At 36.6% G+C, this 72,089-nt stretch overlaps 2 pseudogenes; one reads left to right on the top strand and one right to left on the bottom strand.

The window, feature by feature from the left end:
- Positions 1-25,737: 25,737 nt before the first annotated feature.
- On the bottom strand, positions 25,738-27,815 carry LOC129039059 (small ribosomal subunit protein uS2B-like; annotated as a pseudogene).
- Positions 27,816-47,976: 20,161 nt separating this feature from the next.
- LOC129039417 (large ribosomal subunit protein uL16-like) lies at positions 47,977-48,633 on the top strand (annotated as a pseudogene).
- Positions 48,634-72,089: the final 23,456 nt, after the last annotated feature.

Raw genomic sequence — 72,089 nt, 5'->3', positions numbered from 1 at the left:
TGCCAGACAGTGGGCGCAGGTCAGTGGGTGAGTGCACGGTGCGCCAGCCGAAGCAGGGGCGAGGCATTGCCTCACTCGGGAAGCGCAAGGGGTCAGGGAGTTCCCTTTCCAGGGGTGACAGACGGCACCTGGAAAATCGGGCCACTCCCACCTGAATACTGTGCTTTTCCCACGGGCTTAGGAAACGGTGCCCCAGGAGAGTATAGCCCGCACCTGGCTCAGAGGGTCCTACGCCCACGGAGTCTCGCTGATTGCTAACACAGCAGTCTGAGATCAAACAGCAAGCGGCAGTGAGGCTAGGGGAGGGGCGCCCGCCATTGCCCAGGCTCACTTAGGTAAACAAAGCAGCCTGGAAGCTTGAACTGGGTGGAGCCCACCACAGCTCAAGGAGGCCTGCCTGCCTCTGTAGGCTCCACCTCTGGGGGCAGGGCACAGACAAACAAAAAGACAGCAGTAACCTCTGCAGACTTAAATATCCCTCTATGACAGCTTTGAGGAGAGCAGTGGTTCTCCCAGCATGCAGCTGGAGATCTGAGAACGGGCAGACTGCCTCCTCAAGTGGGTCCCTGACCCCTGACCCCCGAGCAGCCTAACTGGGAGGCACCCCCCAGCAGGGGCAGACTGACACCTCACACGGCCGGCCAGGTACTCCAACAGACCTGCAGCTGAGGGTTCTCTCTGTTAGAAGGAAAACTAACAGAAAGGACATCCACACCAAAAACCCATCTGTACATCACCATCATCAAAGACCAAAAGTAGATAAAACCACAAAGATGGGGAAAAAACAGAGCAGAAAAACTGGAAACTCTAAAAACCAGAGTACCTCTCCTCCTCCAAAGGAACGCAGTTCCTCACCAGCAACGGAACAAAGCTGGACGGAGAATGACTTTGACGAGCTGAGAGAAGAAGGCTTCAGACGATCAAATTACTCCGAGCTATGGGAGGATATTCAAACCAAAGGCAAAGAAGTTGAAAACTTTGAAAAAAATTTAGAAGAATGTATAACTAGAATAACCAATACAGAGAAGTGCTTAAAGGAGCTGATGGAGCTGAAAACCAAGGCTCGAGAACTACGTGAAGAATGCAGAAGCCTCAGGAGCCGATGCAATCAAATGGAAGAAAGGGTATCAGCCCTGGAAGATGAAATGAATGAAATGAAGCGAGAAGGGAAGTTTAGAGAAAAAAGAATAAAAAGAAACGAGCAAAGCCTCCAAGAAATGTGGGACTATGTGAAAAGACCAAATCTACGTCTGATTGGTGTACCTGAAAGTGACGGGGAGAATGGAAACAAGTTGGAAAACACTCTGCAGGATATTATCCAGGAGAACTTCCCCAATCTAGCAAGGCAGGCCAACATTCAGATTCAGGAAATACAGAGAACGCCACAAAGATACTCCTCGAGAAGAGCAACTCCAAGACACATAATTGTCAGATTCACCAAAGTTGAAATGAAGGAAAAAATGTTAAGGGCAGCCAGAGAGAAAGGTCGGGTTACCATCAAAGGGAAGCCCATCAGACTAACAGCGGATCTCTCGGCAGAAACCCTACAAGCCAGAAGAGAGTGGGGGCCAATATTCAACATTCTTAAAGAAAAGAATTTTCAACCCAGAATTTCATATCCTGCCAAACTAAGCTTCATAAGTGAAGGAGAAATAAAATACTTTACAGACAAGCAAATGCTGAGAGATTTTGTCACCACCAGGCCTGCCCTAAAAGAGCTCCTGAAGGAAGCGCTAAACATGAAAAGGCACAACCGGTACCAGCCACTGCAAAATCATACTGAAATGTAAAGGCCATCGAGACTAGGAAGAGACTGCATCAACTAACGAGCAAAATAACCAGCTAACATCATAATGACAGGATCAGATTCACACATAACAATATTAACTTTAAATGTAAATGGACTAAATGCTCCAATTAAAAGACACAGACTGGCAAATTGGATAAAGAGTCAAGACCCATCAGTGTGCTGTATTCAGGAAACCCATCTCACGTGCAGAGACACACATAGGCTCACAATAAAAGGATGGAGGAAGATCTACCAAGCAAATGGAAAACAAAAAAAGGCAGGGGTTGCAATCCTAGTCTCTGATAAAACAGACTTTAAACCAACAAAGATCAAAAGAGACAAAGAAGGCCATTACATAATGGTAAAGGGATTAATTCAACAAGAAGAGCTAACTATCCTAAATATATATGCACCCAATACAGGAGCACCCAGATTCATAAAGTAAGTCCTGAGTAACCTACAAAGAGACTTAGACTCCCACACATTAATAATGGGAGACTTTAACACCTCACTGTCAACATTAGACAGATCAACGAGACAGAAAGTCAACAAGGATACCCAGGAATTGAACTCAGCTCTGCACCAAGCGGACCTAATTGACATCTACAGAACTCTCCACCCCAAATCAACAGAATATACATTTTTTTCAGCACCACACCACACCTATTCCAAAATTGACCATATACTTGGAAGTAAAGCTCTCCTCAATAAATGTAAAAGAACAGAAATTATAACAAACTATCTCTCAGATCACATTGCAATCAAGCTAGAACTCAGGACTAAGAATCTCACTCAAAACCGCTCAACTACGTGGAAACTGAACAACCTGCTCCTGAATGACTACTGGGTACATAATGAAATGAAGGCAGAAATAAACATGTTCTTTGAAACCAATGAGAACCAAGACACAACATACCAGAACCTCTGGGACACATTCAAAGCAGTGTGTAGAGGGAAATTTATAGCACTAAATGCCCACAAGAGAAAGCAGGAAAGATCCAAAATTGACACCCTAACATCACAATTAAAAGAACTAGAAAAGCAAGAGCAAACACATTCAAAAGCTAGCAGAAGGCAAGAAATAACTAAAATCAGAGCAGAACTGAAGGAAATAGAGACACAAAAAACCCTTCAAAAAATCAATGAATCCAGGAGCTGGTTTTTTGAAAGGATCAACAAAATTGATAGACCGCTAGCAAGATTAATAAAGAAAAAAAGAGAGAAGAATCAAATAGATGCAATAAAAAATGATAAAGGGGATATCACCACCAATCCCACAGAAATACAAACTACCATCAGAGAATATTACAAACACCTCTACGCAAATAAACTAGAAAATCTAGAAGAAATGGATAAATTCCTCAACACATACACCCTCCCAAGACTAAACCAGGAAGAAGTTGAATCTCTGAATAGACCAATAACAGGAGCTAAAATTGTGGCAATAATCAATAGCTTACCAACCAAAAAAAGTCCAGGACCAGATGGGTTCACAGCCGAATTCTACCAGAGGTACAAGGAGGAGCTGGTACCATTCCTTCTGAAACTATTCCAATCAATAGAAAAAGAGGGAATCCTCCCTAACTCATTTTATGAGGCCAGCATCATCCTGATACCAAAGCCTGGCAGAGACACAACAAAAAAAGAGAATTTTAGACCAACATCCTTGATGAACATTGATGCAAAAATCCTCAATAAAATACTGGCAAACTGAATCCAGCAGCACATCAAAAAGCTTATCCACCATGATCAAGTGGGCTTCATCCCTGGGATGCAAGGCTGCTTCAATATACGCAAATCAATAAATGTAATCCAGCATATAAACAGAACCAAAGACAAAAACCACATGATTATCTCAATAGATGCAGAAAAGGCCTTTGACAAAATTCAACAACCCTTCATGCTAAAAACTCTCAATAAATTAGGTATTGATGGGACGTATCTCAAAATAATAAGAGCTATTTATGACAAACCCACAGCCAATATCATACTGAATGGGCAAAAACTGGAAGCATTCCCTTTGAAAACTGGCACAAGACAGGGATGCCCTCTCTCACCACTTCTATTCAACATAGTGTTGGAAGTTCTGGCCAGGGCAATTAGGCAAGAGAAGGAAATCAAGGGTATTCAATTAGGAAAAGAGGAAGTCAAATTGTCCCTGTTTGCAGATGACATGATAGTATATCTAGAAAACCCCATTGTCTCAGCCCAAAATCTCCTTAAGCTGATAAGCAACTTCAGCAAAGTCTCAGGATACAAAATCAATGTACAAAAATCACAAGCATTCTTATACATCAATAACAGAGAAACAGAGAGCCAAATCATGAGTGAACTCCCATTCACAATTGCTTCAAAGAGAATAAAATACCTAGGAATCCAACTTACAAGGGATGTGAAGGACCTCTTCAAGAACTACAAACCACTGCTCAATGAAATAAAAGAGGATACAAACAAATGGAAGAACATTCCATGCTCATGGGTAGGACGAATCAATATCATGAAAATGGCCATCCTTCCCAAGGTAATTTACAGATTCAATGCCATCCCCATCAAGTTACCAATGACTTTCTTCACAGAATTGGAAAAAACTACTTTAAAGTTCATATGGAACCAAAAAAGAGCCCACATCGCCAAGTCAATCCTAAGCCAAAAGAACAAAGCTGGAGGCATCACGCTACCTGACTTCAAACTATACTACAAGGCTACGGTAACCAAAACAGCATGGTACTGGTACCAAAACAGAGATATAGATCAATGGAACAGAACAGAGCCGTCAGAAATAATGCCACATATCTACAACTATCTGATCTTTGACAAACCTGAGAAAAACAAGAAATGGGGAAGGGATTCCCTATTTAATAAATGGTGCTGGGAAAACTGGCTAGCCATATGGAGAAAGCTGAAACTGGATCCCTTCCTTACACCTTATACAAAAATCAATTCAAGATGGATTAAAGACTTAAATGTTAGACCTAAAACCATAAAAGCCCTAGAAGAAAACCTAGGCATTACCATTCAGGACATAGGCATGGGCAAGGACTTCATGTCTAAAACAGCAAAAGCAATGGCAACAAAAGCCAAAATTGACAAATGGGATCTAATTAAACTAAAGAGCTTCTGCACAGCAAAGGAAACTACCATCAGAGTGAACAGGCAACCTACAAAATGGGAGAAAATTTTCGCAACCTACTCATCTGACAAAGGGCTAATATCCAGAATCTACAATGAACTCAAACAAATTTACAAGAAAAAAACAAACAACCCCATCAAAAATTGGGCAAAGGACATGAACAGACACTTCTCAAAAGAAGACATTTATGCAGCCAAAAAACACATGAAAAAATGCTCACCATCACTGGCCATCAGAGAAATGCAAATCAAAACCACAATGAGATACCATCTCACATCAGTTAGAATGGCAATCATTAAAAAGTCAGGAAACAACAGGTGCTGGAGAGGATGTGGAGAAATAGGAACACTTTTACACTGTTGGTGGGACTGTAAACTAGTTCAACCCTTGTGGAAGTCAGTGTGGCGATTCCTCAGGGATCTAGAACTAGAAATTCCATTTGACCCAGCCATCCCATTACTGGGTATATACCCAAAGGACTATAAATCATGCTGCTATGAAGACACATGCACACGTATGTTTATTGCAGCATTATTCACAATAGCAAAGACTTGGAACCAACCCAAATGTCCAACAATGATAGACTGGATTAAGAAAATGTGGCACATATACACCATGGAATACTATGCAGCCATAAAAAATGATGAGTTCATGTCCTTTGTAGGGACATGGATGAAACTGGAAATCATCATTCTCAGTAAACTATCGCAAGAACAAAAAACCAAACACCGCATATTCTCACTCATAGGTGGGAATTGAACAATGAGAACACATGGACACAGGAAGAGGAACATCACACTTCGGGGACTGTTGTGGGGTGGAGGAAGGGGGGAGGGATAGCATTGGGAGATATACCTAATGCTAGATGACAAGTTGGTGGGTGCAGCGCACCAGCATGGCACATGTATACATATGTAACTTACCTGCACATTGCGCACATGTACCATAGAGCCTAAAGTATAATAATAATAATAATAATAATAAAAATAGAGAAAGGAAAAAAAAAAAAAAGAAAGTAAAACTTTCTCAGAAGTCCTCAGCAAGTGCCTACTTATATCTCATTGGCTGGAATGATGTAACATATCCATCTATGGCTGCAAGGATGGCTTAGAAATACCATTTTTAGCCTGAACACATACAATCAGAGTTATTTTAATTAAAAATAGAAGGGGCGGGGAAATGAAGAATCCCAGAAAGCTCTCAATGTTCAACACTGCTTATGACGTGTTAGTTATTGTGCTAATCATCAAAGAGAGCTGAAAGGGGAGACTAAGATGTACTAAAGCAGTGGGGTTAGAATCATGCTTGAAGAAGTCCCACAGCTGGTACTCCTGTAATAGAGTCAAAAGCCACTCAGATACAACTCTATCAAAATGTTGGTTCTGTCAGAAGCAGCTAGGCGTGCAGATGTATCTTCAAGAAGCCTTAGGTGAAGGAGATGGTTTCTCTATGACATAACTCAAGTGGGCTGAATCTATTTCCTTCTGTACTCTGGTGGGCCATGTAAAAGGCCTTACCTCCTGGTTGGATGTGTTTTGTTGTTGTTGTTTGTTTGTTTTAGAAAACCACCATTAAAATTTACCTTTCTTTGGAAATAAGCTACAGCTCCTAGGACTTTTCCCTCTGCACACTATCATGGATTAATTGATTGAACGGCCACATATTCTCTCAGAGTTGCTGGGGGAGGCCTTGACTTCTGAGGCAAGAGTATGAGTGTTTGGGGTCATTGTATGGGATAAGTTTGTTATTAGTTATCCCATACAATGACCCCAAAGGCCTTTCCTAAGGGCCTTAGGAAAAGCTCAGAATGCAGAAGGCCAGAACTTCACCTTCCTTAGCATTTTGCCTAGACTTCTCCTGAAGCAAATGTATTTGATTGCAAACAAGATGGGAATAGAAGGAGGGGTCCAATGTCAGGTTTCTGAGAAGCTTCTTATAAATAGCTCATGTCTCAACCATAATCTTACTCTTCTAGATGCAAACATCAAGAATGCTAAGCCCAAAGTTAAATTTTCACATAATCAGCTGTCAACTTTAGGCAGAAAAATCAAGGACTATGATTGCTATGTCCTATTTTTCTTGCAGATGTATAATGAGAATACATTACATGTTTGCTACCTTTTTTTGAAGGGCTCACAGGTAAGTAGCATAAGACTATGATGCCAAATGATGAGTTAATGGGTGCAGCACACCAACATGGCACATGTATACATATGTAACAAACCTGCACGTTGTGCACATGTACCCTAAAACTTAAAGTATAATAATAATAGTAATAATAATAAAAAAGACTATGGCTTGCATGGCATAAGTTAATGTTTTACAGTTATTAGAAAAAAGTAATCCTGTTAAAGAATCTATGAAGCATACTGACATGGTTACCCAACTCTACTGTAAAAGGTAGGCTAATTCCCAACTGAAACACACATTTAGCGCTGCTAGACATCCAGTCTCTTGCTTAGCTCACAAACATTTCTTATTATCTTAGCTATGAAATATCTTATTTGTCAAATAATCATCTATGCTTTCTGGAACATTTATATTATTATATAAATAACGTGATAAATATATATACATGCATATGTTATATACATGTATTTATCAAAACATTTATAATAATACAAATTTGGGAGCAAAACCTATCTATATACTGGAATATATGTAGTCATTTAAGATGGTGCTGTAACTATGTTTATTGATGTTGAAAATATTTTTGTAAAAGCATATGTGTACATATGTAGTATATACAAAATTACAAATGGCATGAAAGAAACCAGAAATAGTATTATTTCTTACTGAGCATTATGGGCAATTTTCACTTATTTTCTTAATATAGTCTAAAAGTGAGTATTTATAACAAAGAAATAAAATCACCAACAGTATATAAAGAGGGCTAACCCTTGAAGAACTTTTATTAGAATAATTTTAATATAAATAAATTTAAGAGAAAACAATCTAATGTCTTACTTAAAGATACCTACAAATGAAAGAGAATGGGAATTGAATTTCATTTAAGTGATGTTTTCACATTCAAGAGTGTTCTCTCAATATTGTTTTGCATTAAATATTAATTTTACCCCCACACAATATCCACAGGAGGAATAGTTTTACTCTTATTCCAACAGAAAATATTCAAATTTAAATAAATTTATAAAATTAAATATAAATATAAAAGGGAATAAAAATAAATAAGGACTCTGAGCTTAGGAGTTAGTAGCAAGGTAAGTGGACAAGCCTGATTTACACAGTGAGAATGTATAAAAAAACAAAACAAAAACTGTTCACCTCTCTCTTCGGCCACAATAGACCCACTGTTGAAGAAAAAAATAAAATGACCTTTTTCCATCAGAAACTGCTAATCAAAAGAGTGAGGCAGACAGATGTTTTTTGTTTGTTTGTTTTTCAGTAACTCTCCACATTCCACTTTGGGACTCCTCAGTCCTAGGTCTGTCTTAACTCACAAGGATTCATAGTGCTGCAGACTCATTGGTTAAAATTCCTTCTTTAGAGCCCACCATGTTTATTCTGAGGAGATGGTGAATGGCAATGTAAAGAAATAAACTCACCTGTCCTTCTGTGTTAGCTGATAGACCATAATGCCTACAGCACTACATGCACAGGACTGTAGGAAACGCCGCAGCGTGGGAATCCTCAGGCTTCCTCTGAAGAAACCGAGGCCAAAGGAGAGTGAATGGCACTTCTCCTCCAGCTGCCTGGGGACATAGTGCAAGGCAGTTTCCCAAAGACCCAACATTCTTTAGAAGCCTCGTGAATTATTTTTTAAATGATGCAAATTTGTATTCTGCTTCATAGTGCATCCATGCTACGTCAACAGAAAAATGTTTTAAGTTACTTAAAGAGAGGGAAAAATAAAAACAAAATATTTTAATCAGACAATGAGAATAATACTATTGAAATAAGTCATGGGGGTTGATGAGAAAGATCATTTGGGAGGTGCAGTGGCTCAGGTCTGCAATCCCAACACTTTAGGAGGCTGAGATGAGAAGATTGCTTGAGCCCAGGAGTTTGAGATCAGCCTGAGTAACATAGTGAGACCCCATCTCTACAAAAAAAATTTAAAAAATTATCTGGGCATGGTAGCATGCTCCTTCGGTCCCAGCCACTTAACAGGCAGAAATGGTAGGATTGCTTGAGCCCTGGAATTTGGGGCTGCAGTGAGCCTTGCACCACTGTACTCCACCCTGGGTGACAGAGCAAGTCCCTGTCTCAATTTAAAAGACAGACAGACAGACAGAGAGAGAGAGAGAGAGGGGGAGGGAGGGGGAGAGAGAGAGAGAGAGATCGAGATCCTCTTGCTTTATAGTGTGAGGATGCAGGACATAAAATTCACAGGTTTGAATCTGACCTACCTCTTTCCAGCTGTCTGGGCAAGTTACTAACTTCTCAGTGTCTGTCTCATCTGTGAAATGAGAATGATACTTGCGTTTTGCACTGTAGGAGATTTAAATAAAGTGATTAATGTAAAGTATTTATCTCATTTCCTGATAGTCAAGCCATACTAAAATATGGTAGCAATAATTAATAACAGCTTCATAGAAGCATAATAAATCGAAAAGAGTAACAATGCAGTTGACATTTAGCATTCTGGAGATTTGTATTGGTGTCACAATATTAAAAGAACACACACTCAGACCAACATGCAAGTCCCAGTGGTAGCTTAGTTGCTTTATAACGTATGACCCACAGAAGAGGGATTCTCTAAATACCAAAAGAAAAAATGTGTTGCAATTTTTTAAGGTGATATTGGTGAAAATGTTAGTAAATGCATTACTTTGCGGTGAGGTAGAATCGTTTGATTTCCTCAGCAGCCTAGAAGATTCTCTGGATTTCCTTTACCATTTTAGCAAAACTCTTTCCAACGGAACTTTATAATAAAGAAAGTTAAATTATGTGATTATTTACTTTACCATCAGCATTTTCTTTTAGTTTTTAACAATGCCTCGAACAAGTCTTTCTGATCAACTCATGTCATACAACTCTAAAAAATCTAGCTTCTTTTTTGTTATGTTCCTGCTTTTTATTTTTTAAAAATCCTCTTTTTAAATTGCTTTGAGCATTTTAAACTTACCTATTAAGCTCATTTTCTATTTCCTTGTGTTCAAATTCTGTTTGTTACCATATCATAGCTCCTCTTTATAAAGCTTTATTCCTTGAATCTTTTGTAATCCTTGTAAGTTTATCATACTTTTCATGAGAATCCCACACACTCTGTGCTAGGAAACATAGCCACACGGCAATCTCCCTTTCAGCTTTGCATGGCAGAGTTCCTAGAGCTTCATTGATTTTATATATTCCTATATGAATTTCTTGTCTTAGGGTTCCGACATTTCGTAAGTATTATAAAATTGGATCTCACATCCACATACAGTACAAACCTGAGGGTCCAACTGCTTTTGAGCTACACTTTTTCCAGCAAGAGTTCCTGGTGGTCTGTAATTTCCTTCCAGCTATCTGATTTCTCATCTGGGGGCTACACAAGTCTTACGTAGACTTTCAAGATTTTAAGAGTGAAGCCCTTTTTGTTTTACAGGGTCTACTGTGTAGATAGGAGCTCACTCCTATGCAGCATTTATTTGTTTATGCTTTCTCCCTCCTTTGGAATATGAGCTCTCCTAAGGCTGAGATCTTGTTAGATTTGGTCACCTCTTTTGGCCTCATGATAAGCCAATATTAGTCGATCATAAAGTTAATGAAGAAATAGATAAATGTTGGGCCTATGGATTTGAGTGCTCCCTGGTCTATTTTTTTTACATCTTGGGGGTACATTTACTCCAGTGTGACAGATCCAGCCTTAATTAGCAATGTGAGTGTGGACATCCAAGCATTAGGATACAATAATAGAGAAGATACTTTTATACAAAAAATTAAAAAATACCATTTTCTTAATAAGAATTAGAGATATTACCTTCTTGAGAAGAACAAAACAACATTCTGTACAGTTCTGTATTCCAGTTATAGTAAATAGTAGAGATTTTAAGTGTAATGGCTGCATTTATTTACATAATTGCTTTCATATTAGGGACCACTTAGATTTAAAAATATCCAGGATATGTCTTATCATTGTTTGTTTTTATTAGATTATTAATAAAATAACATAAAATACAGTAAGACTTAAAGCACAATAGACATAGTAAGACATAAAGACATAAATAGTAAGACATAAAGAACACGATGATCACTTGAGTAGCCACCCTCCATCTTGTGGGGACAGAAGAACATTATGGTTAACTTTGAAGTCCCTCTTGTGTCACTTTCTGATTCTTTCCCATTCCATTCTTGAATGAATCATGATCATAAATTTTTGTGTTTTTTTCTTTTAAAATTTATTCTTACTTATAACATGTACTATGTATATTATATTATAAAATCCAAGTAAATGTCTATAATATATTGCTTAATTTGTCTATATTTGTAACTTGCTTCTTTGCTCTGCATTGTACTCTTGGCTTATGCTGTTGCATGTGGTTAGAATATGTTTATTTTCAATGGAGTAAACTATCCCATTGTCTCATATTTTTTACTTTGACATTTGGTTTGTTTCCTATAATTTTTGCTTTTACTAATAGTACTTCAATGAACATTTTTGGTACACATGTGATGTGTTTTTGATTACATGTGAAAGAGTTTTTCTGTAATAGAGCTTTTCAAGAGTCGTGCCATGTTAAGTTACAGATTGTGCTACAAAATAGTGGTCTCCATCCTGACAGTATCTAGTGAGGCCTGGATTAGCTAGAATCCCTGGACAAGTTGCTCCAAACACTGGCTGCTTCATTACACTCTCCTCAGAGGATTACCAGAGCAAAATGGAGTCAGATATGGTACTCCATGTTCTCCTTCAGTTGTGAGCACGCTAAGAGTCCTTAGATGCTAAAATGCTTGTCACATGGACATCCATTTTAAACGTTGGCTTCAAAATGAACCATTGCCTATGGTGGATAAGGGGCCCTAGGAACTGCTGAGAGCTTGTATTCCAGATGGCCAAAAAGCACAGCCAAAAAGCAGAGGTGAGACTGGTCAAGACTTGGGTTTTGGGGCCACCAGATGTTATTCCTGAATTCCTGCCTTCAAATATAACAGATAGTTCTGTTTAATTATGACAAATGTGCACTTCTATTAAGAAAAAGGCTTGCTTCAATTGGCTTTATACATATTCATACTTCTGCATGATTTTGAAATTGTTGACATGAAAAAGACCAATTGAATTCAAAATATGTTCACATTTTTGCATTATTCGCAACTTTACCTTGGAAGAAAAGGAAGATCTGTTTTATACTCTAAATATAGTTAGAACTGTTGTGCATGTTTATTGATTTTGAGAAATTAATTTTAAACTTTTTACCACCTATTTGAGTGAATTATTGCTGATGCTGGTTTTTGAGTATGTGTAGTGTTCATTATGCAGGAGTCACGATAAAGGATTGCATATGGCAATTTCAAGTATGTCTGATAAAGTTATAATCATGAAAAAGTTGAACATTCTCAAATATTTTAAATCATAGAACTTTCAGATAAATTTAATATTGAATTCTATATATTTAAAAATTTACTTTAAAAATATAATTGTATAATCCAAAGAGAACCTAACAGACCTTTTAAAATCTGTGCCTCATTATGATTGCTCTCATAATCCCTAAAGTTTACACCAGTATACATTATTTGCATACTCTCATTGTTTACGTGTCATAATTTGAAAACCTGGGAAGAATTGTGCTACAGTATGTATTTAGAAATAGAAATTCTGGGTTAAATGACATGAACATAATCTTTCATTGACAATGCCTAATTGTTTTCCAATTTACACTCCACTCCAAGCAGCAAAGTGCAAATGTACTCGTTCCAAATCCCTGCCAGCACTTGGATGGTTTTAAATGTTTATAAATCCTGGAGGTGTGCTTTTTAAATTTGTAGTTACCTGGTTACCAGTGATTTTAAATATCATCTTACATGTTTATTGATCACTCAGGTGATTCTTCTGTCAAATGTCAATCCAAATATTTTGCTTACCTTTATTGCTGATCTTTTTCTTGTAGAGTTATGTGAGTTCTTTGTTTATCCTGGATAATAGTCCCCTGTAAATTATTTGCATTGCAATCATCTTCTTCCCATAGGTTGGTAGACTTCTCATTCTCTTTCTGGGATCTTGATGAGCAGAAGATTCTTAAGTATTCCTTATGGTTTATATATTTATATCTTTTGTAAGATATGTCTCCTATAGCAAAATTATTTTCCTATATGCCTGCTGAGAAAGTTTTATGGTTTCACCTTTTACATTAGATTTTAATCACTCAAGAATTCATTTGGGGGTAAGTAACTAGCGATCAATTTATTTTTTAATTTCATATAAATATTTCCATCACTGATCTACAGTATAGTTCTGTCATAAGTCAAGTTTCTGTATATTTTGGGGCACTGTTTTGAGACTCTCCAGTCTGTTTTCATTTATAACTTAAATCTCTGCACATATACTCCACAGTCTTAATTACTATCTTATTAAAGTAACTCTAAGGATGTTAGAATTTTTACTGTAATTTCATTGAATCTATAACAATTGAAATCTTTCAGCATTAATTTTTGAATGTGTGAACTTGTTATATCTTGCTATTAGACTTTAATATATTTTATTATAGTATTATATTTTTTCATGAAGGTCTTATACATCTTTCTAGATTTACTCCTAGATATGTATATTTTTATGGTAATGTAAGTAATGCATTTTTATGATTATATTTTCTACCTTTTTGTTGACAGGAAATTCGGTTGGAATTCAATTAATTTTCTGCAGTGATAATGTGTCCAGCAAACTTGTTATATTCTTCTATAGGTGCTGAAAATTTATCTGTGGACTCTTTGGGGTACTTTATATAGACAATCATATAACCCAAAATAATGAAAGCTGTGATTCTTCTTTCCAAACTGTACCTGTTTTATTTCAGTTACTCCTCTTACAGTGATGGCCAGAACCTCTTATTTTACTTTGGGTTTTTTTTCTGCTCACTCTTCTTCATCATGCCTTCTTGGTATATGCATGTGTGTGTGTGATTTGCGATGGTGAACTCATATTTTGGGGAATATTATGTAATATACTTTGAGGCCTATGTGAAGGTACTCTTCTTACTTTGAAGAGTAGGGAGATGATTTGTATTCATTTCTATCAGGTACTTGGGGTTGCTTTAAACTTTTCAGTTATTTTCAGTACACCAAGCTACGGTAAATTTGGTTGGACTAAGATATGTTTTGGATTTGTGTCCACACCCAAATCTCACGTCGAATTGTGATCCCCAATGTAGTGGAGGGGCCTGGTGTGAGGTGTTTGGATCATGGCAGCAGACTTCTCCTTTGCTGTTCTCATTACAGTGAGTAAGTTCTCACAAGATCTGGTTGTTTAAAAGTGTGTAGCACCTTCCCCTTCATTCTCTCTTCCTGCTTCTCTGGCCAGGTAAGATGTGGCTTCTTTTTCTTCACCTTCAGCCATAATTGTAAGTTTACTGAGACCTCCCCAGCCATGCTTCCTGTACCTCCTACAGAACCAGGAGCCAATTAAACCTCTTTTCTTTATAAATGACCCAGTCTCAGGTAGTTCTTTATCGCAATGTGAGAACGGACTAATACAGACTACAAACCTGCCTATGAATTATCTTATACTCAAATGTTTTGTCTTTTTTCTATTCTGTGACAGAATTTGAGACAATTTTTTTTGTCTCCCTTAAGTTGGCATGTTTAATTCTAGTTCACACAAACCTGAAGGGACATGATGGTTAACTTTTTGTGTGTCAATTTGGCTAGGCCACAGCAATCGGATATTTTGTCAAACATTATTCTAGATGTTTCTGTGAAGGTATTTTTAGATGAAATTAGCATTTAAATCAATGAAGTTTTAATAAAGCAAATTACATTTCATAATGTGGGTGGGCCTCACAGCAGTAGAAGGTGTTAATGAAGACTAACCTCTTCTAAGTAGGAAGAAATTCTGCCAGTAGACTGCCTTTGAACTCATATTGCTGTTCTTACCTGGGTCTCCAGCCTTCCAGTCTACCCTGCAGATTTTGGACTTGTCAAACTTCTACAATTCCTTAAGATAACTCTCCCCCTCTCTAGTTCTCTTTCTTCTCTTGTTGGTTCTGTTTCTCTGAAGAACTCCAACAAAAGAAAATAAATAGCTTCTTACATGGCGGGATTCTAGCTTTATGTGAAGAGTTTTCTATTTGACTTTCCATTTTGAAGCTCCTGGGTATTCATTGTCTCCTTGCTTTCAAGTACATTCAGTCTCTGCGTTCAACAATCTGCAAATAAACACCAATGTCAATGCCTAGCTTACCATCATGGGTGTGTGTTTTCATTTAGCTTTAAGCCTTTAAGTATTTCTTATTAAATTGATAGCTCATTGATGCATTAGAGATATTTTTAAATGCTGTGCATTTTTAGGTATTATTTTTGGGGGAGTTAGAGGGTTAGCCAGGGTCACCATACAACTGGAAGTAAAATGATAATTTGTTTCCTCAGTGCTATTTCTCATTTGTCCTTTATCTCACACATTTACTTCAACTTTGAAATAGCAGCCCTGATTTCTAGGAAAAAAAAAAAAATCTTATGTGCTTCAAGGATAGCAATCAGCAGAATGCATACTGCTCTTTTTAGAACAAGCATTAATTAAAGAGGCTGTAGTGGGCTGAATCTGAGATGACACCCATGATTCCTGCCTCCTGATGTCCATTCTCTGTATCATCCCCTCTCTGAGGGCAGGACTCTGAATACAATGAATTTTATTCCCACGATTAGGTCACATTTTATGACAAAGGCTAAGAGATTTTTTGGATATAATTAAGGTCCTAAATCAGTTAACTTTTTCATTAAAAGGGAGATTATCCTAGGTTGGCCTAATCTAATCAAGTGATCCTTTAAAAGAGAGCAGGGGCATTGCTGAAAGAAGTGATTCAAAGGATGAGAGAAACTCTCTTGCTTGCCTCAAAGGAGCCAATCTGCCATGTTAGAGAGCCACATGGCAAGGACCTGATAGAGGTCTGTGGATGGTGAGAGTAATCCTAATCCCTAGCAGTGAGTCAGCAAGATAACAGGACCTCAGTCATACATCTACAGGAAACAAATTCTGCCAACAACTTGAGAAATCTTTGAAGTGGATCTTTCCTTAGTCAAGTCTCCCAATGCAGATGAAGACAGCCATCATCTTTACTTTGTCTTGAGAGACACTGAACAGAGGACCTAGCTAAAACGCCAAACTCTTGACTCAGGGAAACAGTGAGATAATATATTAGTATTTTTATAAGCCACCGTTTGTAGTAATTTGTTATGAAGCGTTAGAGATCTAATACAGAAGCAATCACACCTAATGCACAGAGCACCTACCTCTTTTTCCTTTGTCCTCTTAAATCTCACATCTGTTTCCTCCTGTAGCGGAGAGAAGCAGCTTTCTCACAACTATTTTAGTTCCACGTGGTACTAATGATACAATTGTAGAAAAACCTTTCCAGGTTTTCTTTCTTCACCCTAATGATGGGATTGATTTTGGAAGGAAACAGCATTCTTCTTTGTAAATTTAGACAAAGTCTTCAGGTTAGTATGGCAGACTAGAAAAAGTTTACTTTGCTTTATTTATAGGCATTCTTAGCATTTTAAGATATGAACAAATTCATGTAGAAAACTAATATTTTTAAAAGAAAAAGATACCAATTAAGGGAAATTAATTTTTAAACCTATAAAAACTAAAATAAAATTATAATGATGATGATTCATATCATCACTGTATAGGGGATATAATAAGTGACAAGGGAACACCCTGGTAACTCATTAAGTACAATAAGAAAACACCCAGTTTCTCCTCATGAAATACCATTTATTTAAAGTGCAACGTAAAGAGCTTCAACATTTGCAAAGCAGTGTAATTTTGTTTTCAAATTTATAGTTGACAGAAAAAGGTGCATGTCACATTACAATAGTTGTGCTTTGAGGGAGACAATTATTTTTGACCACTGCTAACTATCAACATGTGCTATCAAAAATGACATCTTATACCTTGAACATCTTGCAAAAGTACACTGGCCCAGGACCTATGTGAAGAATTGGTTTACGGTGAAGAAGTGTTTGACTCTGAATCTGGGGAATCATATTTGTTAGCTCTCAAAAACTTGTTAATAATTTTACACTTTAGTAAATTACTCCAGGTAGAATAGAATACTAGAACCAAAGTTGAGTGACTTCATGCAGATGCATTTGTTTCGTACTATCCCATTGAGTTACATATATCATAAAAGGCCTGAGAGTCCGGGGCTAAGCTGAGAAAATAAAAAAGAATTATGATAGTCTTAGCAGAAATAAAAATGATAGCCAAAGGCACCAGCACTGCAGTGAGAAAAAAGCTCTCCACTTGTTCTTTCTACTGCATGCACAGGCAAACCTTTGCAGAGCCTCTAGACATCTAATTGCTGTAAATGTCCATCAAGAACAAGCAAAACTAAATAAAAGCAAACAAAAAAATCAATATTCATTGAGAAACTAGCTATGATGAAATGGGGAGGATTTAAAATGTCTGATCAAGGCTACCAAGAGTTGATATGTAAGTTACTGTGAATGTCACTGTGACAGAGTCCTTGCCAGATTTTCCGAGGGTGACAGCATAAAAACGGAAGGAAATGTCTTAGCTGTGTGTTCTCATCCCACTCCACCCCTGCACAGGAATTCTAGTTCTTATCTATTTTAAGACAAGTAGACCTTTGCTGCATATTTGCAGTCCAGCCCAATTCCATGATTACCCTTAAATATAGCAATTAACAAAAAAGACACTCTCTTGGGTGCTGAGGAGTCTACGAAAAAATGAGACATAATCTCTTCCCTCTAGGATCTTACTGCCAGTTGCAAATGCCTGTGATTGTGCTAATAATACCCTGAATCCCACTCCTACTCAGTGTTGACCATATCTGCCCTCACCTAACATCTTTATTGGTTTCATTTTCTTGATCCTGAGCTACCCACTAGATTCATGGTTTATGTTGCCTAATCTAGTAATAGTACTTTGCATCAGTGGTATTTGAACCTTGCGATCCAACCAACTTGTCTGTCACTCTTATTCTGAGCTTCCTAGGTTGTCTCAGCAAGCATGTGCAACTCCAGGTCTGGTAGCACAAAATGCAGACTGCAACCTTGGCCAGCACTGGGGATGTTCTATCCTCTCTTCTTTCTCCTTTGAAGGGAAAATGAGAATAGGTTCTCTGAAGATTTCCCTAGAAGTGTTGCTCAGTTAGTAGATACTGACAGAAAGGCGACTGATTAAAGGCTACAGCATTCTCTCCAAATACAGAAGAAACAGTCAGACAGCATGGGGCTAAATGCTAAGAAATCTGTGAATTTTGGATTGGACAGAGGGCATGAATCTCAACAATGCCACTTCCTAGTTGTATCCTGTTTGAAAAATTGCTCAATAATTTTAAGTTCAGTTTTCTTATGTATTAAGAGAGGAAAATATTTTTATTTTGCAGAATTATTGTGAGTGTTAGAATAGGATTAGGCATAGTAGTCACCCCTTAAATTGTAGCTGAACAGTATAGAATCAGGTACAAAATGAAGTATAGTTATTACCACAAAGTTAATTTTTTTATATGCTGGAAAAAATGACTATAAGGGCAACAAAATGCTAAACAATAGTTACAATCAAATATACAAGCACAAATTGTGTTTGTCTTCTAGCAGGATAAAACCATAAAGAACCTATGCAGGGAATCTGAAAATAATGCTGAAATTCCTCTGTACAGATAATAGATGTCTTAAATACATGTGTGTTTCACTTATAGAATAGTTCGTTTAGATCAGCATTCAGAGACTATCTATTCTTATTTTATCAAAAATTTTATTAAGCTTTGCTTTCTAATTTCCTAGTTCATAATATATTAGAAATTGCAAACTAAATGGGGAGAAAGAGTCCTGGATGGAAAATAAAGGAACTGAGAATTTAATTACCCAACAATTAATTCCTTGAGTGTTCAGTGCAATATGTATTTTACATGGGATTTGGGTGTTGAAAAACTAATCTTTATATTTTGTAAAGTGTATGATGCTATATATATGTGTGTATATATAAAGTGTATGATGCTATATATATATATATAAAATATGGCATAGTTATATCTTGAAATTCTAAATATTAAACCTCACCCACAGCAAACAATGAGAAGACATGCCAGTAAGTTCTTCTAAAAAGAAGAGCACTAATATAAATGATGTGACATTTTTTTTAAATTCCTGACCCAAAGTCACCTTTCTGAGAGCCTGTTTGAGCTGAAAGGAACACTGTGTATTAAGCAGGGTCACCTTTTCAATGACAATCAGGAGTTTTCTCCAACACAAGAGAAGATCTGGCTTTATTTTTCTACAAATGTTTGCAAATAAAGTCAGTTTACGATCCTTTTATAAACAGAGAAATTTAAAATAATCCACTTGGGATGGATAAACTAGATTATTACAAAACATTTTCATATTTCTACAATGTAGTAATATGCCAAGGACTACACAAAACATAGAAATTATCCAACTATTTTGCTTTGGATAGCCCTGAACATCTAAGAAATGGTAATGCCCTGTTCTCAGGGTAGACTTTATTGTCAGTCTTCCTCATGTCATATTAGGCCCTTCTGATTCATAACCAAGATACTTTCTTAATGTCAAGAAGTATTGCCCAAGAAGTAAATGGTACATATTTACATACATAACATAATATATATTCTAAAACTCAGTATATGTATTAGGTTGTTCTTGCATTGCTGTAAAGAAATACCCGAGACTAGGTAATTTATAAGAAAAGAGGTTGAATTGGCACATGGCTCTGCAGGCTGTTCAGGAAGCATAATGGCATCTGCTTCTGCGGAGGTCTGAGGAAGCTTCCAGGCATGGTGGAAAGTGAAGGGAGCACAGGTGTCTCACAAGGCAGAGTGGGAGCAAAGGGGGCGCACTGTACACTTTTAAATTACCAGATCTCTCAAGAATTCACTCACTATCATGAGAAGAGCACAAAGGAGATGGTGCTAAACCATTCATAAAAAATCCACCCTCAGAATTCAATCATTTCCCACTAGGCCCCACCTTCAACAATGGGATTAGAATTCAACATGAGATTTGGGTGGAGGGAAATATACAAGCTATATCGATCTTATGTTCTTCAGTGACTATTCCCCCTGCTCTTAATACACCAGTCTAAAAAGTTAACAAGAACTTAATAATATATGTGATTCATACACATACACATATGTACAATTTTACATCTTACTATTCATTTCTCTATTTCATAATGATTTATTTTTTTTGAGCCCTGAGACTATTTTATATTAGTTAGGGTTCTCCAGAGAAATTGAACCAATAGAAAATATATATATACACACATAATTCAGGTTATGTGTGTGTGTATGTGTGTTATATAAATAGATTCATATCCTATTGGTGTAATTCCAGGTCTAAGGGAGAAAGTCTGAGAACAAGGGTGGGAGGGATGCATTACTGGAGTCCGAAGGCCTGAGAATAAAGAGCTCCAATGTCAAAGGGTAGGAGAAGATGAATGTCCCAACTCAAAAAAGTAGAGCAAATTTGCCCTTCCTCCTCCTTTTCGTTCTATTTGGAACCTCAAGAGATTGAATGATGCCAGTAAAGTGAGAGTGATCTTTTTGACAGTCTACTGATTCAAAGGCTAGTCTCTTCCAGAAACACCCTCACAGACACACCCCAGAAATCCAGAAATGTTCTACCAGCTATCTGAGCATCCTTTAGCTCAGTCAATGACATGTTTGAGAAACATTTTATTCCAAAATTGAAAACATAAAAAGACATATATAGGTAAAAAATGCATTCTATATGTGGACACAGTGGCTCACACTTGTAATCCCAGCACTTTGGGAGGCTAAGGTGGGAGGATTGCTTGATCCCCAGAGTTCGAGGTTATAGTGAGCTGTTATCAGCCTAGGTGACAGAGTGAGACCTCATCTCATTAAAAAGAAATACAAGCACTGCTTAAAGCTGTAGTACATAGTATGTAAAATAATTAACTTTTTTTCTAAATTTATGTTTGAAGAATTTACATATAATTATTTCATTTATGATTTTTTTTTTTGAGACAGGGTCTCACTCTGTTGCCCAGACTGGAGGGCAGTTGCACGATCTCAGCTCACTTCAACCTCTGCCTTCTGGGCTCAATTGATTCTCCTGCCTCAGCCTCCCAAGTAGCTGGGATTACAGGAGTGTGCCACCATGCCTGGCTTTTTTGTATTTTTAGTAGGAACAGGCTTTCGCCATGTTGGCCAGGCTGGTCTCGAACTCCTGATCTCAAGTGATCCACCTGTCTCCGCCTTTCAAAGTCTTGGGATTACAGGCATGAGCCACCATGCCTAGACCATTTGTTCTTTTTGAGATTTGACAGTCATAGGGGAAGAAATTAACTTGGAGCACTGGCTTATTAATCTATACCAAAATAATTACTTTGTGGTGTATTGTTCAATGAGCTTTGATTAATGCGGAGTCATGTAAGCCCATATTCACCCAACATCACAATCAACAAATTTTATTATCCTACCAATTCCTTCAGGTTGCCCTTTGTAGCCACTTTCCCCATTGCTAACTCCCGATAACCAGTGATGTCTTCTTTATTGCTATAGTTTTGGCTGTTGCAGAATGTGATGTAGAGAGAATCACACAGTATGTAACCTTATGAGTCCAGACTCCGATTGAATGTAATGTACTTGAGATTCATTCCTGTTGTGAGTTATAAATAATGTATTCTTTGGTGTGGCTGAATAGTATTCTATTGTATGAATGAATATACCGTCATCTGTTTATCAATCTGGCAGCTAAAGAACCTTTGGGCTGTTTGAAGTTTGTTATGATTATGCTATAAAGCTACTATAAACATTTACGTATAGTTTTCCTGGTGTGAATATTTTTTTTTTTTTTTGCTCTTGGACCAATATCTGGGAGTAGGATTGTTGAGTCATATAGTAAGGATGTATTTAATTTAGAAGACTGTAAAACTGTTTTCAAAAGCGACTGTAGTATCTTGCATTCCCACCAGCAATGTATGAGAGCACCAGTAGCTGTGCATCATCACTAGAATTTGGTATTGTTTGGTGTTTTTATTTCCATTGTAAGAGGTATGTAGTGATATCTCATTGTGTTTTTGAGCTGCATTTCCTTAATGACAAATGCTGTTAAACTCCTCTTCATGTGCTTATTAGCCATTCATGCATTTTCTTTGGTAAAATGTCTGCTCAAATTGTTCCCAGTTTTCAATTGGGTTTTAAGTTTTCTTATTATTAATTTTGGGAGTCACTTACATATTCTCAACACATGTCCTTAACTAGCTACTTAATTCAGAAATATTTTCTTCCAATCTGGCTTAAAAATTAATGTATTTTGAAAGTTCTTAAAACTCTTCAAAGAGCAGAGTTTTTTAATTGTGATGAAGTCCAATTTATTCATTTTATTTATGAATCATTCCATTGATTTTGAATTAGTTTGCTCATTAGAGCTCAAATTTTTGTCTTGCCCAAGGTCATAAATATTATATCTTGAGATGTATTTTTAAAATTTTACAGTTGAACAATGTGGGGTTTATGGACACCAACCCCCATACATCAAAAATCTGTGTATAACATTTGATTCCCCCAAACCTTAACTGTCAATAGCCTTCAGTTGACCAGAAGCCTTAATAACATAAACAGTTGATTGGCACATATTTTGTATGCTATATTATATATTTTGTATTCTTATAATAAAGTGATCTAGAGAAAAGACAATGCCATTAAGAATATCATAAGAAAGAGAAAATATACTATTCATTAAGTGGAAGTGGATCATCATAAAGGTCTTTGTCCTCAACATCTTCATGTTGAGTAGGTTGAGGAGGAGGTTGGGGAGGAAGATAAGGAAGAGGAGGAGTTGGTCTTGCTGTATCACGGGTAGCAGAGGCCAAAGAACTGGGGGAGGTAGAAGGGGAGGCAAGAGAGGCAGCCATACTCAGTATAATTTTAGGGAACTACACTATAATTTCTAATTGACTTTTTTGCTTTTTCAAAATTTCTCTAAAAATATTATGCAGTATTCAATATCATATAAGAAATAAAAAGCAGTGCTAAGTAATTCAAACCCATCTTCCAGATTATCTGATATCAATTTGTTTTCTGGCACTGCTTCTTCTATGTCTTCTTCCTCATCCTCTGGCACTGGTTCTGAAGTGCTCATCTTCACCAAATCATCTTCTGTTAATTCCTCTGGTATGGTTATCTATTAGCTCCAAGATTCATATATGACAACCCTTTGTCACCTCTCCACCCACCATCATTTTTCCCACATCCACAATCTCTTACATGATTTCTTTGATTGGCTCTGTTGTATGTCCTGTTAAGTAATGTACAACATCTGGATACAGTTTTCTCCAGGAAGAATTTATTGTTTGGGACTTAACAGGCTTTTACAGCTTTTTCCATAAAGATGATGGCATCTTGACTGGTGTAATTCTTCACAATTTTTGTGATATTCTGTCAGGATTCTGTTCCATAGCATTGACAATCATTTCCATAAAATACTGTGTGTAATGAGCCTTAAAGGTCCTTATGACCTCCTGATCTAGAGGCTGAATTAGATAACGTTGTGTTTGGGGGCAAGTAGAACAGTTGACGTCTTTGGTGTTGAATTCATGACACTCTGGGTGTCCGGGGGCGTTGTTCATTATCAATTTATTGGTATTTTTGCCAAATAAGAACTTAAAAGGCAGTCACCTACTGGCAAGGCACTTCCTGACTTCAGGAACAAAGCATCGATGTAACCCATCCAGAAGAAGTGTTCCTGTTGCCCAGTGTTTATTTTCTCCCTTCAAGGCTTGGGCGTTAGCAGCTTTATAGATAAGGACAATCCTGATCATGAACCTGACTGCATTTGCACAAAACAGTAGAGTTAGCCTGTCCTTTCCTGCCTGAAGTCCTGGTGCTCACTCCTCTTCCTTACTAATAAATGTCCTTTGTGGCATTTTTTCCCCCATAGAATAGAGCATTATCTTTCATCTGCATTGAAAACCTGCTCAGGCAGATATCCTTTCTCCTCAATGATTTTCTTAATGGCATCTGGAAACTCCCTGCTGCCTCTTGGTCATTAGTAGCTTCTTCTCCTTTTATTTTGACATTTTAAAAGCCAAACCTCTTTCTAAAATTATCAAACCACCCTTCACTGGCGTTCAATTCTACAGCTTTAGATCCTTCACCTTCCTTTTGCTTTAAGTAGTCATATAATGACTTTCTCTCGAATCATATTAGAGTTTATAGGTATGCCTTATAACAATCCTGCACCCACATAAAAGCTATATTTTCAATACGAGATAAAATGTATTTCACAAAATGTGCTATGTTTTCATACCTGCTGGCGTAGCTGCAGGGATGGTTTCACAAACTTCCTTTTTTTAAAATTAAAATTTTTTAAACAATTGTTTTTACACTGTATTCACTTACCTTGAAATGGTGGACAACTGCAGCTGTTGACCTCAATCTATGGTACGTATCAAGCAATTCAGCTTTTTCTTGTAAAATTACAACTTTCCTCTGCTTCTTGGGAGCACTTTTAGCATCACTAGTGACACTCCGTATAGGTCCCATGGTGTTATTCAAGGTTTACAGTATTGCAGCAAACGTGAAAAATACACAAGAACCACAAGAGATCACTTTTTAGTGTGATACACAATTTATTGGAGAGACAAACTGCTCATGTGGAGATGACTAGCATCACACAGCATTTTAAGTGGATGCTCTCCACACTAGAGCTCACTGCGATAGCAATAGGAGGTAGCTATAAAATTATTACAGTAGTATGGTATGTGCTGTAATTTTATCCAATTATAATTGAATACTGCATTTTTATGTTTACATTTCTCTCAACAGCAAATAGTGCCATATATGGTCTGTGTTTGTGTAAATTTTGATACATTTTAACTTTTTATCATGGAGTTGTGTATATTTCATAGTAAATAAGCTAGTACCTACATATATTTTACGCATTAATAACATACCTAACTTTTACAGCACTTTTTTTTATATTTCTGGGCTACATGGTTTGTCTGTGAGTTTTCTCAAATTATTGCAAATCTTGAAAACAAATTTCAATATATTTATTAAAAAATATCCACATATTAGTGGACCAGCACAGTTCAGACCAGTATTATTCAAGGGCTAAGTGTACTTTATATTTAGATGTCTGCCATGCTGTTTATTTTTGCTTGATGCGAGGTATTTATTCCCATTTTTACTCTGTATGCTGGCTGCACAGTTCTAGGACCCCACCTGTCCTCACATCATAGCTAGAAGATAAAAGAGGAAACAAGAATTCAGCAAATTCCCCATGATACCAGTTGGTTTTCGAGATTTTACTCCCTTCCCATTGGGCTTACTTCAGTCTTTAAGTAGCTGTTTTCTGTATTCTCTCTAGAGTTTTTGGTGAGCATTGGTGAGAGAGAAAGGCTGTAGAGAGCTTCTTTTATCTTGGGTGTCAACAGAAGTCAGATTTTTACCACTGTATATTAGTTTTTACCCATCCCAGGATTTCATATAAATGGGACTATACAGGAGGTACTCCTTTGTGTCTTTTTTTCTCTCATGTTTTTGAGATTCACCCATGTTCTTGCATGTAACAGTGTTTTGTTCCTTTATACTGCTGAGTAATTCCATTGTGTGAATGTATCACAGTTTGCATATCCATTCTCTCTCTCTCTCTCTTTTTTAAAAAAATAATGTTTATTTCCTTATTGCTTAAGAGCCGGTGCAAGTACAGCTTAAGACCATTCAGTGGTTGCTCCTACCTATTCAGTGGCCCGAGCGGTGGGAGCCACACATCAGTCTTCTGTGGCAGGCTGAGCACTCCAGGCATCAGAAGGAAACTGCTGAATAGGCACAGAGGGCACCTGCATGCATGCCTTCATACCAGCTGCAACTTCAGGCTGAGTAGCGGTGAACTCAGGAGATGGAGAAGTCCATTCACCCTGAAATTCCTCCTTGGTCAGAGCCTTCTTTCAGCAGCAGCCTGCTCTTCTTTTTCAGTCTCTTCAGGATCTCTGTAGAAGAAGAGATCAGGCATCCCCTCCCACAGGTGTTCACAGGAAATGGTGCCACACATGTGCAGAAGTTCCCAGGCCAGCATCCACCACATCAGACCCACTGAGTGAGCTCCCTTCTTGCATGGGATGGCAATGTCCACATAGCACAGCAGAGAATCTCTGTTACACGGAGCAACGGTATGTAAGTTAACACAAGATACCTCTGTGAGAGGCAGTGGTCTGCCCTGGGATCAGTAACCAAAAGATGCTGTGGCTCCCAGAAGGTTGCCTGGATCTGGTTGGTGAAGATTCCAGGAGTGAAGCGGCTAGCAACTGGAGTGGCTCCAGTGGCAGCAGTGAACTTCAGCGTGGCCTTCTGGCCAGTATTCCTGGAGGATATGACGTGGACATCAGCAGGGTTTTCAATGGCAACAATGGCACAAGCTGCCAACAGAAGCTTCTCCCAGGTCCTCTTCAGATTTATGATGTAGACGCCACCACATTTCTTTTTATAAATGTACTGTTTCATTTGGAAGTCAAGGTTGGTGCCACCTAAGTGGGTTCCTGCTGCAAGGAACTTAAGGACATCCTCCTCCTCCATTTGCAGGACATCAAGGGCACTGTACACTGTAAAAGTTTCCCTTTAAGTTACAACAGGAATCTAGAACATTGCCATATGGACCCCTCTCTGGGTAGCACAAAAAAGCCCATTCTCTAATTGATAGATATTTGGGTTGTTTCCAGGATTTGGCTATTATGAGTAAAACTGCTATGAACATCCATGCATAAGTCTTTTTGTGAACATAGGCTTTCATTTATCTTGGGTAAATGACCAGGAGTGGAATTTTAGATCACTTAGAAAGTATGTGTTTCACTTTATAAGGCACTGTCAGACTGTGTTACTAAGTTGATGTATCATTTTATAAATCCACCAGAAATATATGAGCAGACCAGTTTTTTAAAATCTTTGCCAATCCTTGATATTGTCAATAAGTTTAAAAAGGGGAACAATAAAAGTACTAGACAGAAATGTAGAACATATTTTGTAAAAACAGAATCAGAGAAATTGTTTCTAAGTGATAGTTGAAAGCTTGATGTCATAAAGAAAGCTTAACTCCATAAAACATAAAATAACTACATGACAATAATAATGTCAAATGAGAAGAGAAAAAAATGTCTAAAATATTTGTCAGACATATTAAATATATTAACGTCCTTATTTTTTAAAGAGCTCTTATAAATTAATATGTAAAATACATCGATTCAGCAAAGGTGAAGAGCAGGCAGTTCATAATAAAGATATTTTAAAGGTGTATAAAGTTGTCCAATTTCACTCAAAATTATTGAAACATGAATTAAAACAAAATATGTCATACTTCTATCAAATAAAAAAGAGATGATTTTTGGCTATGTACTGTGTTGGAAAGAGTTTTGGGAGAAAGAGCTTCTCATACACTGTTATTGGCTGTATTAATTTGTATTTTCCCATTGGACCACAGTTTACCATATACACAGTGCTTTGGGAAGCACTCTCTTAAATGGGTTTTTCTTCTGCTCTCACACCACCACAATAATAATCAACACAGAAGAAGACTTCTCTGACCAAAAGTGAGGGTTTTTAAACCATACAACAAGCAGTGGACACCAGCTGGGTGTCCTCCTATTCAGTACCAATACTATCTACCCAGAGATAGTGTCAGATCCCACAGGTTGATACTCAATACCATAAGATCATCCTCTCCTTCCCTGAAGTCGCAATGCCAGGCCTCTAGAACTTCTGACCAATTGGCTTCAAGTTGGCGCTCCCATGATGCCATCTTTGAGATTGATTTATTTGTTAGAGCAGCTCACAGAACTCAGGGAATCATATTTACTGGCTTATTATCAAGCATATTTTACAGGATACAAATAAACAGCCAGATGAAGAGATACATGGGGTGAGGTCTGGGAGGATTTCTAAGTGCAGCAGCTTCTGTTTCTGTAGAGTTGGGGTGCACCAACCTCCTGGCATGTGAGTTTTTCACCTTCCTGTCATGCTCAATGTGTTCAGCTCTCCAGAAGCTTCTGGAACTCCATCCTTTGGGCCTTTTATGGAGACTTCATTGGTTGTCAATGATTAAAGCATGGACAACTATGTCAAAATGTGATTGGACAAAAAGGATGTGGTCTAAACTCAGCAAGCCTTGTCCATTCAGATTCTTCTTGATCCTTCTGTGCAGCATTCTTTCCTCTGGAGTATGGGGCAGGACGCTCTCTAGAATGAGAGTTTTATGACCTATAATTGGATTACAGTCCTATCTTGGGTGGGTAAAAGGAGGACAGAAGTTCAGAGAGAAAGCTTTCGTTTCCTCAGGCTTGCTTCTGAGCCCTAAATTTCTCCAACATTATAACCAAGTCTGTGACAATGATTATGGAAGTTATGAACTAGGAACCATGGATGGAAATGAATCATAATATCACACACAGGCATTAGGATTTAATGTTGAATGTTTATAAAGTGTATTTTACATATATTGCCTAAATTTATTCTACCAACACCACAAGAATTAGTTATTTTATATTCTCATTTTAAAAATAAAATACCTAGAGTTTAGATAGATGGCTTATCCAGTCAGGTCATATAACTAGCAAGTGGCATAACTTGGTATAGAGCCCTTAACTTTGAATTTCAAGTTCAGTTACATTTTCATTAATCAGAGTTGACTTACCTTGAAACACATGTGTTTTGTACATCAATGCTTGTCACTATTTCACGCAATGAATGTAAAGATGCTATATTTTATTACCTAGATAATGTGCTGGTTTTGTCCTGTCTCTAAGTTTGTAGAATTGCTGTAGAAATATTGAGAACATTCCTTTTTTTTTCCTTATTAAAATCTTGAAGAGATGCTTTTATTTTTATTTATGTTTGTTTGTTTTCAGGACATGTTTTAAAATCTATCATTTGGACAAATTGGGTTAATAATCTTTGTTTTAGTGTTTTAAAGAACAGGCTCAGTGAAAATGCTTTATTAACATGATAAATGATAAGTTTAAATAAAATAAATGAAAAAAGAAAGTGTGGTTTTGAAATAATTTATCTGGCATTGCACCAGCTTTTGAGAGAGTTGATTATTACGAGTTGCTGAACATTACTGCAATTTTCACATGAAAATATTTGCCTCTCCTATTTCCTTGTGTTATTGAAGACATATTATGAAAGCCATAATATCAGCAGCTTGCAATTTGGAACTCATTTGATTTAACTGATAAGAATCTTTTTCATTTCACAAAACATAACTTCATTCAGAAATATAAAACTGTTCTGCTGTATTAAACAGTGAATAATATCAGGATAACAATGTTAATTGGCTTTTGGACTGGGAGTACTTGAATGAACTCTCTTCTCCATCATTTTTCCATTAGATTTTGCTTGAATTACTCAAAAAACCAAGGTATTTATCCTGATTTGTAACAAAATATAACATTTCTCTGATAAGTGTTTTAACATTTTTAGAAATTCTCTGCACTGTAAACAGACAGACAAAAACAACAACAACAAAAAAACAAAACACTAAAGCTACTCTAGAATGCATATTGAGCTGGATGGCCATTAAACATTTGTTCAATATTCAACGATAATCTTCTTGTCAAATAGATCAGATAGGGCATTAGGTTATATTATGATAAAAGAACACAGATAAGTTTGGGAGCTGATCCTATTAAGATTTGAGTACTGACTGCTTTTGCAGTCTCCCCTCTTGTGGCAGGATTGGGTGCTGGTTAATGATGTGAATTCTGCGCTAAAGTCACCTTTCTTTGGCCACCTTCTAGTTGTGTGACTTAGTGAGACTAACTTGCTTTCTGTACTTCAGTTTTCTCATCTGTAGAATAAAAGTAACCATCTGCACACATAGAGAGTTTTAAGAATTAAATGGGATAACCAAGAGAGTGCCTAGTCCAGTGTGTGGAACATAACAAATATTAAATAAGCATTCATTTTCTTTTTTCCCACTCCTTTACTACTTCTCCTTTGCCTTCCCTCCAGCTATGAAAGTTTTCAGCTCGGAGGGGCTTGTTGTGGAACATACACTGTGCCTAGACTCCCTCTCAGGAAGACACCTGTTGCCCCTGCTATGGGTGTGCATTGGTAGAGAGCCTTCAGCTGCCAGTCCCTCCAGCGATTGCCTTGGATGCTCCAACTGCTTTAATAAAAGTCAGACCCTTTCCCAGGGCAGAAATGACAGACCACTCCTTGCATACTGAGGCTGGGCCATCTCTGCCCACATCCTTGTCACTCTGAAGGGTCATTCTAGATCCAGAGCTTCTCTGTGGGGTCTCTGAGGCACACTCTATGTGTGCAGGTGGTTACTTTTATTCTACAGATGAGAAAATCGAAGTCCAGAGAAGCAAGCTAGCCTTCACTAAATCACCCAGCTAGAAGGTGGTCAAAGAAAGGTGGCTTCAGTGCAGAATTCACATCATTAACCAGTACCCAATCCGCCACAAGAGGGGAGACTGCAAAAGCAGTCAGTATTAAAACCTTAATAGGATTAGCTCCCAAACTCATCTGTGTTCTTTCATAATAAGTTTATCATAAGTTTTTTTTTTAACCTAAGTTCATTAGGCCGGCATCACAACTCAATATCTTGCTCTGTTCAATGTTGCTTTCTTCTCTCTGTTCTACAGAGATTGATCCAAAGGATACTTTGATAAACAACTTTCAGTTAAACTCCAACTCAGTTTGTTCTGCAGAGAACTCAAGCTGCAAACCAGCTCCTCTCTGCTTTTTAAAAGACTTTGAGGAACATTTGATTCAAAGCACAGCCAAGGGCACCCACTTTACTCCCTCATTTCACTTCCTCCACCTGTTTCATACCACTGCCAGTAATCTCTCAGCCTAGGTGAGAAAAGATCCAGCAACTAATATAGAACACTCACTTCTGATTTAAAAAAAAATAAATCCTTAGTTTGAGTAATAATCATTTCTCTCAGGCTGAAAAGCTTCATTTCAAGCGGGCTGGACTGTTAATTCTATAGGTAAGATCTAAAAAGATTGTGAAACATTGATATTAAAATCTAATTTACCTCAGTGTTATATTCTATACAGAACTAGGCTGAGATTTTTTAACAGCATAGTCTTATTTGGACAAAACAAAACATTCAATACCAGTGTTCTGCCATCAATTGTTTCTACTGCTATTACCAATGAAAGCAACAATGGTAATAATAATACCTAAAATTTCAAATACCTTATTACAGTTAAAAAATCCAATATGTAATAATGAAATAAGAAGGTTAAGAGTATTACTTAGTTACTATATATAAAGAAAATGAGGCCCAAACTGCTTAACAGTTCATGAAAGTTCACAGAACTAATTTGTGGAATTGAGGCTGAATTCAGACTTCTGACATTAGACTTGATGGTTTTTCTTCTACATTGTGATTAAACCCCATATCACTTACAAAAATCGAGTCTGTTTGGGAACATGAATATAAATAAATAGTCTTAATTCTTTCATATTGGATTACTGGAAAAATGTATTTTAGTAGAAATACTTGTCCATAGAACACAGCTTTGCAGCATATTCATCCCAAAGAGCTGAACTTGCCTGCACACAGCAACAAACAAATTACTTTACTAATACACATGCACTGACAATAGTTATGAACTCCGGTTACTAACACAGGCAATATCACAAAGACGGATAATGTGGCTTTCCCAAGGATAAATATGAAATCGGTGGGGCATGTGCTAGGGCCGTAGTTTGAGAAAAGTCTACTTGTGTGTTCTAAATAGACTTTCCCAGGGAGTAAATGGAAGCTTGGAATTAGAAACTCGGTTTCCTCCTTCACCATGTGTTGACCTCTGGATATAGAACCAAAGGAAGCTACATAGTGATTTGAATAGCAAGTGCCCTATACAGTGTTCTATATTTAGAAATCACACTGAATATATTGGCAGAATTATAATGGCCTGATGTACTTTGTGGCATTACTTTGCTAAGAGGAGTCTAATGATTGTTTTGTTGACATATATCAGATATTTCAACTGACATATGTCAAATGTTAATCACAAAAACATGAAACAATTTCATTTTATTCACTTAATCATTTTGATTGTCATTTTCTCAACATCATCAATTAGCATGCATGTTGTTTGCTGCAATTCATTTGTAAGATGAATTCAAGAGATTCCAAAGTATTGAACAAATTTTGCTCAAAATCAGTGAAAAAACCATCTTTTATTAAAATTCAAAACAATGAAAATTCATAAAGCTGTATTGGTAAAGGAAAATTTTGCTTCGGCATGTTCATCATTAGATGATAGCAGGTGTTATGAAGGACAGAGCTATTTCTTAATGTTAATGTCCCATGTGGGTGCACAGGCAACAATTATGGTCTGCTGGGGACTGGGCTGCAGACTTCTCTGCTATGCATCACAAGTCACAATAACAGCTACAGTGAACTAGAGTAATAAATCTTTCCTGAAACAACAATTTGGTATTTACTTAAGTTTGTGATGACTGCATGCTCTATTTTGAAGCATAGAATAACTGAGAATTGTTTTATGAAATCTTATGTGACATCCACAATTCTAGAAATCCTCTCCAACCTATACAAACAAGAAGAAAATCTCACCAAATCTAATACTTTTATATATCTCTTTGCTATAAGAGAAAGGAAGAGAATGGTTTTTATCATTTTGGGTCTTCATTCTGGCTAAATTCTAATGTAGAAGACTATACAGTGAAATATTTTCTCAATGTTTTATACATTTTTGGCTCTATTCCCATTGTAAAAAAATTGTCCTGGCATGTTTGGATGGGTTTTTGGATTTTCACACTTGTAGCAATGGAAGACTTGGTACGATTTTATTCACCTTTTTAGCTGAATACCTATCAGAACACTGGCCCATAGTAGGTTTTCAATACTAGTTATTAAGAGGACAGCAAAGATGAATGAAGCACACTCTCTTTGTTCTCATGGAACTCATTAGACCTTCATGGAGACACCTGTGTGAGATAACTTTTTACTACACTTAAAAAGAGCTTTATCATGTTTAAAGCACCATTTATTTCTGAATCTCTCTGTATCCTTCTTTCCATGACAGATGAAGAAAATCATCAGGAAAAGAATCCCCCTGTCCCTCCAGCTGTGACATCTCCATCACTGATTTTTCTGCTGTAATTACTAATAGCAGAAACAAATTACTGATGATTGTAACTATGATAAAAATGTTGGATATAGCTCATACAGAATCACAAAAGCAGAACGGAGTTCTGGCCTGTGCTCTTTTTCCATGCCAAATATGGTTCTGATTACTAAGTTACTTAGTAAAGGCATTCTAATTTAAATTCTTCAAACAATGATTCATCCTAGGGGATAAGAAAGATTACTGGCTTTGGGAAGTAGAATTCCTTGACCTTTGGTTATTTCTTGTTTGCTGGCTCTATTTTTTTTTCCCTTCTTCTCACATGGAGGTGCTCCCGGGCCTTCTATCTTTGGTCCTGTTCTCATTCTTTATGTTTTGCTCCAGCAATATTTATTCCTTCGCTTTCTACTATTACCTGTAAATCAATGGAACCTATATTTGTACAAACCCACTATTTCTAGTCATGATCTTCCCAGCAGTGTCAGGCCCACCTTTCTGCCATCTAACTCCCAACTGAAATTCCAAGGTGAATGTATACACACCTGTGTAATCACTAACCCAATTCTCATCTCGAATGCTTTCATCACCCTAAAATGTTCTCTCATAGCTCTTTCCAATTAATCCACCTTAATCACCATCCCCAAAGAACTGATTATCTGATTTTTACCACTATATATTAGTTTTACCCAAACCAGAACTTCTTATAAATGGAACTATACAGAATGTACTCTTTTGCATCTGACTTTTTTCTCAACATGATATTTTTGAGATTCACCCATGTTTTTGCGTGTATCAGTGGTTTGTTCCTTTATATATTGTTGAGGAATTCCATATGAATATATAATAGTTTGCATACTCTTGTTGATAGACATTTGGGTTTTCCCCAGAATATGACTATTATAAATAAAGCTGCTATGAACGTCCAGGCATAAGTCTTTTTGTGAACATAGGTTTCCATTTCTTTTAGATAAATGGCCATGAGTGGAACTCAAGATCATATAGTACCTACATGTTTGACTTTCTAAAGCACTGCCAAACTGTGTGGCAAAGTTGGTGTATCATTTTATAAATCCACCAGCAATAGAAAAGAATACCAGTTCCTTCAAATTCCTGCCAATATCTGATATCGTTAGTTCTTTTACTCATTCTGGTAGATGAATAGCAGTATCTAATTCCGCTTTTAACTTGCATTTTAAAAACTACTGTGTATTGAGCTCCTTTTCTTGTTTTCTTAGTCATTTTAAAATTATACTTTACAAAAGGCCCATCAAATCTTCTGTCCATTTTCAAAGTTAATATGTTTTTCTTACTGGATTGTAAGAATTATTTATATATTTTAAATGCAAGTCTTTTGCTGGATATATATGTATTTGGAAATATTTTCACCCAGTTTGTGGCTTGCCTTTCATTTTCTTAAAAGTGTCTTTCAAAGTGTCTTCAAACTTCAGATTCTGGGTTGAAAATTATTTGACTTAAGAATGTTGAATATTGGTCCCCAATCTCTTCCAGCTTGTAGAGTTTCTGGTGAGAGGTCCGCTGTTAGCCTGATGGGCTTCCCTTTGTAGGTGACCTGGCTTTTCTCTCTGGCTGTCCTTAACAGGTTTTCCTTCATTTCTACCTTGGAGAATCTGACGATTATGTGTCTTGGGGTTGATCTCCTCGTGGAGTATCTTAATAGTGTTCTCTGTATTTCCTGAATTTGCATGTTGGCCTGCCTTGCTAGGTTGGGGAAGTTCTCCTGGATAATATCCTGAAATGTATTTTCCAGCTTGTTTCCATTCTCCCTGTCTCCTTCTAGCACTCCAATCAATCGTAGGTTCAGTCTTTTTATTAAGTCCCATATTTCTTGGAGGCTTTGTTCATTCCTTTTCATTCTTTTTTTCTCTGTTCTTGTCTGCATGTCTTATTTCAGTAAGGTGGTTTTCAAACTCTGATATCCCTTCTTCCACTTGGTCGATTTGGCTTCACGAAGTTCTCATGCTGTGTTTTTCAGCTCCGTCAGATCGTTTGTATTCCTCTCTAAACTGGTTATTCTAGTTAGCAATTCATCTAACCTTTTATCAATGTTCTTAGCTTCTTTGCATTGAGTTAGCACATGCTCCTTTAGCTCATCATAGCTTTTTATTACCCATCTTCTGAAGCCTGCTTCTGTCAACTCATCTAATTCTCCGTTCTGTTCTGTGCCCTTGATGAAGAGACATGGTGATCATATGGAGGAGAACAGGCACTCTGGCCTTTTAGGTTTTCAGCATTTTTTCATTGATTCTCTCTTGTCTTCATGAGTTTGTCTAGTTTTGGTCTTTGAAGCTGCTGACCCTTGGATGGGGTTTTTGTGGGGGCTTTTGTTGTTGTTGATGCTGTTGCTGATGTTTTCTGCTTGTCTGTTTTTCTTTCAATAGGTCCCTCTTCTGTAGGGCTGCTGCAGTTTGCTGGGGGTTCACTTCAGGTCTTATTCATCTGATTTGCTCCCGTGCCTGGAGATGTCACTCAAGGAGGCTAGAGAACAGCAAAGATGGGTACCTGCTACTTCTTCTGGGACCTCAGACCTCAAGGGGCACCAACCTAATGCCAGTAGGATTGCTTCTGTAGAGAGTGTCTGACTATCCCTGTTGGGGGTCTCACTCAGTTGGGTGGCATGAAGAGCAGGACCCATTTAAGGAAGCACTTTGTCCCTTGGTGAAGAGAGTGTGTTTTGCTCAGAGGAAAACCACTCCTCTGGGCTGCCTGGATTTCTCAGAAATACCAGGAGGAGAGGCTAAGTCTGCTGGTCTGCAGAGACTGTGGCCACCCCTCCCCAATGGGCTCAGGCCCAGGGAGATCCGAATTCTGTCTCTGAGCCTCTGGCTGGAGTTATTGGAGATCCTTCAGGGAAGCCCCACCCACTGAGGAAGGATGGGTCAGGGTTAGACCTGAAGAGGCACTCTGGCTGCAGACTGCCACAGCCAGTGCATTGAGCTGTGGGGAAAAGTCTTGGGACCAAGCAGTCCAGCCTCCCTGGCTCCAGCATTGGAAAAGTGCAGCCTAGGGTTACAGAAATGGGTGCCACCCTTCCCCTGCCCGGGAAGCTTAGTGTGTCAGGCAGTTGCTAGTCCCAGTGCTGGCTGCTGTCCCTCCCCCAAGGAGCTCAAAAGGCTTAGACAGCAGACAGGGGCAGCAGGTGCTAGTCACCCCTCCCCCTGGGGAGTTTGGTAGGCTTAAGCAGATTCCAGCTGAGAGTCAGTAAGAATCTGGACATTCTGGGATTGGGATTCCAGGCCCTGTTGGTGTGGGTTTATGAGTGGGATCTTCTGATCCATGGGTTGCACAGTTCCGTAAAGCACGGTTTCCCTGGCTGGGTAGTGTGCTCAGTCACTGCCTCCCTTGGCTGTCGGGAGGGGGTTCCCCTTCCCTGTGTCGCTCTCAGGTGGGTAGTGTGCTAAGTCACTGCCTCCCTTGGCTGTCAGGAGGGGGTTCCCCTTCCCTGTGTCGCTCTCAGGTGGGTTGCCACACCACACTGTTCTTCCTTCTCTCTGTGGGTCATACCAGCCTTATAGTCAATTTTGATGAGAGAACCTGGATACCCTGGTTGCTGGTGAAGGCTTCACATGCTTATTATGGTTTTTTTCGGTGGAAGCCCCAAAACGGTGCTGCTTCTAGTCAGCAGCCTTGGCCCTGGCCCCCACAACCCATGGCATGCATCTTTTTATTTGTATTTTAATCATGGGTTTATTTAGGGGTTTTTTTAGGTGTTAAATTTTATCAAAAGTTTTTTGAGGGCTATTGAAGTAATTTTCTTCTCTTAAAAACACAGTGCAAATGTGTTTTATTAGTACAATTTCCAATTTTGAACTATAGTATACATTCTTGGGATGAAACCCATTAGGTCATAATGAGCTGTTCTTTTATGTATTTCATTTGATAATAGCATGCATCATATTTCATTTTAATCAACCATGATGTTTATTTTTAGTCAGAATTATAAATTCACATATTTCAGAGCAAATTAGGTAACAAATTTGTGAAAAGGCTAAGTATTATGTAAACAAGAGCAGTCAAGGCTGTAAAGAACTGAAGAGTATTTTTCTTGCCTAAAGACATTATTTCTTTTTATTTGTTTATCTGCTTGTGTCCTCTTAAAGTTACACCAAATTAGCTGAGATACGAATTCACCAGGTATTCCAGGCTTTTTATTCCTGGTATATAATTTTTCAACACTTATTCAGTGAAAAGCCAGGCCACAGCAAATCTAAGGGGGAAAAAAGATCTTGCTTTTTTAAAAAATTATTTTTTAAGTTTTGTGATGAGGACAAGCAATAAAAGCCCTCTGTTGAGGATTCCCCACACCTGTTAAAATATTTTAGATCTCTAAGTGGTTCTACAGTAAGGAAATCTGTTCATGCCAGTATTTCCCAGGCATCTTTGACCACAGCAATAACTTACATACAAATCAAGTATGTATTTAGATAGATAGTGCCCTGCTACGATTGTTCCATCCCTTCATTAGATGTTTTCTTAGTGTTATTTAGTACTCAACAAACAAAAGAAAATATTCCTTGTTTTACTTGAAATTATAAAAGTGTAAATAGCATTATAAACATACACAATAGTTGAAATGCTTAAAAGGTTGGAAATAGTCTCAACAGAATTTGTCTGGGCTCAACATTTGATGGGATAGTACAGAGCAGAAAATGTGAACTGTGGTCCTTTTAAAATGTTGTCAAGAGGGAAGACAAATAAATAAAATAAAAAATGAAAAAGAAAGCTTGTACCAAGAAATACAAAGGACCATAAGAGACTGCTATGTACAATTATATGCCAACAAACTGGATAACCCAGAAGAAAAGGATAAATTCTTAGATAAATATGCCCTACCTAGCATTATGAAGACATAGGAAAATCTGAAGAGACCAATGACAAGTAAGGAGACTGAATTAGTAATATTAATAAACGTCTCACATTAAAGAAAAGCCTAGGATGTGATGGCTTCATTGCTGACTTCTACCAAACATATAAAGAATAACTAATATCAATCTTCCTCAATCACTTTCATAAAAGATCAAAGAGGAGAGAATATTTTCAAACTTGTTTTTTTATGAGACCAGCATTGCCCCCATACCAAAGCCAGGCAAGGACATTACAAGAAAAGAAAATTACAGGCCCATATCCTTATTCAATATAGATGCAAAAATTCTCAACAAAATACTAGCAAACTAAATTCAATGCATTAACAGGATCATCCACCATGATCAAGTGGGGTTTATTCCTGGGATGCAAGGACAGTTCCTTGTATTTCTAGTAGTTTTTCATCTATATTTCAGTGTGATGCTAAACGACACATAAATCTTCAGTGTTATTGTAATGTTTGCAAAGTCATCTCAGAATTATAAAATAGCTTTATGCTAGTTAATACTTTATTATAGTATATATTATATATTATTATATATTATAAATTATTTTACCAGTATTATTTCTTATTTTGTGTGTAGGTTTGCTAGGCATTTCTCTGCTTATTCTTTTATTGTCCACATATTTAAATAATTTTCTGTGTGATATGATTATTACATATAACATACAATAGAGTTTTCATTTTTAAACTCAACTGAGTTTTTTTCCAGTGGCCATTTTCCTTTTATATTTATTGCTGTAACAGATATACTTGGCATATTATCATTCTATTTCAAACATTTTGCTAAATGCTTCCTTGATTTCTTTTTGTCTTAATTTATTTTTTAAAAATTGGATTCATTTTCTTGATCTCTGAAATTAGACCCCTCAGTCCCTGCAGTAATCTCGAAGGTACATAATCTGTTTAAATTCTACTTGTATTTACTTTTATTCCTTTAAAATAATTACTTAAATACATAAACTACATTTCTCACCATAACATAATAGCAAGCTACATTTCTCCTGCCTACCACTCGACCAATATTCTGACATTAACTGGTTGTAATTTTATCCCCATTATATTAATAGTGATTATCATTTGATATCATGAGGCTTTTCACAACAAAATTTAGCATTTGTATTCAATATAATAACCATAATAATTTCATTTATTTATATCTATCATTCAAACGGAGTCAGTGCTCACTGCCAGTTCTTTTGTGTCATAGTTTTATTATTCATGAGTTTATATTTTAAATTCATATTGAATATGAATGATTGATGTACCTTACTGAGGTTTTGCTTATTTGGAAAAATGTATTTCTTTTTCTTCACATGTGAATCATAATTAGGTTTGTGTGTCAGACATTGTTGGCTATCTAACCATTATCTATTTTATCTTCTAACTTGCCACCAAAATTTTTGTTTTGTTTGGGATGGCGATGTACCCAGCTAAGTATTTTTTTTTCAACCTTCTGAGATAATAAGATATTTGTAGTATGATAAAAGAGTACACATGCGGGTTGATTGGCCCTCTCAACCTTCTCTTGAATATGTACACCACAAACATATTCAGTGTTCTTGGGCCATGAATCTTAGAAGGTTAAAGACAATAGCTAACAGGCTAGGAATGTTGGAGAAGAAAACATAGTACCTGGCCACTGAGCAGTTGGACCAAGCATCATCACTTGTCAGCTTCTAAAATGCTTGTTATTTGAGATGAGTGGTGTTCAAGCCACATCAGTTTGGGTTTTCAATTACCTTGAGCTGAACTGATATAGTTTGACATTGAATATAGCCAGTTTTAACCTTGTCTTCTATTAAAGCAAAACTAGTGTAAATGGAACCTCTAAAGAACAATAGTTATCCTCGTAGTCTTCAATCCAATTTCAAACTTCTAGAGATATTTTCATTATGTTGATGATGTAACCCAATCTTGAGTATTATTCTGGGTTACTGATCCTTGCTTGAACATGTGACCAGTCCTAAAAGCTACTGGTCTAGAACCGTGGGGTTGAATACAAGTAGCTACTAGCCTCATATGTCCAATTAAATTTATGTTTATTAACATTGAATACATTTTTTTAAAAATTAGTTCCTCTGTTGCACTAGCCACATTTCAGTTACCACATGTGGTTAGAAGATGCCATATTAGAAGGGCAGATATAAACATTTTACCATCACACAAAGTTTTATTGGGCAGCACTGTCTTTGCTACACAAAATGTGCTCTCAAGACCAGAAGCTTCAGCATCACCTGGGGCTTGCTAGAAATGTAGAATCTCGGGTCCTACTACAGACATACTAAGTAAAAATTTGAACTTTGATAAGATTTCCAGGTAACTCATATAAACCCTAATGTTTGATGTGCACTACCCTATATGATCTGGTCCTGCATGTATATTGGCCCCAATATTTAATAATAAGCTAACATTTATTGATATGTAGCAAGTTACTAAGAACTATTCTAAGAACTCTACAAACTCTGAGTCAGTCCTCACAAAATGTAAAAGGGACATTATCTCCCTTTTACAATTAAACAAAAAGGCACAGAAAAGACATAAATTTACTAAAATCACTCTGTGAATACATCAGGGAGCCAAAAATAACACTCAGTCATTTTGACTAGACAACTCATAGTGCTGGCTCCCCAGAACTCTCTGTTATAATTGTTCTCTTTAAACACTAGGTTTTAGGCTCTCTGAGGGAAGGACCATGTCTTATTTTTTAATTAATTTTAATTTAATTTTTTTTTTAGACCAAGGCTTGCTCTGTCACCTAGGATAGAGTGCAGTGGAATGATCACAACTCACTGCAGCTTCGATTTTCTGGGTTCAAGCCATCCTCTCAGTCAGCCTCCGAAGTATCTGGGACTACAGATGGACACTATCATTTCCAGCAACATTGATTGGTTAATTGACTGATTGATTGTAGAGACAGGTCTGACTATGCTGTTCAGGCTGGTTTTGAACTCCTGGACTCAAGTGATTCTCCCATTTTGGTCTCCCAAAGCACTGGGATTACAAGCATGAGCCACCACACCCAACCATGTCTTATTTATTTTTTGAGTTCAGAGCATAGTATAATACTTGGCATACAAGAGATTCTCAATTTCTATTTACAGAATAAAGCATCATGAATGAATGGAGGGATCAAGGCTCATTTTGTCTGATGTCAAGTGGAGCTCCTGGTAACTCTGTCACAAAGCCTATTCTTTTTAGTTGAAATGAAGAAGACTTTGTTTAGCTTTGGTAAAAACAGAAATTTGAAACTATTCCACACAATTATCACTCTTAAGCAAATAACAGATCCGGCAAAGAGCACTGTGTGGAGTACTATGAAAAGTGAGTGGATAGAGTACCCTTAGTGATAAGCATCCACTAAAGCAGTTATAAATGGTTTGGAGCATAAAAATATGTTAATGACCAAATCAGAATAATGACAGCTGTTGTAATAAACAGACCCAAATTCCCAGATGTATACTGCTTTAAACATAATAAATGTTTATTTCTTAATAATGGAACATTCAGAACAGCTGTACCTAACCGGCAGCTAGCTCCTCTCCCAATGGTGTTCTTTCCTTGCCTTTTGTGACTCTGCCATGTTTACCACACAGTTTACAAGTTCTCTATGCTTATTTTGTTTTGTTTTGTTTTTAAGACGGAGTCTCACCATGCTAACCGGGCTGGTCTTGAACTCTTGGCCTCAAGTGATCTTCCTGCCTTGGCCTCTTAAAGTGCTGGGATTACAGGCATGAGTTTATGCTTATGTGTAAAAATTCAGAAGAAATGGTTAAAACAAAAGTGTAGAGAAAGGAAACCTTCTTTCTTTCTTTCGTTTTTTTTTTTTGTTGTTGTTGGTGTTATTGTTGTGTGTGTGGAGACAGAGTCTTGCTCTGTTGCCCACGCTGGAGTGCAGTGGTGGCATCTTGGCTCACTGCAACCTCCACCTCCTGGGTTAAAGCAATTATCCTGCCTCAGCCTCCGGAGTATCTGGGACTGCAGGTGCATGCCACCACGCCCAGCTAATTTCTTTTGTATTTTAGTAGAGACTGGGTTTCACTGTGTTCCCCAGGCTGGTCTCAAACTCCTGAGCTCAGACAATTCACCCGCCTTGGCCTCCAAAGTGCTAGGATTACAGGCATGAGCCACTGAACCTGGCTGCAAACTTTTTTAACCCTCTTGAGTTTAATCCTCTTGGCTTCACCTACATGCAAGTTGAGGAAAGTGCTATGAAATTTAATCCCTGGCTGAGCAGCCTTTCCAAATCACACTTTTGTATTACGGTAGAGCCAACACAAATACTTTGATGGACAAGTATTCCCCTTTCTGTATATGCTGAGAGCAAAAAAACCACATGATTTATTTTAGTTTAGATCTTCCTAACTGCAGAGCACGAAGCAAGGACTTGGATGTAGATAGTTTAATGGAAAGTGATTCCAGCAACCAAGGTGAGTGAGTAGAGTCAGACAAGAAAGGAAAGAAGGAAAGCTATGGAGCTGGTTACTGTGGTACATAATGAGGCAATCTCATTTATGACTCTGACAAAATGTGTAGAATGCATGTATATTGTTCCTCTAAAGTACAGAAGACAAGAATACTTAGCCCATTGACTCCCATACCCCATGAGCATTACCCCTTCAGATATTAACTTCCCTGTAGTCCCAGGCTATGCTGCAGGTTGTGTTAAGCAGTCTTGCCAAGATTTGGAGAAAATTCGGAAGCAGAAAAGATCGGAGTGTGTTCAGAGCTGTCTACTTTTGGAGGCTGGAATAGGTAGGGAAACACGATGCAAAACCCTGCATAACAAAAGAAAAAGTATACACAAAACGCCATACAAGGAAAGACTAGTAAACTAAAATTAGGAGAGAAGGACACGGAAGAATAAAAGATTGTCTTGAAAGAGTCAAAACCTTTATAAAACAATGTCTTTCTAGCATAAGACACATGATGGACAGATAGAAAGGAAAGTAACATTTGTCAAATACTAACTATATTGAATTTTTACATACATCACACCATTTAATTCACCCAATAATTGTGAAACATAGGTATTGTTCTAACTCTACAAGGGAGGCATCATGGCTTGGAAAAAATGAGTTAATTGTTAAAGCTTATGTAATTGGCAAGTGCTGGGTTCCTAATTCAATGTCAGTATGGCTCCATGTCAATGATCCTTCCACTGAAACAGCAGAGGATAAAGAAAGGGGACTAACAATCTAGACAGTAAGATTAAGAAAATGACCAAGGCCACTGCTCCTCATACTGTAATATGCATATTAATCACCTGTAGCATTTTATTAAAATGCAGGTCTGATTGAGTAGGTCTGAGGTAAAGCTTGAGATTCTGCATTTTTTCATGGGCTTCCAGGTGATGCTGATGGTGCTGGTTTGTGGACTACACTTTAGTTGCTAAGGTCTGAACATTTCTACTGAAGTCTTGAGAAAAGAGAATTGTTAAAATAATATTTTCAACACCCATTCATGACTTTTATAATAAAAAAGAAAAAAACTCTCATTAAACTAGGAACGGAGGGGAACTTCCTTAAATTCATACAGAGTATCTACAAAAAATATACAGCTAACATCATACTTAATGGTAAGAAACTTGGATCTTTCCCACAAGATCAGGAAAAAGGCAAGGATGTTTCCTCTCATTACTCCTTTCAACACTGTACTAAAAGTGATAGTTAATGAAATAGAAAAGGAAAGAAAATAAAAGGTATACAGATTGGGGAAAAAAATAAAACTGTCTTTGTTCACACATGATATTATTGTCTATGTAGAAAATCTAAAAGAATTGACCAGAAAAACTCCTGGAAATAACAAACAGTTAAAATAGGTTGTAGGATACAAGGTTAATAAACAAAAGTCAATCACTTTTATGTATACCGGCAATGAACAAGTGGGATTTTAAATTCAAAATACAATATTATTTACATTAGTATGCACAGAAGTAAAATACTTAGGTATAAATCTTACAAAATACATACAAGATCTACATGCAGAAAACTGAACTAAATGAATGGAGAGATAGTCCATGTTCATGGGTATGAAGACTCAGTATTGTCAAAATGTCAGTTCTTCCCAACTTGATTTATAGATTCAATGCAATCTCGATCAAAATCCCAGCAGTTATTTTGGGGATATTGACAAACTGGTTCTAAAATTTATATGGAGAGGCAAAAGACCCAGATTAGCTAACACACTATTGAAGGAGAAGAACAAACCTAGTGAATTGGCACTACCCAACTTCAAAACTTATTATGAAGTTCTAGTGATAATGACAGTGTGATATTGGCTAAAGAATAGACGAATAGACAAATAGACCAATGGAGCAAAGTAGAAAACACAGAAATAGACCCATATAAACACAATCAACTGATCTTTGCCAATGACATAGCAAAGATAGTTTGTTTTTTTTTTCAACAAATGGTGCTGGGACAACTGGACAATCATATTTAAAAGTAAATTTAGACACAGACTTTCCACCTTTTACAAAAACTAACTTAAAATGGATCACAGACCTAAACATAAAAATGTAAACCTATAAAACCCCTAGATGATAATATAGGAGAAAATATAGATAACTTTGGGTATGAAGATGACTTTTTAGATACAACACCAAACGCATGATCCATGAAAAAAGTTAAACTTTAGTAAAATTAAAAATTTATGTTCTATGAAATATACACTGTCAAGAGAATGAAAAAACAAGCTATAGACTGGGAGAAAATATTTTCAGAAGCTATATCTGATAAAGGACTGTTATCCAAAATATCCAAGAACACTTAAACTCAACAATAAGAAAACAAAGAACCTACTTAAGAAATGGGCAAAAGTTTTATAATTGGGTTTTACATTTAAGTCTTTAATTCATCTTGAGTTAATTTTTGTATAAGGTATAAGAAAGGGGTCCAGTTTCAGTTTTCTGCATATAGCTAGCCAGTTTTCCCAGCACCATTTATTGAATATAAAATCCTTTCTCCATTGATTGTTTTTGTGAGATTTGTTCAAGATCAGTTCATTGTAGATGTGTGAGGATATTTCTGAGGTCTCTGTTCTGTTCCACTGGTCTAGAAGAAAACCTAGGCAATACCATTCAGGATGTAGGCATGGGCAGAGACTTCATAATGAAAATGCCAAAAGCAATTGCAACAAAAGCCAAATTGACAAATGGGATCTAATTAAACTAAAGAGCTTCTATACAGCCAAAGAAACTGTCATCAGAGTGAACAGGCAACCTACAGAATGGGAGAAAATTTTTGCAGTCTGCCCATCTGACAGAGGTGTAATATCCAGAATCTACAAGGAACTTAAATTTACAAGAAAAAAATAAACAACCCCATAAAAAAGCAGGCAAAGTATATGAACAGACACTTCTCAAAAGAAGACATTTATGCAGCCAACAAACACATGAAAAAAAGCTCAACACCACTGATCATCAGAGAAATGCAAATCAAAACCACAATGAGACACCATCTCATGCCAGTCAGAATAGCAATTATTAAAAAGTCAGGAAACAATAGATGCTGGCAAGGCTGTGGAGAATAGGAATGCTTTTTACACTGCTGGTGGGAATGTAAATTAGTTCAACCATTGTGGAAGACAGTGTGGTGATTCCTCGAGGATCTAGAACCAGAAATACCATTTGACCCAGCAATCTCATCACTGGGCATATACCCAAAGGAATATAAATCATTCTACTATAAAGTCACATGCACACGTATGTTTATTGCAGCACTATTTACAATAGCAAAGACATGGAACCAACCCCAATGCCCATCAATTATAGACTGGATAAAGAAAATGTGGTACATGTACCCCATGGAATACTATGCAGCCATAAAAAGGAATGAGATCATGTTCTTTGCAGGGACATAGAAGGAGCTGGAAGCCATCATCCTCAGGAAACTAACACAGGAACAGAAAACCAAACACTGCATATTCTCACTCATAAGTGGGAGTTGAACAATGAGAACACATGGACACAAGGAAGGGAATGACACATACTGGGGCCTGTTGGGGGCTGGAGGGAAATGGGAGGAACTTAGATAATGGGTCAATAGGTGCAGCAAACCACCATGGTACACATATACCTACGTACCAAAACTGCACGTTCTGCACATATGTGCAGAACTATATATATATATACATATATATATATATATATACATATATATATATATAGAGAGAGAGAGAGAGAGAGAGACAGAAAAAAACAAACAAACAGAAAAGGGCACAAGATCTGAACAGACACCCACCTCACCAAAGAAAATATACAGATGGCAAATAAGCACATTAAAAGATGCTCTACATCATATGTCATCAGAAAACTGCAAATTAAATAACCAATGAGATATCTATTAGAAAGACCAAAATCCAGAAAACTGACACCACCAATGCTGGTGACGATGTGGAGCAGCAAGAACTCTCATTTACTGCTGGTGAGTATGCAAATGGTACAGCCACTTTGGAAGACAGTTTGGCAGCTTCTTACAAAACTAAATATACTCTTAACCATATGACCCCGCAATCATGCTCCTTGCCAATTATTATTAAGAAATTATGCAATAATTTCTCAATACTTAGAAATATTTACTCAAAAGAGTTGAAAACATATGTCCACACAAAAACCTACACATGAACGTTTCTAACAGCTTTTTTCATAGTTGCTAAAACATGGAAGCAATCAAGATATCTTTCAGTAGATTAAAGGATAAGTAAAGTGTGGCCCATAAAGACAATGGAATGTGATTCAACACTGAAAGAAAATGAGTTATCAAGCCATGAAAAGACATGAAAGAAATGAATGCATATTGCTAAGTAAAAGAAGCCAATAGGAAAGGGCTACATACTCTATGATTCCAACTATGTGACATTTTGGAAAAGGCAAGACTATAAAGATAGTAAAAAGATTAGTGGTTGCCAGTGGCTAGGCGGGTGGAAGGAATGAATAGGTGGAACACAGAACATTTTTAGGGCAGTGAAATTACTCTGTATAATATTATAATGGTGAATTCCTGTCCTTATACATTTTCCTAAACCCATAGAATGTACAACACTAAAGTTAACCCTAATTAATATAAATTATGATTTGGTAACAAAGATGTGTCAGTGTAGGTTCATCAGTTGTAATAAATGTGCCACTCTGATGGGGGATGTTGATGCTGTAATGGAAAAGACTGCTTATATGTCAAGGCAGGGGTTATACAGAAAATTTCTTTACCTTCTGCTCAATTTTGCTGTAAACCTAAAACTACTTTAAAGATAAAATCAATTTTTTAAAAAGCAGGCTGGGTAAGGTGGCTCACGTCTGCAATCCCAGCACTTTGGGAAGCCAGGCAAAAGGAATGCATGAGTCCACCTGTTGCAGTCCTAGTTACTCAGGAGGCTGGGGCAGGAGGATTTCTTAAACCCAGGAGTTTGAGGTTACAGCGAGCTATGATCGCACCACTGCACTCCAGCCTGGGCAACAGAACAAAATCCTCTCTCTAAAAATAATAATGAAAACTAATAATTTTTAAAAGGAGATATTCTTGCTTAAATAATGGACTTCAAATAATTTGTTTATGTTTACATTATTTAGAGGATGCTACTTCAAGCTTTATCCATAGAGTAATTAGGATTTTCTCAAAAATCTGTATTTTCTAATTATTGTAGTTAATAAAAAATAGAGAAATACTGGCATCATGAGAAATATACAAATCTATGATACCAGCCAACCACCTATTAACCAAGGTTATTCTATTCTTAACTGAATCAACCTATACCTCTGCTATTTGGCAGATTGGTAGAAAGAGATGATACCCAAAAAGGCTTATTTTATATACTATGTAAATTCAAGTGTATAAAATATATTGATGCCACAAATAAAATTAAAAAGTGTACATTAAATAAGACTTCCTCACTTTTCATTTAGCATGCCACTTAAAATTCTGGTATCTCCATGGAACACCCCACTAGGTATTACTGATATTGTAAAAACAAAACATACCCAAAGTCTGGCTTCTGCAGAGGTGTCCCTGATGCCAAGATTCACATTTTGACCTGGGACAGAAGAAAGCAAAAATGGATGAGTTTACACTCTGAGGCCACATGGCGTCAGATGAATATGAGCAGTTCTTCTCTGAAGCCCTGGAGGATGCCCACATTTGGGCCAACAGATACATGATAAAAACTTGCAGCAAAATTTGCTTTCATATCCAAGTGTGGTTCCACCCCTTCCAAGTCATCCATAACAGCAAGATGTTGTCCTGTGCTAGAGGTGACAGGCTCCAGATGGGTAGGGAAGATGCCTTTGGAAAGCCACAGGGCACTGTGGCCAGGGTTCACATGAGCCAATTCACATGTCCATTCACACCAAACTGCAGAACAAGGAGCATGTGACTGAAGCCTCATGCAGCGCCAAGTTCAAGTTACCTCACCAGCAGATGATTCACATCTCAAAGAAGTGGGGCTTTACCAAGTTTAAGTTAGATTAATTTGAAGGCATGGTGGCTGAGAAGCAGCTCATCCCAGATGGCTGTAGGGTCAAATGTAATTGTGGGTTTTGCCATTAAAAGTAATTTCTTTTGCACCACCCTAATACATCCTCAACTGTGGCCTCCTGGACCAGTGGCAGATGCTACATTCATGAGACTTTCCACTGTGCCCCCTCCTCTTTCTGCCTACCAATAAATCCTACTTCCTATAAATAAATAGTAAGTAAGACTTAAATTTAAGCAAATATGGATCTACCATTTAATAGCCTCGTGAAGCTGGGCTTGTGATTTCCTTAAATCTAAAAGTCTCCAGACTTTTAGATAAGGGTGAACTAACACCTATCCCATAAATGTCCTATGTTAGTGTTTTATGTTAGAGTGCCTGGGATAAAAGAAAAGCCAAAACCCTATTATACATGTTAATACTGAGCCCAAAAGTAAATCAACAGCAGAAACAGAATCAAGCAAAGCAGCTGGGATAGATAACTGTAAGAATTTCAGAAAGAGTAAGCAGGAACTTTACTCTTAAGCCTTGGCTGGAAAAAGAAGTATTCCCATTACTATTACAGAGTTGGCTTTATACAATGAGTAGCATATTAGTAAGAAAAATGCCTATGGGTGTTAGGAATGTTTATAAGTCTATTAATTTCAGAACTAACACTTTCTGAATTCTTCAAGGTGAAATCAGTTTTTATTCTTCCTGGCATTGATCCGTCTCCACAACTCGCTCTAAAAAAAAATCAATGGCAGTTTCTCGCTGGGCTCTGCTTGGAAGGAACTGGAAGCAAGTCAAACAGCTTTGGAGTTTATTTTTGTTAAAGGGTGGGCACAATAGAGGATGTCCTCAACATCTGCAGCATCTGTGATGAATTATTCATTCCTGATTATTCTGAGCAGACAGACTTGTTTGCAGCAATGTGTCACACATATTACAAAAGTTAGAATGCAAATGAAAGAGGGTCAATCTTATTTTTAGAACCATAAAAATTTCTTAATGTTTAGAAATATTATCTTTGATGTTAATGATAAGAAATCTTTTAAATCAATTTTTGGTTTCTAATAATACCTTACTCTTATGTTTATATTTTATTTATCAACCTTTTAGTGGTTAGATCATATAACAATCTTATTTTTATGGGTATTCTGAAGGATAAATCTTAAATATGACATCTCATTATTAATTTAACTTGAATGGACTTAACTGTTTTCAGTAATGGGTTGAATATAGCAGTATAATCAAAAGTCATTTTTAAATTAGTTTGAATACATGTGAATCACAATTGAGAAACTTGGTAAAAAGAAAATTCCATTTTTTCTTAAGAATAAAATATTAATTTAGTCTTACTGTATGCTGTTTTGTTTTGCAGTTTATTATAAATAAAACAATATTTAAGAGCTATCTTTTCATTTAACTAAAATGTATGTAATTGCTGATAAATGTAGTACTCAAATATTCCTTATTTATAGTATAGGTAGCTGCTATTGAAGCCATATGTATCATTTGCTAAAAAAAATAACACTCCATATTTTATCTACACCAGACCCTCACCAAACTCTTCAATATCTCCACCATTGTCATCAGCAATCAAGAGTGAGCATACTTGTTTGGTCATGGCTTTGCTACCTTGATAATATTTATAAGATTTTATTGTCAGCCTGCTTCAGTGAACTGATGAATACCTGTTATAGTATTTCTATGGAAAAACATTGTCTCTGCACCTACAATAAATAAACCTCAAAGAACTTGTTAGTTGAAATGTTGGTTGGTATTGTCAAAGTTATCATTTCTAAATTGGTTTTCTATTATATTCCTTTTCAATACTCACTTTTATATGCCCGATTTACAGTTTTCATTATTCATAAAGAATTTGGAAAATTCTGATAGTTAACATGGAGAAAACTTAAAAATGATATAACACACCACTTTGGAGAACTCTATACTTATTTTGCCATATTTCCTTCTAAGAATATTCCTGTCTATATTCGTGTCTTTCATATGTACAGTTTTTTTAAGGAGCCACTGAACCATATTATTTTTGAGCTGAATTTTTTACTATAATATCTTAAGTATCTTTGCATTTTATTAAATATTATACCACAACAAAATTTTAATGACTACCTGGTATGAATTGTATGAATGTACCATGGTTTCTTCTTTATTTTCTAATTTGTCCTGTATTAGAAATTTAGGCTGCTTTCCAATATTTAGCTTTAGAAGCAATTTTGTGATGAACACCATTGTAGCTATACTATGTCCATATTTCTGAGTCTTTGGGATAAATTCTCAGAATAGCAATTCCTGGGTCAACATATAAAAACCTCTTGGCCGGCCATGGTGGCTCATGTCTGTAATCCCAGCACATAGGGAGGCCGAGACAGGAGGATCACTTGAGCCTAGGAATTCAGGACCAGCCTGGGAAACATGAAGAGACTCCATCTCTAAAAAAAAAAGTGTTAAAAACTAGCCAAGTGTGGTGGTACACACCTGTGGTGGAAGGCTGAGGTGGGAGGATCACTTGACCCTAGGAGGCAGAGGCTGTAGTGAGCCATGATTGCACCACTACACTCCAGCCTGGATGAACAAGAGTGAGACCTTGTTTCAAATAAATAAATAAATAAGATTTTCAATAGGTACTGACACATTGTCTTTCAGAAATATATTAGGTTTGTGCAAAAGTAATAGTGGTTACTTTCAATGGCAAAAAATTGTGATTACTTTTGCACCAACCGAATAGTATCAATTTATACTTCCACCAAGTATGTTTAAGGGTCCTCTTTTACTTGACGCCTCATCAAAACCTATGGTCCACTATATTCTTCAGAGTATATACTAGAAAATCAAGAGGGAAGCATATAATCAGGGATGGGGGAATAGTGAGAGTAGAAATTGGAAGAAAAGGAGGCCATTACCTCCAAATGTTGGATAAATCACAACTCTGAGATCACTGGAATGAAGAAAGGGTTTGTTTGGAAGACTTTAGGTCCAATGTGATTTTACTATATGAGTCCCTAAAAGTCTCCTTCATGACTTCCCACGAAATTTCCCATCATTGGTTTTCTCAGGAAATTTCTGCTATACAAGTTTGAAATGTCAGGGCTAATTTGTTCTCTCAAGAGCTTGATTATAAAAGCATTTTAAAATCATGAAAATCTATGCAAACATAGAAAACATCGATAGAAAAATGCTATGGGTGTTAGGAATGTTTATAAGTCTATTAATTTCAGAACTAACACTTTCTGAACTCTTCATAAAGTTAGAAATTATGATAATTCATACTAATCTTCCAACAAGCTGATAATCCCAAAATATTGTTAGAAATATTAATTATTCATAATGTATCTCCCATTTAGTGTCTTGGGATTATATCTTCTCTTACCTAACCACCACAGAACAGAGCACACACTTAGCCTATTATTATAGATTGCAAAATAATTTATAGAATAGAGATTAGATGATCTATAAAAATATAGTCACTCATTGCTCAATTTACTGGGCACAGGTTCAAAGCATTATTCAATGTCTTTCATTCACACTGTGTTTCACTCTTCTGTATCCAGCTGGCTGCTTCTCAAGACTCACATTCACCAAGGTCATTAATATTTTGTGCTAGAATTGAAGTGTGTGTGTGCGTGCACATGTGCATGCGTGTATGTGTGTGGAGAGAGAGAGAGCACGTGCGCAGATATTTGAGTTCACTTTACATCAAGTGGAAACTGCTCTCCCAAAGCCCGTAAAGGCAAACCAGTCTCTATACTCTGCTTAGGGATTCCTCCAACTAAGTTTTTTTCCTCTCTTGGATACACTGCATTTCTTCTCTATCTTAAGCTACTTTTCAAGTTTTAATTATCACATCTGATTTTAGCTAATATGCTATTTAATTCTAAACTATTTATATGTCAATATTATAATTTTTCACTGTGGCCTACAACATCAATTATGAACTCATTTTCATAAGATCATTCAGCTTAATTTTCCTTAGGAGAAAACCTTTTGTCATTTAAATCCGTTAAATATATCTTCAGCCTCATTCCATTTGAGGTTGACTTGGAAATGGTTTCCTTAGATAGAATATCAAATTATAAAAATTGAATAACTATCTTTATAAACATATAAAGTTGGATCTTACACTACCACTTCAAAATAAGCTTGTTGAAATCACTCTACTATGAATTTTATAGCTCAAGTTCATTGGACTGCTTATTTTTTATCTAAATAAAATTATGTGCCATTTCTACAGGATGAATGACTCAGAAGACACATTGAAAAATTATGGCAATTAATGAGTGTCCATGTTTAAATTTATTTATTTATTTATTTATTTTTTTTTATTTATTTATTTTTTGAGATGGAATCTCACTCTGTTGACCAGGCTAGAGTGCAGTGGCGCCATCTTGGCTCACTGCAACCTCCACCTCCAGGGTTCAAATGATTCTCCTGCTTCAGCCTCTAAAGTAGTTGGGATTACAGGTGCCCACCACCACACCCAGCTAATTTTTGTATTTTTACATAGTAGAGATGGGGTTTCACCACCTTGGCCAGGCTGGTCTCGAACTCCTGACCTCGTGATCCACCTGCCTCATCCTCCCAAAGTGCTGGGATTACAAGCGTGAGCCACCGCACCCAGCCTAAAATTTGTTTTCTTTAATCTTTGAAATCCATATTCTAATAACTATAACTTGTCAGTGTTGGAGAAATAGATTTAACATTATAAAGTTCCTTTTTCTAGTGCTCACAGACTTTTATTTCCCTATTTCTTGTAAATAATTTTTAATGTGTAGCTTTTAGAATTTTTGAAATAAAAGCAGCTCGGTTAATGAAGATGTTAGAGCATTAAACTTCTTTCAGGAGGTCCAGAATTCTTATATGATCTTATTTGTATATCAATTTAATTCATTCTGCCTTTTGCAATTATTTGAACTATTAATTTGTTATTATTATTATTGAGAAAAAGTATCGCTCTATCACCCAGGCTGGAGTGCAGTGGCATGATCTCAGCTCACTGCAACCTCCGCCTCCTGGGTTGAAGCGATTCTTATGTCTCAGCCTCCCAAATAGCTGGGATTACAAGCATGCGCCACTATGCTCTACTAAGTTTTGGTATTTTTACTCTACTAAGTATTTTTAGTAGAGACAAGGTTTCACCATGTTGGCCATGCTGGTCTCGAACTCCTAACCTCAAGTGATTCACCCGCCTTGGCCTCCAAAGTGCTAGGATTACAGGCATGAGCCACCATGCCCGGCCTGATCTATTATTTTAAATATTCCTAAACAGTTGTCTCCCTTTACGGTTCCACTTTCCATGGTTTCAGTCACTCACTGTCAAAAAAAAAAAAATCAAATGGCAAATTACAGAAATAAACAAGTCACAAGTTTTAAATTGTGCTACTCTGAGTAGCATGATGAAATTTTGCCTATCCTGCACTCTCCTCCTCTGGACATGAATTATCTGTCCAGCAGATCCACATTGTAGACTTTCCCTTTCCATGAGTAACTTAGTGGCCCTCTCAGTCATTAGATCAACTATAATGATATTTCAGTGCTTGTGTTCAAATAACCCTTATTTTACTTAATAATGGCCCCAAAGCACAAGAGTAGTGATGCTAACATATTTTTGTGATTGTTCTATTTTACTACTAGTTATTGCTGCTAATCTTTTACTGTGCCTAATTTAGAAATTAAAATTTATCATAGGTATGTATGAGTAGGAAAAACACATAGTATATATACAGTTCAGTATTCTCAGTTTGCAGGTATCCACTGGGGCTCATGGAATGTATTCCCTGTGGATAAGGGGTAACTATTGTATTTCAGCTTGACAAAAAGAAGTCATGTTTTTAAATAAATGTTATCATTGTATATTTAGCCTGTATTAGAGCTATTAAGATTCATTGGTTTGCTGGGATGGAAAGTATAACAACAGCCCCCAGGGATATTCAAGTCTTATTCTGTATGTTAGGTTATTTGGCAAAGAAAAATTAAGGTTGTAGATAGATTGACGTTGCTAATCAGTTGATATCAAAGTAGCAGAATTATCCTGGTTTATCTAGGTGAGCTCAATATAATCACAGGAGTCCTTAAAAGTGGAAGAGGGAAGCAGAAGAGGAAGAATCAGAGGGTGGCAGCATGAGGACTCCACCAGTTGTTGCTGGAGGAAGGGGCCATACACCAAAGAAAGTGGGTGACCTCTAGAAGCTAGAAAAGACAAGGAAATGGACTTTCCTCTCAAGCCTCCAGAAAAATACATAGCCTTACTGGCCCCTTGATCATAGCCCATTGAGATCCATGCCAAATTTCTGATCTACAGAATTAGAAGATAATAAAATTGTGCTGTTTTAAACCATTAAATACTTGGTCATTTATTGCATCAGCAAAAGAAAACCAATATAGTTGGTAATTTGGCTGCCTAAGTAAACATTTAGATTAAAATTCTACATTATAATTTAAATAGGTTTAAATATACTCTTTGTTTTCCCAACTCTGATGTTTGATTCTCTACTTTTTCTCCATTTATATAGTTTTACTTTAAGTTCTAGTGTTTATTTTGTAAAAGGCCACAAGCTGTCTCCCTGTTTCTGCTTATCCCTATACCCAATCGTAGAAGTATTTCCCGAGTTGCAATTTTCATTTCATCACCCTATTGCTCACAACTTGGGAATGACTTCTAAACTTCTTTCTCAATATAATGATAATTCTTGATTATGGCTTCTTATTTCTCTACCAACAAACCCCACCTTCTTGGGCAAGTACATGTGCCTTCTCAGGGCTCCAACAGTACTTTGTCTATACTTGTATTCCCACCTTTCATTGCACTTTGGTTTACTTATATGCATCCATCTGCTCCCACCAGATTATCAGCTCTTTGGGATATTGGTATAGTGTATGGCACATGGAAGATGATCAATGTACAGTGAATACATGAGTAATTTCTACAAGAATACTTTCTAGCATCACAGATATACTGTGCTTTTTATTGCTTCTAATTTCCTGTATATTCCACTAACCCCACACTATACAGGAGATGCCTTCCATTTGTTTCCTTGTTTGCTTTTAGACAAATGAATTCCTTTAATACTGGTCTCTCTTTACTCTAGAAAACATCCATTGCAAATCTTCACGTGCACCGATGCTGTCAGATGTTACTTTAATGATTATGTTTCAGTGAATTTTGGTGTCTGTGCATTTTGGCAGTGGAAAGAGCTAACTGTATTGTTATATGACTCTGAGATTGTATTTATTTTTTCTGTCTACTTGCCATTCCACTCGTTTTGTTCAGCCTAAGGACTGTGGTGAAAGGAAAGGAATTGTCTCCTCCAGATTATTGACTTGACAAACTGGCATATCCAGGAAGGATACCAGGCTGTACAATTTTGAAACAATATTATATTAGAAATAAAGATATGTTTGTTTAGCATGAAGTTAAGACAAAGAAGAAATCTATTTATCTATTCATCCAGAGATTAAAAGACAAATATAAAAGGAGTATATTTAGTTTCGATTCATTGTTGTTTTAGACATTAGAACTTGGATCAATAGGTGAGAACTATAGGGAGAATCTAGCTTACACTACAATTAAATATGTCAGTTCTTTTTAATTTTAATTATTTTGAGAGATTAGAATCTTGCTCTGTTGCCCAGGCTGGAATGCAGTGGTACAATCACAGCTCACTGTAACCTCAAATTCCTGGGCTCAAGCAATCCTTCTATCTCAGTCTCTCGAGTAGCTGGGATTACAGGCATGCATGATCACGTTCCACTAATTTTATTTTTTATTTTTGTAGAGATGGGATCTTGCTATGTTACCCAGGCTGGTCTCGAACTCATGGCCTCAAGCAATCCTCCCACCTCGGCCTCCCAAAATGTTGGGATTACAGGCATGAGCCACCATGCCTGGCCTATGTCAGTCTATGTGACTATGTAGGCACTGGTTTCCTGCATATTTTCTAACAAAGGTTGCGCCATCATCTAAATAAAGAAGATACATCTTTGGGGTGAGGACAGGACACCTCTTAACTCCATCTTATAAATAAAATATGATATTTTTTATTCACCCTCAATACAAGATAGATGTTTAGAAAATAACTCTTAGTTTGAACTGCTTAGTTTTGAATCCTGGCTCCCAAGCTTCCTAGTTGTTTGATCAAGCAAACTTTTTTTTTTTTGAGATGGAGTCTTGCTCTGTTGCCCAGGCTAGAGTGCAGTGGCATGATCTCAGCTTACTGCAACCTCAAGCCATTTTCCTGCCTCAGACTCCCGAGTAGCTGGGATTACAGGCGCTCGCCACCATGCCTGGCTAATTTTTTTTTTAATTTTTTTTTTTATTTTTAGTAGAGACGGGGTTTCACCATGTTGGCCAGGCTGGTCTCCAATTTCTGACCTTTTGATACGTCTGCCTCGGCCTCCCAAAGTGCTGGGATTACAGGCATGAGCCACCGTGTCCGGCCGATCAAGCAAACTTTTAAAGTGTTGTGTGACTCATTTTTCTTCTCTGAAATCTGGGGAGTTTACTCCCAGTGCTATTGTTAGGAGTAATGAGATTAGGCATCTAAGATACTTGAGAAGAGGCCAGGCGCGGTGGCTCACGCCTGTAATCCCAGCACTTTGGGAGGCCGAGACAGGTGGATCACGAGGTCAGGATCCTGATCGAGACCATGCTGGCTAACACGGTGAAACCCCGTCTCCACTAAAAATACAGAAACAAAATTAGCCAGGCGTGGTGGTGGGCACCTGTAGTCCCAGCTACTTGGGAGGCCAAGGTGGGAGAATGGTGTGAACCTCAGGAGGTGGAGCTGGCAGTGAGCCGAGATTGTGCCACTGAACTTCAGCCTGGGCGACACAGTGAGACTCCGTCTCAAACAAACAAACAAACAAAACAAAAATAAAACAAACAAAAACTTGACAAGAGTGCTTCACAACTGGATATCAATAAATGTTAGCTAACATTATTCTCAACAGTACTGGATTAGTTAGGAATGAGGTTCATTTCCCAATAACTAAAATACTTAATTGTTTTAATTTTACAATTATATATGTAAAACAGATTTTTACAAAAATTGGTAATAGAGTAACATGTTCCCCTAAAATCTCAACAGTAATATAAATTACTGTTCCCAGTCTAATATACATCATACGAGAATTTTATGTATATAAAATATTTATGACACCTATGTGTATGAATTTACCTATGTGTATACATACATATTTACTATACTGCACCATGTTTTCTTGCCTTAATTATTGTATACATGTCTCCATTTGTGTATATAAGGAACAGCTATATCTTATTTTTTCACAGCTAAAGACTAGTTTATATTAAGGATGTATTGTACGTTTTTAATTCTTCATAGATGAATATTTAAAATTTTTAATTATTGCTATCTGTGTTATGATGAATAGCCCTGAACATCTTGAACAGATTCTATCAGTATCCCTTTAAGAAATTCCTAGATCTATAATTGATTAGTCACATTTTACATTTGTTACACTTATCAAAATTGTCCTTCTGTAATTTTTAGCCAATTTGTACCCCCAACCCAACTGTATGAGTGTCTGTTTCCCATCACCTTTAATAATACGAGGCATGAAAAAGATTTTCAATTTTATCCAAAGTCATATTTTCTTATTTTGATTTACATTCCCATAGTTAATAGCAACCCTTCATCTGTTTTATTTGATATTTATATTTACTTCTGTTATTTTTACTCATTTGTACAAAAAACAGGACAAACATCTTCTCAAAGTTAAATTCTTTGTTTTACTTTTGGGCTATTTGTCATTCTTCTAATAATTTGTAGAGACTCTTCATATTCTAAGGAGAGTCACATTTTGTAACACTTAAAATAAATATACATATTTTCACTTCTTCATTGATTTTTCAACTTTGTTCATGTCTCCTGAAAAATATAATTTAAAAATATGAACCAAATGCAGCATTTAAAAAAATATGCACCTTGAAGTCAGAACAAAAAGGCTATTTCTAACCTACGATTATAAACATATCCTTGAACATTTACAGTTCAAGTACATGACATTTACAGTTCTACTTTTTCTCTAAATTTTTAATTTATCTGAAATTCATTTTTTCTCTTCTGTATTTGCAAAAGATACTTTTTTCCCAGTGGATAGTCAAATATCCTCAAACCATTTATTCAGTAATCCATTTTTATTCCACTTATTGGTAATGTCAGATATATCTAATATTAAATTCTCATATCTATATTGGACCTGTTTCTGGACTTTACATTTTGTTTGCTAATGTGTTTCTATTTCTATATTAACATACCACAGTGATTTACTTGCTAGCACCTTATAATATTTATTGATATCTTTCTGACAATTAACTTGGTTACTCAACGAATGTCTTCACCTAAATAACCACTTTGTGAAATCCCTTACCTCAAAGGAAGAAAGACAAAAATTACAAAAAATAGAGAAAGAATGATGAAAGAGGAACTCATATCTACTGCCATTTTTGGAGAAATTCATTTAGTTTACCTTTGGTAACAATGTACATATCAAGGTGTTGAAGCTTCTCATCCTGAAACATTAATTCCCTCCTTTTATGACTCTCTCTGCTATCTCTCTCATTCTCTTTCTTCTGTATTCATATTAGTATTCCAGTAAAATTATAGCTGAATTTGACAAAAATTGATAGCTTACTCAATGCTTACCTTAGTATTTGCCTGTATATTTTTTCTTTAAAACTAATGTCTTTGAACACTAACCTTTTCCAAAGAAATTGATTTTTTAAAATATCAGCCCAGCTCATTTCTTGTTATCTTTATTCCTAGGCATTTGATTGTTATGATTGTTATTCTTTTTCTTTTTGAAATTATTTGCTTTTGTAATTATTTTTTTCTATTATCTATTATATTTTTTATTTTTAAAATTTTCTAATTTGTTATTGTTGGTGCTGCTTGTTTCATTGTTATTGTTTGGTATTGTATGATTTCTTGAATTTGACCATTTTTTAATTGAATTTTCACTTTCAAATGGAATGCTGCTGCTGATACCTAACTTTGTGACTTTGTGGATCAGATAGTGGTCCCGTATAGTCATGTGATCACTTGATGTCTCATGGTCAGGCATTTGGCTTCTGTCAGGAACCAATGTCAAGCCAGGAATTGTTTCTCAAAACGGGATAGTCATCTGTAAAAGAGGTCACGGCTTTTTTTTCATGACCCTGTGTCTTGCCCTATAATTCTCCTATTGGGGCTTGCCGTACTTGAGCTGTATTTAGTGCAGATCACCACTGAATCCAGACTTTAGTCAACCAAAAAGCATATGGAGCCACTCTCACCCACTTGGGCTAGTACAACAAATCCATAATCTCTCTGGCATGTGCTCCCATATTAAACTCAACTTAATTGAAACCTATGTTCCTTTTTCCTAGGTCTGGAACTCTTAGAATCGATTCTCACATTTCTCAAGTTTCTACACACATAATTTAGAAAAATTTTGTAATTATTTTGGGTCATACCTTATATTTGGCCTTCAGGGCCAAGTAGGAGGTAGAGGAGCATGTTGGAGGCAATGAGTGGTAAGACATGGGCATGAGGAAAGTTCATGTCTCCTCAAGAAAATATATTAGTTGATGTCACTGAAGAGTCTTCATGCAGGTCAGACTAGCACACCAAGACAACAAGAAAAAAAAAACCACTCTTGTTATCAAGGAGGACTCAATAGGACATTTTGGTTCACAGTGCTCAGACTTATTTATCAAAATACTCAAATTCAATTTCTTAGTATTTCTATCCTTCGCAATAGATATCCAAAAATTCACATAAAAGATATAGTGAAGCTATTAATTCAATTTACATTGTTTCATTAATCCATTGTATCTGACGGTCTCATTTTCAGAAATATTAGCTGTAAGATTCCTTTAGACCATCGATAGAAAATCCCTAGTCCTCTGATCATGCAAAGAGTTATGAATTTTTCTTTTGTTTTTGTTTTTTAAATATACTCTATTTTTTAGAGAAGTTTTAAGTTCACAGCAAAATTGAGCAGAAAGTAAAGAGAGTTCCATTATGCTCCCCTATCCTCACAGGTGCATAGGTTTCCCACTATGGATATCCTAAACCAGAGTGTTACATTTGTTATAACTGATGAACCTACACCGGAACATCATTATCACTCAAAGGTCATAGTTTACACTAGAGTTCACTCTTAGGGATATACATTCTGTGGGTTTGGAAAAATACATAAGAACATGTATCCACCATGTTGGTATTATACAGAATAGTTTCACTGCCCTAAAAAATTTTCACTCTCTGCCTATTCATCACTCCCTCCTCCCTAACCCCTGGCAACTGCTTATCTTAGCGTCTCCATAGTTTTGCCTTCTCTAAAATGACATTCAGCTGGAATTATATAGTATGTATTCAGATTGGCTTCTTAACTTAATAATAGGCATTTAAGTTTCCCCCATTTTCTTTCACAATTCATTTTTTAATTTTTTAGGATAGAATATTCTTCCATTGTCTGGATACACACCACTGTTTATTTATTCACTCATCTACAGAAGTAAATATTGGTTGCTTCCAAGTTTTGGCAATTATGAAAACAGCTGCTATTAACATATATACATAGTTTCTTGTGTGAATGTATGTTTTCAACTCCTTTGTGTAAATACTAAGAAACATGATTTCTGGATCATATGGTAAGAATATATTTAGCTTTGTAAGAAACTACCAAAGTGTCTTCCAAAGTGGTTGTATCATTTGCATTCCCACCAATAACAAATGAGAGTTCCTGTGGCTCCACATCCTCACAAGCATTTGGTGGTGTTGGTGTTCTAGATTTTGGCCATTCTAATAGGTGTAGAGTGTTATATTATGCTGATTAATTTGCAGTTTTCTGATGACATATGATATAGAGCATCTTTTGATGTGCTTATTTGCAATCTTTATTTTTTTTTGGTGAGATGGGTGTCTGTTCAGATCTCTTGCTCATTTTTTAGCAGGTTCTTTGATTCCTTATTGTTTAATGTTCTTGGAGTTTAAATGTTCTTGGATATTTTGGATGACAGTCCTTTATCAGATATATATTTTTTAAATATTTTCTCCCAGTCTGTGGCTTTTCTTTACATCCTCTTTAAATAATTTTTTTTTTATTTTGCCAGTGTTGTGAGAATCTGCCCACTCCACAGTACCTGTGATCCCCATTCACACTACATCCTATATTTACTCTCACTTAACCTGCCTTCCATGGGAATTTTCTTACAGGCAATCACTAACAATAATTTCAGTAACTTTTTTGCCTTTGAATTCTATGGGCCAATATGTTATTTTCCAACTGCAAGCTGATTAGCATTGTCTTCAGCTCCTACCAGGTTAGATACCAGTTACAGATGTCCTTTCCTACAGGTCTATTGCATGAAGACATTCATATCTAATATGGTATTAGTCATGGAATTAGATAATTCATATCTAATATGGTATTAGTCAAGTTCCAACTCAAACAGAAATTACACTAAATTTTTTTAAGAAGAAAGGAATTTAGTGCAAAGAAACAGGTCCTATCATTTGAAGAGCTAGAGAAGCAGCGATCAGGAGGCTATCACTATAATTATTGAATTCAAGGGTATACCATTGTTACAACAATTCAGGTATCAAAGGAAAAACTATTATGAATCACCATATCACTACAACATGGTTTGCCTGTAGAAGCGGCAGCAAAAATAGAGCTTCAGTTTTATTTTGCTTTCAAAATCTCATATGAATACATCTAATTGGTAGAAACTAGCTTTATCCAAAACCATGGCTTCAGAGTATGGAAAATAAATTTTAGTGTTCTGGACTCCATAGCACAGAAAGACACAAAAAAGAGAATAAATGCTAACTATATCAGCCTTAGTCATACTCTGTAATTAATTATAACCCACACACACTATTAAAATGTATAATTTTGTGCTAGGATACTACTTGACCCATAGTAATAGCGACACAAGGGTTAGCTATTATGATTATTATATTTAACATCTCTTTCTAGACTGAAATCGATATGAATTCTTATTAACACATATGAGTGACTTCATCATGTCCTTACGTCCTTGTAAATTCCTAAAGGACTCTGGGGGTCCAGAAGAGATTGTCAACAGGTAAACAGGTGGCAGTGAAGGTTCACGACCAAGCTCCAGACAAGGAGAATAGGCAGGCAGTGAGGAGTTGGATGGGCTCCCCACCCCTCACCTGCTCTGGCTCCAGAGAAGCCCTTAGTTCCTTTGTGTCTTGCACTGTTGTGATAAAGTTCAGCTGAGCATTCTCACAGGGAGTTGTGAAAGAGAAGGAATCAAATGTGTGCCCTTAGATTTTTATACTAACCTTCCATTTCCGCAGAGAAACAGAGCTTGAATTCAGTCAGTGGGAGTGGGGGCAGTGGGACATGGGCATTGTGAAATAAGAGTTCTATGCCTGTTTTTTTGATGCTATCTTAATTTTTCTGCCAAGTCCGTATTTTTGTATTAAATTGTAATAGTAGAGATTAGGATTGAGCCAGTATGCTGCAACATAGACTACTGTAAGGAATATGTTTGAAAACTTATTTTCGCAATCTAGACCAGAATTAACTGCAATTAGGTAAAAATTAATTGCTTTCAGATTCAGATATTCAGATTGCAGAATGTAAAAGATGATCCTCACATCTTTATTTTTCAATTCCCTGTTAAAAATATGATGATAAAGACAGCTTCTGCAACACATTCAAAGTCTCTTCTACTTCCTTATAATTTCATTTCAGTTATTCTAATAGAGATATCTCAAGAGTCAAAAAAAAGTGGATGCTAAATAAGTAGCTAACATTGATTGCTAAAAAATGAGAAATTAGAACATTCCTCTAAAACTACATATATATATATCCTGGTTCTCTGTGAAATTAAGTTAGCATTTTTTTTTGTTCATGTTCTCTCTCTTGCATCAGGCCTACTGAAATTTGATATGGCAGAAAAAAATAGAATAGAAAAATCTGTGTATTACCTATTGAAATTCATTACAGAATGTTCCTCCCTGATAATTTTTTCTCCATTAAACACTTATTCCAAATTATCAACCATAACATATTTATGTTTGAGAAGCTCACTGAGAAGGAAACTCCATCCGGAGGATTCTCATCAGCTTTTCCACTTTAACCTGCTTTCCCAAGAGACCCTTGCTCTGATTGCTAATCTTCTCATGGAGAAAAACGGGAGTAAGATTTCCTGAGAGACACCCCTGCCCCTTAGGTAAGAATGGGTGAAGATTACTAATCAGAATGGCAGGAGATACAGAATTTTAAAAATTTAACTCAATTCCTCTTCAGATATTTTTATAAGTTGCTACAAAAAATGAAGAAAAACTAGGTTTAATCCTCTTGGACAAAGTATACTACTTACCCACTCCATAACGATTAAATTGAGACAGAAGGAGGTTCTAAAAATTTATTTCAGACCCTCTCTATAAAAATGCCTGTTTGTGAGCTGACCCCTCAATATGCCTTTCTTGGAAGCATTAATCACTCATTTTCAGGAACTTTTTTTTCTTTCTCCAGGGAACTTAAATAGATCGTGTAAGGCTAGAAGTTTAATGTAAATACAACTTTTTAATTTTCTTCTCCAGATCATTATATGCTGAAGCAGAAAAAGAAATAAATTACAGAAATTATATTATACCTTATCACTGGACCTAGTTATGGTCATAAAAATGATACATATCACTCAGAGTCTGCCAGTGTTGGAAGTTCAGACTAAACATACTTTTTCAATTATGGAGGAGAAAAAATATTTGTTAAAAAATTGCTCTATTAAAAGTTGTGGCCTTTCTGCAAAAGAGCAGGTAGACTCTTCCCATTCTAAGCTTTTTTTTCCTTTTCATTATCATGCATTTACTTCTCCATATAGAATCACTTGATGCTGTTCAATATATGAAATTTTACCTGAGAGCAGGATCTCAGCTTATAGTTCAGGGAGTGCAATATGGCCCCAAAGGGTATTCCCAATAGGAAACAGACACAAATGCCATCCTTATAGCCAGGGTGCTTCTCCAGTAAAGTGGGTAATAGAAAATATAACCAAGTGGCATTTGTTCCAGGGATTCCTACACAGTTTTAGATAAACCTTTTTGAAAACAGTTTATCAAATGTAAGTGTAGCATACAAATCTAACAAAAATGATTCACTTTACCAAGCACCGTATCAGGCACTAAGCAAACCTAAGGAAGTATCACTGTATTAAAGTAATGATGTAATATGCCTTGGGATCCAACAGACTTGGATTTAATTCTTGCTTAATCACTTCCTTGTTGTTTGTCTTAATCTGTTCTCAAGCTGGCTTGGGGAAAAGGAATTTATTGAAAAGTCCACATGTTTCTAGACTTTGCTTCTCTTCTCCTTCTAGGTTTTATTCAATCAGACAGGCTTGTGCCACATGGCTGAAAACATTGCTACTAGAGGTGACTTTGCCTCATTATCTCTGGCCCCAATTTTGAATCCAGGAAAAAATTTTATAATTGTCTGATTTAAGTTAAGCACCAATCTCAGAGAAAACGGTCTGTTTCTGAGAGTAGATGGTCGGATGGTCTGAAATGGTATTAGTAAGAATATGGCATTTTCAATTTGTACCATGTGGTTGCAGTGATTTCCATATTAGAGAATAGCCTGGTGGATTCATGCCTAAATCCATTTCAGTTAGCCTCCTTTGCTACAAGTAAGAGAAATTCAGACCAAACTGGCTTGGGCAAAAAGGTATTTATTGTCCAGCATTACAGAAAAGTCCAGTTTTAGATTCAGCTATACAAAGGTGTTAACATGATACCATCCGTTTCTAGTATTCTCTTTCTTTTTCTCTCTCTCCATTTCTTGGCTTCGCTTCACTTTGGGCTTCTTCTCTTAAACAAAAACTTTCATTTTGGTGCCAAAATGGCTGCAGAAACTCCATCTTTGTAGTTTTAAATCCACTGGAAATGGCAAGCCTCTTTCCTAGTAGCCCCCATGGAAATATAAAGGTTTATTCCAGTTAGACTGCCTTAAGTTACATTTTAACATGTGAAACTGATAGTGTGACTACAATAACGTTGGATAGTTTAGATTGACTTTGGCTTGAGTCAGGTGCTCAAGCAGGTAGCAGAGGTATGGAGCCCCACACAGAAGATATTGAAAATTTTTTGAATAACTGATGCTCATCTAAAAACTGGGGTTATTGGGAGAAAATTGTGGAATGGAGGCTGGAAAAGGCAAACACAAAAGTCTATTAATAATACCCTATGGAGAAGTAATAAGCAGAAGGTACAGTAATTGTGTTAACAGGACACTTTCTCAAAAGTAAAAGCAGTTCTAATTTGATGTCAAAAGTGGCAAGGTAGGTCACAACAGGTATTGTAAGTATATTCTCCACTCATCTTCTCAGAATACCAGTTACTTTCAGTACATTGAGGGATAGGATGTGTACTTTAGGTATATAGTTTGAGTAGAGCCAGGAAATAATGTGTTCTGGGAGCATCATTAGTGGGAAGATGGCCCTAAAAAACTTCAGAGAATAACAAAGAACATAAGAGGACTATTCAAAAACTAATGAGTCACCTTGGGTATACATAGAAATTTGTGACATCAACTCGATGATTATAACAGCTGGTGAAAAGTGATTATCAACTTGTTTCACAGGTTGTGTTCATAGACTGGTGAAACCCCAGGAAACTTTAGTTAAAATTACCCAAAAAATCTCCAAACAGTAAATGCACTAGAAATAGAGGAAAAAATTACAGGGGAAGAGAGAGAGAAAGCAATAAGGTAGCAAGAAAAAGAGGAAGACAAATTTAGTTCAGCAAGTTGTATATTGCAAGTCACAGTTACATGGGAGGGAAAAAAATAAACTTGACCTGAATCCTGCTCTGGAAGAATCTCTAATCTAGGAGTAAATATAGGACATTTACCTAACTAAATAAAATATGATACAAAAAACAATAAAGAGTACTGTATTAGTTCATTATCACACTGCTATAAAGAACTACCTGAGACTGGGTAATTTATGAAGAAAAAGGGTTTAATTGACTCACAGTTCCACATGGCTAGGGAAGCCTCAGGAAATGTCTAATCATGGAGGAAAGGGAGGCAAGCATGTCTTACCACAGAGAAGCAGGTGAGAGAGAGAGAGAGAAGGGGAACGTGCCGCTTTTAAACCATCTGATCCCCTGAGAACTCACGATCATGAGAACAGCAAGGGGGAAGTCCACCCCCATGATCCAAACACCTCCCACCAGGCCCCTCCTCTGACACTTGAAGATTACAATTCAAGACAAGATTTGGGTAGGGACACAGAGCCACACCATATCAAGTACCTTGTATTCTTTTGAGAATTTCATGAAATAATAAAAATACATGATGCATTTAGCATATTACCTGGCATACAGATAAAGCCTAATTAATTTAATAAATATTTTTTAGAAGAAAACAGTGAAAACATAAAAAGTTACATTAAAAAATACTATGAGGGTTTTGGATGAAGAACACATTGAAAAAAGACTTTTCTGGTATAAGAAAACAGCAGAAGTAGAAGTACAATAGCAAAGATTTCAGAGCATTTGTATTATTAAGTTGATCAGTTTAATCAGAGTTGAGGAATGGGTTGGAAGTGCCTGGTTAGCAACTTATAGTAAGAGGAGAAGCAGCAAATTAATTCATTGATAGTGGACTCCCAGAATATAGCAGTGTGCACTGTGATGAGTAACACCTGTAGCAAAACTTAGAACTGATAATAGGCATGCCAAGAACATGCCATCCCAGATAGAGAGGAAAAACAAACAGAGTGGAAACTGAGCCTGAAAAAGAGGTATGAGTGAAATTTTAAAAGTGAAAATGCTATGTTCAGAAACTTGGTCTTTTTCCCACAACTGACAGTGAGCTAGCAAAAATTTTTGTGTAAGAAGATGATATTATAAATCTACTTTAGAAACATAGCCTGGCAGCATGTGAAGGAGGGAGGTACAAATTTATTCAGGAAATTATTGCTATGATCCTGCTGGAAGTAGTGATAAGGCCTCAAATAGGATTATGGCAATAGGAATGAAAAGATAATGGATAAAAAAATTCCAAAATACAATGAATAAATCATATTGCAAGTGAGGAGTAAGTGAGAAGATGAGAAAAAAAAACATTCTGTGGTTTCTAATTTGGATTTCCAGGGGGATGTAACAGAAATCATAGGAAGAAAGGAAATCTTGGAGAGTAGAAAGAGGAAATTTTGGTTTTGGACTTTTGAGTTAGTGCCAGCAGAACATCCAGTTAAAGTCACTCAGCAGATATTTAAAAATCTGTCTTCAGCCCTGTAGAAAGGTGAGACCTACAGATTAAAACATATGATGAATTTTCCAAGTGTCAGTACTAGTTAAGAACAGGGAATTGATTCTGTTTGCTTCTAGACTAATGAAGCATTCAAAAGTATTGCATTGATCATAGGCATGGAAGAAGAGTTAGAGCTGCCCTTTTCACAAATATTCTAAACAAGGCCACCTCTTGAATGAAGTGCAGGCTACACAAAATGAATTTATCTAACGGAACTTGTAAACCGAGGAAAAATTGGAGCAACCTATATACAAAACAAAGAGATAAAAAGCAAGTATTTGACATCTAAGGAAGAAAAAAACAAAAATAATGCAACATAAGTGATTAGTATTGAGAATCTTTGTGGAGAAGATAAACTTTGAGCTTTAAGTCTTTGAGGTAAAGGTGAATTTTAATTATAAATTTAGTTTTTAGGTAAACGAAGTATTTTTAAGGACACTGAATATTGTTTTGTAGTAATACAAGTCCAGTGGACACTGAGCTATTTTACAAAATGTGCTTACAATGGATGCTCATAGAAGTTTGGTTGCTTTCCTCTGGCGTTTCCATTTACAATCACAGCATTGATTCCCTTAAAATGCTTAAAGTGTTTATTGAATTCATCTCTCCAGGATGTAGCAACTGGTAAAAGACTTGTTCTCCCAGTGTTAAAAACGGTAAAACTGGACAAAGCATATGAGGCAATTGTTTTCAGGCATTGAATATGGGCAGTTCAGAACTTTCTGAGAGAAAGGAATTAACTTTCTGAGAGAAAGGAATTAAAAGAGATAAGCCCACATTCACTCAAGCTTTCATCTGGGATCAATTTCCCAAACAGCCCAAATGGGAGGTGAGGCTCAAACAGTGAATGGAGCACTTCATGATGAGAAGAACAGATCAGAGATCAGGACTGCGGAAGAGGCTACTAGAGAATTAGTAGGAGTATCAATCAAGGAGGAAGAATCTTCACACAAGGTACCCTAGAAGTCTGCAAGTGATTCCCTGTAGGTCCTTGGCTGAGGACCGAATTGCACACATCCAGGAAAAGGGTTTACAATACGTAGTATAGGGTGGTTGCAGTGGGTCTGGGAGCTAAAAAAAAATACCAGAAGACTTGTAGGATGAGGATATGTTAGAGTTCTGACCCAGCTCGGATAGACGACCTTACTGAGCACTATGGGAATTCCACTGGAAAACCTGGAAAGACCATACTTTGAGTAAGAATCACCTACTGAAACAATGACAATACCCAAGGACCAGGAAGAACTGAAACAAACTTACCCCAACAACAAGTAAATCCAAACTAAGAGAATCAAAATTATTTTCTAGTGATTTAACTGTCTGCCAGAGCAAAATTTAACACTAAAGAAAAGCAATACAATCTAGACTCCCTTCAATGAATCAGCCACAATATTTAGTCTACAATAAAAATTACTGGACATGCAAAGAACCAGGAAAAGATGACCCATGATTAGAGAAAAGAGTTGTCAATAAAGAGATACTGCGAAATGACTCAGATGTTAGAATTAGCAGACATGTATTTTTCAAAATGCTATTATAGACATATTCAGGACTTTAAAAAATGGACATAATAAATAAAGAGATGAGCTATCTCAGCAGAGAAAATAAACTTTAGAAAACGCTAACAAAGATTTTTAATGAAAGAGAAATAGAATTGGAAGACTCACGTTCTCTGATTTTAAGCCTTATTGAAAAGCAATAGTAACTAAAACAGCATGATGTTGGCAAAATAATGGAGATATAGACTAATGGAAGAGAAAAAATAATGATTGTCAATTGATTTTCAACAAAGGTACTGGCCCAAATTCAGAGGATAAATTAATCTCTTCAACAAATGGTTCTAGAACAAGTAGATAGCTCTAACTCATACAATCCACAATTTGATTCAGTATGAAGCATAAATGTAAAGACAAAAGTGGGAGCTATAATTCTTTTAAAACAAAGCATAGGACAATAACTATGTGACTATGGGTTGGGTGAAGTTTTCTTAGAATACAACAAGAACTATAGGCCAGGCATGGTGGCTCACACCTGTAATTCCCGTACTTAGGTCAAGAAGGGAGAATTGCTTAAGGCCCAGAGTTCCAGACCAGCCTGGACAACAAAGAGAGACTGCTACTTTTACAAAAAATAAAAAAATTAGCTGAGTGTGGTGGCTTGCACCTGTAGGCCCAAGTACTTGGGAGGCTGAGGTGGGAGGATGCTTGATTTAAGGAGTTTAAGGCTGCAGTAAGCTATGATTGTGCCATATCACCCCAGCATGGGTGATGGAATGAGACCCTGTCTCTAAAAAAATAAAAATAAGGAAGAACTACAAGAAAAATAATATGTTAGACTTCATCAAAAGTAAACATCTCTGCTTATCAAAAACCAGTGTTAAGAAAATAAAAAAAGAATGGCTAAAGATTGGAAAAACACATTCTAAATACACATATTTGATGAAAGACTTGTTTCCTGCATATAAAGGATGTTTTCAAGTCAGTAATAAGAAGACAAACAACCGAATTAAAAAGAAGCAAAGGCTTTAAAAAGACACTTCACAAAACAAAGTTTTCTAAATGGCCACTAAGCACATGAAAAGATGTTAAATAGCTTTGATCATCATAGGTATTCAAATTGAAACCACAACGAGATATCATTTCATAGCCCCTAGAAGAAACAAAATTTAAAAAGCTAACAACATAAAACATTGGCAAGGCTGTGGAAAAACTGGAATTCTCATGCATTGCTAGTGGGAATGTAAAATAGTACCAAACTCTTCAAAGTTTTTTTATAAACATACATCTACCCTACTACTTAGCAATTACAATTGTAGGTATTTACCCGAGGGAAGTGAAAGTATGCATTCATAAAAAGAAGAATACAAGAATATTTATAGGAACTTTATTAAAAACAGTCCCAAATTAGAAACAACCTGACGAACTGAGTTCCATTAACAGAGAATAGAAGAACAAATTGTGGTCCATTTACTCAACAGAACACTTCACTATTCAGCAATAAAAGAAGCAATGAACTAATAAAAGCAATAACATGGATATATATAAAAACCTGCTGAACAAAAAAAGCCAAACATACTATACTCCATTTGGATGACATACAAAAGCAGACAAAATTAATCTATGACCATAGAATTCAGAACAGTGGTGCTACCTATGGGTAGTGAGGACTGACAAGAAAGGGACAGGAAGGAATTAACTTGGTAATGGAATTGTTCTATCTCTTGATTAGAGTGTTGGTTACATAGAATTGTGTGTTTTAAATCTATACATTTTATTGTATGTAAAGTTTACATGCATACACATGTACATACATAAGAAAGAATGTGTATTGAGCTTCTATTAAGTGCAAAGCTCTATAACAGGCATCGTGGGGGATTCATAGAAAAGTGAGATACCAATGAATGTCCAAGTGTTCCCAGACCAAACTGAGGGTTGGGCTGCTATTTCTTGCGGCCCAATAATGAGATGTAGATGAAGAAAGTTTTATTTTCTGCAACTGCAACTGGTTAAGAAGGCCTAGAAATTATTGCCAGACCAACTCAATATTACAAACTTCTCCAGAGCTTATATACCTTCTAAGCTATATGTCTACATCTAAGTGTGCATTCATCTAAAGACATAAGTGATTAACTTCTTTTAACCTATAACTGAGGTCTGAGTCTGGAAGAACTTTCTCTGGAGCCTCAGTAAGCTTACTTAATCTAAATGGGTCTTGATGCTGGGGTGATTACCCTTATCATTTCTCCTACTAAATCATAAAGGTTTTGAGAGTTCCTTTAGGCCCCAATAAACTTGTTTGTGCAGGCCTGGGAAGTTTCTTCAGACCCCCAATAAAACTTGTTTAATTCTTAAAGAATCCTGTTAAGAATTCCTTTGTTATCTTGTCATGCTTCAAGGCCCAGGAAAAGCCTAGGCAAAACTCTTTGTGGGCTCTTTGTTACAGTCCAGCCTTTGTATAAGAGCACTGGCTCAATCAGCTTTTAATGTTTGACCTAGTTACTCAGTCAGCGCTGGGACAGTTGTAATGGAAGCCTGTATTAGTGAGACCTGGCCTGCCACATAAGGTGTCAAAAGCTTTAGTAAATCACTCTTTTGCCTTTAACAAAGCTACCTTTCTTTTTCATTACAATACTTAGACATTTATAAACAAACACAATTACTAATTTTTTAAACAATTAATTTAGAAGTTAAATATATTTTGTAAAAATATTTATACCTTGGAACGCTTCTGTTTCACTCATTTCTTTTTCACCGTATTCTTCTTTTTATATTTAAATGTAACACCTTTTATGATAAAACTCATTCT

This window comes from Pongo pygmaeus, chromosome 5 (genome assembly GCF_028885625.2).
Source record: "Pongo pygmaeus isolate AG05252 chromosome 5, NHGRI_mPonPyg2-v2.0_pri, whole genome shotgun sequence".
Classification (NCBI taxonomy): Eukaryota; Metazoa; Chordata; class Mammalia; order Primates; family Hominidae; genus Pongo; species Pongo pygmaeus.
The sequence above is the reverse complement of the archived record's forward strand: the minus strand, read 5'-3'. Positions and strand labels throughout refer to the sequence as shown.